A 72,089-nucleotide genomic window follows, 5' to 3' on the forward strand; every position below is an offset into this window, starting at 1 on the left:
AAAGCGAGGAGATTAAAAAAGGCTTACCAGTTTTATTTAGAATTTCAATACACAAAGTTTCAATATGTTTGTTTGCTTTAATGTATATATTGCTTATATACCTTATGTATATATAGCAATATATACCTTAATGAGCAATATATACCTTAATGTATATATTGCTCATCTGGATTAGAAGATTTTTATTTTTCTTCATGGAATGGTGCTAATCTTATCTCATTTAGTAATACAGAATCTGGATTATTTTTGCATCATTTTGCAGAAATTTTAATCAATCCAATTCTATGCCTAGTGTTGGTAATGTAAGAAGATTAGTAGTTACATTAAACTCTGGGGATGAACAAATTGGAAAAACTGGAAGTTTTACTGCTTTAATAGGTGTAATTTACTATTACGCGTAGCTATATTGCATTTACGCTTGAGCTTACCTTATAATTATTATTTCTTATTTGAAACAATAATTAAATTAATACCATGTTATGCCGGTTGAAGAGATCCCATAATATACATGTTGAAAAATGGTTGAGATGTATCATACTTTCTAAGCCACACACTTTTCTTGATAATGCACTTTTTTTTTAGCCCAGAAGCGGCATTTTATACTACTTATAAAAAATATTTAGAATTATATTGTTTTGTTTTTTTGTTAGTATTTTTTTTTTTTTTTTAGTTCTTTTTTTGTTCTTTTTATTTTAGTTTTACAATAAAAGAAATGATTAAAATACTTAAAATAAAAAAAATTAAAAGTTTTGTTTTTAGATTTTAAATAAAATATAATTGTTAAATAACACATTTATAAATATTAACTCATAAATAAATATATAATTATTTACACACATATAAACATACAAACATATAAACATGTATACACACACACATATATATACACGAATGCATATATATGTGTGCATATATATGCATACGTATACACACCCACATATATATACACGTATGCATATATATGTGTACATGCAATGAATAAATAATAAAGAACATTATATTTAGGTTTAAATTTAGTTATTTTAAATATCATATGTTAATAACGTTATATGTTCAATCTTAAATATTTTAATGATATAATGATAATAAACATTTCATCTATTTTGAAATGCTTAAGACGCTTTACATTGTAATCATACTATGGCAAAATTTTAAAAGTCATCTATTTAAAATTAAATATTAAATTAATTTATTATAGCGAATTATATACTTTATTTAGAATCGGAACGAAATTAAATATTGGTATTGTGGTTTATTCTCCTCCAGCTAATTGCCTTACGGAGACCACCATACCATGGCACGCAGAGACGTGTTCAGCCCCTAGTAGGGGAGCGTCATTACCGCTCTACGGCCAAGAGTAAAGTGAGTTTTGGAAGAACGAAGAAATGTTAGAGCAAAAGATAGAAGAAATCGCGGTAGAAAGATAGCATAGAGAAAGCGGACAGGATTGCACATGATGTTAGATTGTGCAATGGCTGGAAATCATGCTGAAATTAGGTTAACCTAATGACAGCAATAGGATAAACACAGGGACTAAAAAGTTTCAGTATGTGTTTTTTAACACAACTACTGAAGTTGTTTAGATGTGTTTTTTTCCATATTCCATAACGAAATTAAATTAAATTAAAATTAAATTTCCATATTCCATAACGAAATTAAATATTCAATCATAAACGTTTTGGTCCATATTAATCCAAGTACCACATGTTATAATAAATATATTTGTTAGTATCTTGCTTGTGGTTGTAAAATAACATTTTGATTTTGATTATGTTTTAGTTCACATAGTTATAAAAAAGATCCTCTTAGAAACTTACCTCTTAGAAAAGATCCTTAACTTTTAGTCTAGATTAAAACTAAAGCTTAAACTAAGGTTTGATGTCATGTTTATAGATTCAACTTTTTCGTCACTAATAAAACAAATGTAATTGTAGCACAATAACTATGTTGTTTTCATGTTCTGATTATGTTGTATATATTTTGTTACTGATATTTGTTAATAACATAACAATTCGAAATTCCATAATACACAGGTGTATTATGGAATTCCGAATTGTTATGTTATTAACTTTTTATTAGACTTACCAAAAAAAATTTCCTGTACACGAATATGAATCGCGGAAAAGCACCACTGCCAAAGGATAACAAATCAAATCATTACATAATAATTGTTTTTCAAATTTATTCATAAAAGTTAAAGTTACAAATAAAGCACTTGCCATATGAAGAAAAACTCATTCATCTAGGCTTGACTACACTTAAAGAAAAAAGAGTTCAAGGTGATCTGATTCAACAGTTTAAATTTTCAAAATGTATTGATCAAATCATTTTCGAGAACCCTTAAGTCTACAATCCAAGTCTTCATGAATTTTCAAATACAATTCGCGTGGACATTTTATTCAACTTGAACGTCAAAAACTACAGAAAAAGAATCAATTTTCTCTCTATTGCCAATGTATGGAATACGCTACCTTAAGACGCCATAAGCGCTGAATCAGCCAACTCGTTCAAAGATAGTGTTTTCAAATTGAAATTCAATATAGATGAATGAGAATAAAAAAATATATTTGAATTAAATGCAGCAAAACATGAAATTACTTTTAATTCACTGATGAATTTTTTGGGCTTTCACATTAGCAAAGCCGATTACAAAATCTTCAAAATTTATACTTAGTAAGAGAGTTTTTTTAATTGTCATTAAACAAAGAGCACTTAAACAACTATTTAACATTGAGGAACGTAGGTCGTTTTTAACTCATGCCATTTTTGAAAATGCTCTTTCTGTACTATAATTGCTAATGGAAAAGGTTAGAAAAATCCGATGTGCAATGTCAGCATTTGAAATAACTAATTCTAACTTATTTCTAAGAATTACTTGTAAACATCCTAGTGCTGAAATTTTCTTTTCTTTTGACATGACTTCGAAAACTTGACAATTTTATCATGGAATTGTGTACTAAGTCTCAAGGAAACAAAAAATTGGCAGCAACAACAATTAAAGGAACGGTCATATTTGGAAAACTATTTTGGAAACAGATACAGTCATTGTTGGAAAATTATTTAGAAAACCAAACTTTCTCTCTGCAAAATTGTAAGCAGAAAGTTTTTTCAAACACATTTTCAACTTGTCTATAACAGAGAAAAAAAATTAAATTTAAATTTGTCACAACCACTTAGAACTACTTCAATCTGTTTTTATTCTCATCAACTCCAACTTTGCACATCACACCAACTTCTACTTTGCACATCACACCAACTTCTACTTTGCACATCACACCAATTTCTACTTTGCACATCACACCAACTTCTACTTTGCACATCTAATTTCTTGTATATTGATGCTTGTACTGCTTAAGAATAATGCTTGAGAAACTTTCTGCATATTCTTAAATATCAAGAAAAACCTCACAAAATATTTTGAATATATATGCCATTGTAATTAAGAGTTTTATAAAACGAAAAAAAGCTGAAAAAGCATAACTTATGTTAAAGGCATAATATGAACTATGTTATGAGCTTAAATTTAAAAAGTTTTGCTGCATAAGTAATTTTTTAAATGAAAAACTAAAAACAAACTATTATTTGTATTACTATTTTTTTGTTTTAGTTCAGTTTGTCAACATGTCAATCTGACCCAGCATTGCGGTTTTGAAAGAAGCGTAAAGCTACTGAATTTCTATAATCGAAATAGCTAATGAAAAGTTAACAGACAAAAAATTTTGAAAAATCAAAAAAGGCGACAAAAAGTAATTTAAGTTAGTGTTCTCTGAACTTTTTTTCTTTCAAGTTTCAGGTTGTCTTTAATACACCCTCTCTCAGGAAAGGCGGTAGTAAAGACAACAATGTGTTCGTTTTTGGGAAAAAGCATGGGCATTGCTGTTTTTAATAATGCCTTTTAAAAGAGTGGGGGTTATGAGGTAAACAGAAACGTACCAAAAACATCTGCGTTTGTACGTTTTTTGTAAAAATGTACCAATGCAAATATTTTCATTGTACCCCACTCCCTTCTCTTCCTCTTCTTCCTTCCCCCATAAATACGTATATATTTTATGGGGGAAAGAAGAAGAAATTTACTTTAAATTTAAATTTTTGTAATATATCCTAACATTACAAAAATTTAAATCTAAAGTAAATTTAGAAGATTTACTTATTGTACATATATTATTATACATATATATGCTTTGTTTTAGTTTAATTTTTTTACTTAATGATAAGAATTAAACTTAAGAATTCTTAACTTTTTTTCCTAAATGGCTTTTTGTTTTGGTTAGCTTTTTCAAATGGACATAATCATCCCTTTATTATTTATGCAATAATTTCTCAATTAATTTTGTCAAAACTTGAGAGCGGTAATTTCCAAAAATAAGTTCTTCACAAACTTAAAATAAGATTAGAATTAGTTATTAAACATTTTTACTTTTTGTGAACTAAATATATGTTAATCAACAGCATTTAATATTTATCTAATAATATTTTAGTGTTTCAATAATGCTAAAATATTAAATATTTGTTTTAAAGGTTTCACACTCCCTTCTCCCCTCTTTGCTCCCTTCTCCCCTCTTCACTCCCTTCTCCCCTCTTACTCCCTTCTCCCCTCTTACTGAAAACAGAAGAGTATTAAGAGTTTTTTTTATTTGGTTTTCGAAGTCCTGCAAGCAGATCTAAGTGTAAGCACTGTGGCAAGCAGGAACCATTAGAATTTAAAACTAGCACTCTAACAATTGCGCTACGACTACTCTAATACTAATTATAGATAAAAAAATTTATGCAGAGTTTCCATTTGTCATGGAAATCATGGAAATGTTGTGGAATTTTATTAGGTCATGGAAAAATTTATGCAATTCCTAATTTTTTATTTCATTTATTTCTTTCTACAAGTTTTTAAAATATTTGCAAACAAAAGTACAACTATGTCTTGTCTAACACCTTTTTAAAAAGATATAAATTTATTTTTTTTGCACATAAATTTGCAACTTTCTAGCAACTAGAGGTTGGTCTGCATGTTTTTTAGTGACCAAGTGGCAAAGACTAAGTGCATGGCAAGCATTGGACATTTTACCCAATTAAGTTATCATGAAAATTTATGAAGAGTCATGGAAAAGTCATAGAATTTTGTTTTCAAATTTGAGTGGCCACCCTCTTCATTGCTATAAATGAAACTGTTGCAGTAGAGTTAATTCTGAAAATCGGAAATGGAAGTGTATTACTTTCAAATATATTACAGATAAAAGAACTCATTATTTTTGGTTAAAAGAATAACATGAACCATTTTTCTTCATTAGATAGACTTTGCACATAATTCTTTTAGGGTTAAATTGAGGTACTCTTCTTAATAATTTTTTTTTTTTTCAAATTGGTAAAAACTGCTGATGCTTCTCCCAATTTTTTTTTGGCAAACTATGAGAAATGATTTTTTTGGCAAACTATGAGAAATTTACAGCAGTTTGAATAGTAGAAATATTGAATGTTTTAAAAATTAAAACTGCAATTAATCTTCTAAATCTAAAATGATATGCCCATTCAAAAGAAAAAACTATAAGTAAATATTTTAACTCTTTGAAATGCTATGGCAATTCGAATTTGATCAATTAAAAAAGTTTTCAACTTTGGATTGCCATAGAAAAAAAAGAAAATCTGATTTTAAATTTTAAAATCTGATGCTGTTTTTCAACATTTACTCAAAACTCCAAAAAAAGATTTTTTAAAAAAAGTTCTAAAATTTTGAAAATTGTTGTTTTAACAAGAGGGATCAGAAAGATATGAGTTGATTTTTGCTGGGTTTTTTAAATAGTATATAGAAAGAAATTTGAATATTTCTATAAAGCTGACATAAAAATTTTGAGTTTGCCACACTATTTTATTTTATTTTTATAAATATCTCATTCATTATCTCAAAAACACATTATAGTGGCTATACTAAAATATATAATTCGAAAGGTTCAAAATAAAGACATTAATTTGCAGCATTGTACAAAATTCATTTTTAAAAAGTGTTTTTTTTTTAAACTATTTTTTTTTCTCAAAAATGCTTATCTCTAAAGTTTTCATTTTAAGTAGAAGGTAAATGAGTTTGGTTTAGAAAAATTTTACAGTTACGAAATTTTACAAAAAATATAATTTTAAACAAATTTATTGTTTTCACAATTTAATATACATATTTGAGCATTTGGAATGGCCTATAATGTAAACAGTTTTTCCAAATAAGTCTCATTTGCTCAGTTTTTCTGCAACAGTTTTTCTAGGTTAAAATTGAGCCGTTATTTATAGCAAACTTTAAAGTTGGTCAATACATTGATTTTTTTTTGTTAATGGGTGATAATTAAATATCCAGAATAAAAAAAAAAAAATAAACTGAATTTGATATGGAATGCATACAAGCTGGTTAGAGGGGTGGCGAAAAGGAATTATAGAAGATGAGTAAAAAAACAGAAATTAGCATTACTTCAATTTTTTTTTTAATTATTTTAATTATTATTTTTTATTGAGCTGTAAAGATATTTTAAACTCATTCCAGATAACAACTTATCACCCATTAGCTTTTCCCTCAAGTATCAAGTTTTCTCTCAAGTATCCGTGACGCTTATTAATAGCTTTTATTTTTTTTAACGCTTAACTTAAACTAGATTAATGACAATTTCAATTCAATTTACAATTTCAAGCTAGATGAACTATTCATTTCCACCAGCTTCCAGCCAAGAACAAAATTTATTATGCCTCGTTGGATACTTACCTAATATAATTCTTTCAGAAGCAAGATTTTTTATGGGTATGTAGCAGTTAAGCTCCAACAAATCTGCTAGTATTATTAAACATTCATTTTTTTGCATTTCATAATTTTAATAATGTTTTTATAATTGTGAAATGAGGATGGATTTTTTTATCTAACTTGTTGCCTGTTTGATTTAATACATAGTCTGTGATTACCTTTTGTTTTACATTAAAACTAGAACCTTTCTGGCAACATTTCCAGTTGTTGTTTTCCTTCCTGTCCAGTGTTTTTACATTTTACGTGTGTAGTGTAGTTATTTGCAGTTTGGAAATTTTCTTGTTCTAGGAAGGGTGTGCCTTTGTGATTCTGGTTAAGTTACGACATTGCAACCCTAACCCTAATCTTAAACATCTACCTTCATAAAGATTTTTCTCTAATCAACATTTTATATTGATGATTTCTTAGTTGCTGTTATAAAGGTATTTTTAAGAATCTGGTGACACATTTCCTCTTGCCAATAGAAACATCAATTAGAACTCGTCATCAAAACTTTGTTGTGCATGTACCATCTGTTGCATTCTGATGCAAAGTTGCTTTAAGATCTAAATTTTTAAGAAAAATTACAACAGCACCAATTTTAACTTTTAAGCAACAAACAGAGATACCTAATTGAGTCAAACTTTTTAAAAACCCAACAGTAAAATTAGTTATTTTGCTACAATTATCATTTTTAATAGTATCAGCACTAAAAAAATTTTAAAGTCACCTCGGAGACACTCTGGGAATTCTTATTTTAAATCGTCTTTTGGGGTAATGATCATATTATTTTTAAACAGATTGCCTATTTGGCTCAATTTACTCCGTTTGTTTTCAAGCAGCAGGTTGTGTTATATATGCTAATATATAAGGGGAGGGGATGGAGTAATCGTCTCAATTTCCTCCCCCTTCCCCCCTCTTCTTTTCTTGTTTAACCGATTTGAAAGTTTTTTTAATAATCTGCAGTGTTTACTCTAATTTTTTCATTTAATTCTGTTGTTTTTTTTCTGTAATAAGCAGCCTAATATTATGTTTTTGAGATGGAACTTTGGTCTCATTTTAATCTATTTTAATTGCAAAAACAAGATTAAAATGCATTTGAAGTAAATTAAGTTATAATTTTTGTATTCTTTAAAAGTACTTTAAAAGACCTTTTGTACCTTTTGAGGTACAAAAAACCTACGGCTAAAAATCTGAACGGCATTTATACAATCTGTTGCGTAAGTTTAACGTAAAGCTATTATGAAATTGACAACATTTTAAACAGACAATGTTGCCATAAATCAAAACCTAAATTTTAAGGTTCAAATCTTGAATTTAGCTTTATTTTGCTGTGATGGTTTGTTCAAAGTGTAAGTACAACAACTATCCCCCAAGGAATTTTAAGGATCATTAAGGATTCTTAAGATTTTCCTTTTGTTTCAATAGCTTTCAGCTACTAAAAAAATAGAGTATTAAAAATCGATTACATTTCAAGGTACAATTACCTGAATTGTTTTCCAGTTAACGTGTGCTGTAAATCTTAAAAAACTTATATTAAATTGACTAATTTTTTTTTAATGCCGAGTATCCAGAATCACCAGGTTTTACGATACAAACTATTTTTGTAGTTGATAGAAGAATCTAAATTTTCAATGTTAAGTTCTTATATTTCTAAATTCTTAATACAAAAATTTTTATCTTTTCAGCTAAAGTAAAAATTACAGATAATTTGGAACAACTCTTTAAAGGTCTTCTTTCAGATGATATTAAAACTGGACATCCTTATTTCTATAAATATTATGGTTTAATATCAGTGCCCCCCTGCCTTCAGTCTGTAGATTGGTTTGTTTTGGCTGACTGTTGCAAACCTAAAGTACCTTCTACGTTTGTAAGTTTTTTTGTTTTTTTTTTTGCCTTAAGTAAAATTTTATTTTATTATTAACTTCTTAAACTAAATAAAATATACAAATCGTAAAAACTAAAATATATGTTTAAATAAACTCATCGTTTAATTGTATATAAGTTAAAAATAATAAAAATACTATATTCAACAATTTTTAATAATAGATTTAAACATATATAAAATGATAGTAATAGATAATAATAGATTAATTATTTAAAATAGTTTTTTGTTAAAAAAAATATATTATATTTAATTACAAACATTACGAGAGCTTCACTCAAATCTTAATGGTGATCTAATGTGTGATAATTTTTGACCAATCCAGCAGCGAATTAATCAGGGTGTTTTGTGGTAACATAGCAATAAAAAACAAATGTTTAACAAAACCTACGTATCATGCGTAAAATTGCAGTTATCATTTTTCAAACTATCATGGAGAGTTGAATTTTATTTTATTTTTTCAAATTAATGTGTTTTTTTTTGTGGTTTGTCAATAATGGTTGTTATGGCAATTTAAAATTATTATTTTTTGTAAGACTATTTGCATTTTTTTTTCTGAAATATAATTTAATGTTATGACACGATTCTAAACATCACGTTAACTGATAGTGAAATTTTTTTTTGTTTTTGCAATTTTCATAAATTTGTATTTAAATGATATTTTTGTAAGCTTATTTAAGTAAACATATTTAAAAGAGCAGTTTAAAGGAAATTAACGTAACAAAAGTTTGTGGAAAATAATTTTTTATTTAATTTCTTCAATTTAAAGTATTTGTAAAAATGCGTTAATTGCGTAATGTATGTTTTCGACCGTTCGGATACAAATTTTGTTGGAATACACGATATATCGTGTGTTTATTCAAGTCATAATTACAAACCATAATCTTTATATAGAAGCTGCTTATCACTAAGAAATTAATTTCACAATACAGGGGGCAAAATGGTGTAAACGCTCTTGTGAAACGTACAGAGATATTTTTTATAAAGACTATAGTCTTTCTATCTTCTTAAGATACTATAGCCTTTCTATAGGAAACTATAGAATATTCTATAAAAATCTCTATCTATCTTGTTAAGATTTTACAGCATAGTCTTTATGGCTAAAAATGTCCAAGTATATATATATAGACCTATAGACTTGGGCGCTTTTAGCGATGAAGACTATACTGTAAAATCTTTTTTTCCGCTTTTTCTTGATAGGCTTTATTTTTTCTCGGGACATTTGTCTGTTTTTTATAACCTTACGCTAGCGTTGATCTAACTAAATAAACTTTCCTCGATACTTCAAGGATATTACGGCTCAAAGTATTCCAGCCAGTACGTACAGAGACTCTGTTTGTGTACGACCATTTATAAAACATAGTTCGTTCCTCGTTTAGGGTAACTGTTGTTTCACTGAGCAACAACTTTTTCCAACGCTAATCTTTACAAGACATCTAGTCTGTTCCGACCATTTGTTATCTTTTTTACTTATAGTTACTACTTGTTATCATATTATATATTGAAACTTTATAAGGTCTTTACTTTGAAACTTTTGAAACTTTATAAGTTCAAGAATCAAATTTGAAATTTGTCAAAGACTCCACAGCCGTGGCCTCCATGTTTTAATTTTATTGACTCAAAATTAATTTTATTGTTCAAAATGTCTATTTAAATCTCAACTAATTTATAAAAAAAAGAAAGGATTGGCTGTATTTTTACACGTTTTTTTACCAGATTTCCGTCCAATTGAAAGTAGTCTTTTTATTTCAGCAAAGAGATTGAAAAAACCAAGGTCCCGGAATGTCACCATTTTGAATTAATTATATATTTGTTGTTGATGTCAAAGAGAAGGGAAAAGTTAGTTCTGGTTTAGAAAAATTTTGTGATCAAATGAATTTACTACTCCTTTGAATATAAATAAGTACATCAAAGTAGGTGATATTTTGTTATTAGTAGATGATATTCAAGATAAACTTCATAGCACCGAAGTATGAGCTACTTTAGCGCACGTCGTAGGTGCACCGAAGTAGATGTTAAAATTTTATCTATTAAAACTTTAAGTATTATAAACTATTAGTATTATACTCTTATTGAATAATTCTAATTTGGTTAAATCTTTTTAAAATAACACTGATCAACAAATAAAATTTTATTGTGCTTATCTTGTTAACTAGGTGGTTTTTTAAAACAAATTAATTATGCTGATTTCAAATATGCAAACTATTTTTCACCATCACGTCAAGTTGTAAAGATATTTGGGTTCAAATCTTTAGTATTTAAGGTAAAGTCCCTAAAATTGTCGAAAAAAAAGTTATTCAAAAGTATGTCAACCTGGGTCTCAAAAGAAGCGTATTTTCATAGAGATTTTAAAAATGGTATTTGTTTGTCATAAAAATAAGTACTTTTTGTATTATTGATGAGAAACATTTTGTAAAATTTTTTTTTAAAGTCTTTAGCATATTTTTACATAACTTTTTTTGTCAATAAATTTTAAATAAAAATAATTATCTTTTCTAAAATCTCTATGAAAATACGCTTCATTTGAGACCCAGGTTGACATACTTTTGAATAACTTTTTTTTCGACAATATTAGGGACTTTACCTTTAATACTAATGATTAAAACCCAAATATCTTTACAACTTGACGTGATGGTGAAAAATGGTTTGCATATTTGAAATCAGCATATTTAATTTGTTTTAAAAAACCACCTAGTTAACAAGATAAGCACAATAAAATTTTATTTGTTGATCAGTGTAATTAGGGTTTTACTTTTTTCTGTTTTGTTATAAGTTTTTAAGCATTATGTATTTTTTGTTATATGTATTTTACATTTTTCTCATAAAAATTCTCCATTAGTGTTTTTATCTAAATATGAAGTTTTGGAACGCACAGTGGGCCGGATATTAAACATATGGTGGACAAAATTATTTTGATCTTTTTTTTTTTTACTAAAACCCTTTATATGTCCAAAGAATCACTTTATATTAAGATATATTTACTTTTATTATAAATTTTAGTTAAAGTTGCTAATTCTAAAAATTATTTAACAAACTTGATAAAACTTTAAAAAAGCGGATTTTGCAATTTTTTAGTTTCAAATCCTATAACTTCCTAATATTGTGGAACTGAATAACAAACTCTTCTGGTGGAATAAACTAAAAAAAAATTGATGCAACAAAGTTTAAAAATAAAAATGCGCGCTTCAGAAAAAATGAAAATTTATCACTAGATTTGAAACTCTGTTATCGATATTGTATAATAGATTTGAAATATATAGATAAATTTATAGAAATATATAGAGAATATAAATGAATATATAGATTTGAAACTCTATTATTGATATTATTATATGCCCACGACGTTGATATTATTATTGATATTATTATATGCCCATGTCTGTAGATTATTTATCATCTTTGTATATAAAAATGTATTTTTTTATTTTTAATTCATTACCCGCACATTCTGGATGAATAATATTACAACGTTTTTATTATTATAAAGTCTACTGAGTTCTAAAGCTACTATGCAAATAATCAAAACAGGCACTCTTCATTCGTCACTATTTTCATTTTAACTTACCTGTTTGTAAACACTATATCCTGTAGCACCATTAAAACCAGTCTTGCATCTAAACGTCAGTTTAGTTAATTCCTTAGCATTATGTTTTGTATACCACATAGCTTTTTAAGAGTGTGTTTTAGAAAATCTTTTAGCGGTATTTGTACTGAATAGCAATTCATTTGAATGGATCTTCTTGGAATAGCATTTAGCTTTTGAAGATCCTATACTATTATACAAAGAATATATGTGGCAGCCGTTTTTTCAGCACCGTTTCTTAGAAGCTGGTATGTTGATTTTGATATATCACTATTAATTATGAATGCTAATGCTTCGTCAAATGAATATATCTAAATAGGTTTAATGTGTATTTATTTAAAATAATAGAAACTTTTGTGCCAGTTTTGTACTTTAACTCACTTCTTAGTTTCAATTTTGTTGCATGTTGCATGTTGAAGTAATTTATGGCTAAATAAAATATTAAAAACATTGTTAAGCTTATTCTTTTTGTTTTGTTACAAGCTTTTTCAAAAAAGAGACATGGTTTCCCAACTTCATTAACTGATGATGTAGCATTTAATGAACGTAGGTGTATTGAAAATCTTGACCTAGCCAGTTTTCATTACTTCTCTCAAAATGAGCATTATTATTTTTTGCAGCTATCAACTTTTTACATTGTAATTTTATAAAGTTGTTCACTCAGAATCCTCTAGTTTAATATCTGCAGAAACAAGAACAGTTAATTTCAATGAAAAGAATGGTATATCATAAAAACTAGTTTATTTTGTTGTATAAGTCCGTAAATGTCACCAATTCCTATATTATTACTATATAAAAAAACAAAAAAAATGTTAGGTTAACAGTGCAATTTGTATTGAATAAAATAACAAACAAAACAACATGTATTTTTGTTTACGAGAAATAAAAGTTGATTTCAAGCAAATAACATAAGCTACAAGTCATTATTTTAAAATGTTAAAGAAACCCAAAAGGGGAAGTTAGGGGCAATGTACATAGTTCAAATAGGTTGTACACATATTACATTTACAAGTTCAAGCATTCAATATAGGTTCTCGTAGGTTTCCTAAATTATGACACTTTTTGTACAAAATAAAAGTATTAAATGTTAAAAATTTACCACGTTATTTTAAAGCCAGATTATAAGTGTATTATAAAGGCTGATCTTTACTTTATTTTTTTTTTCGAAAAGCTTTAGTGTTAAATATTTTAAATATATAAATTAATCCCGTAAGCTCATAAAATTTTAAAACTTACTGTTTACTTTAGCTATGCATAAAAAATAAAAAATTCACGCTTTTTTTTTTAAAAAAAAAAGGTTTTGTTAAATATTTTAGGTGTTGTTTATTTCATTTATGAACGTTCACCTTACTAAAATATATCAGTTTAGTAAACTGGTTCTAAAAAATTAAGTTTTGATTAGAAACCTATTCGGGTTGTTGTTTTTTTTTTACCCATTAAACCAAATGTCTTATAAAACAATGAACAGTTGGTTAAATTATTTGATTTTGGCAGGGTGAATGCAACTATCTGTTGTCTATGAAAACTCCGTGATCATACCATTATTGGTTCACACGCTGTTTATTGAAGCACGTTTTCTGTATTCATTGTTATACGTTATAAAGTCATAAATAAAATTATTTTTTTCACTAGAGTGTAATAAATATGAAATTCTATGCTGTCTAAAAATCATAAAATATGAGTGCATCATTAAAACTTTGGCGTTATTAGTATATTATTAATTTTACTTAAATTATTTCCCTATCTTTACTTACTTAATCTTCCTAAATCCATTACTAGTTTAACCAATTTTAAGGTCGCACAATTAATTTTTTTTGTTCTCAATTTATTTAAATTTTTCTATAAAGTAGGAATATAAGTTTCAGTTTTATTTCCAGACTTAGTCACAAACTTAGTATTTACTTTAGCGTGGCATTTGTGATTGGTTAATACTTGCTGAAGATCACTCATTTCTTTCTGCAATTCGCTGATCTCGTTTTCTAAACTGGTTCCGTCACTTTCGAGACGCTGACAAATCTAAAAAACGTCAAATGTCATATAATAAAATATAAACTCTATTAGGGTTCATTAAAAGATTATGTCGTTAAAAAAAATGTTTTCTTCAAATATGCTTTTGTGTTCGTTTTAAGTTTTAAATAATAACAAACAAAATTAAACTTTGTGAAATAATTTTATTTATTTATAACTCAACATAAATTAATTTCAAATCAAAAAATTTGTGTTTATAAGTGTTTATCTGCATTATAAAATTTAACTTTAGAGAAATGTTTGAAAAATTTAATTAACCTTTTCAAGTTTTTCAATTCTGTCTCTCCTTCTTTGTCGACATCTTTGAGCAGCAAGTCGATTTCGTTCTCTTCGTGCAACTAGTGTTTCTTCGTCTTCTAATGAGTTTTTCTAGTCGAAAAAAAGTAAAATATTTCTTTAGAGAATATTTGAGTCATCAAATCTTTTTTTTTTTTTTTCAAATTAAGGTTATATTTTTGGATGAGTTCTGATAAACCTCCTTTTCGGAAAGAAGGGGGGATATTATTGATTTGATATCAACCCAACAAACTGTAAGCTGTTTGAGTCAGTTAACTATAAAGAAGAGATAGAATTATAAAGCATTGCTCAGTGGGACAAAACCATGTTTTTTATGCCAAAATTAATTTTTTATATTAGAACTGTTATAAACTAAATATAAACACCTTATAAAATGAATATCAAGCTCATATTTAATACTAAAAACATAAAAATCTAAATTTATCCTTTTTTTTTTTTTCAAGTTACAAATAAAAACTACGAATTAAATTGTCTTTATTGTTGAACGTAGAACTCTCGCAAATAAAAAGTTTAACAACACCCGGAGGAATATTTTTTTTACTTATGACACAGTTTTTCTAAAAGATGAAATAACTGGATCATAAAAGCCCTTCCATTACATCTTCAGTTGTCTTTGTTCTTGGATTTTTACGGGAATGATGTTCCCTATATTTTCTAAGTTTTTTATTTCTAGCTTCTTGAGCTTCTTCACTGAATAGATCTATTGGCAATAATAGACTTTATTTTACTTCTGCTCCATGAATTAAGATCTGGTGAAGACTCTGAGGCACGTGGTACAAAAAAGAATAAAGTAGTACAAGCATGAATAGAGCTTTGCGGTTTCCAAATAACTTAAGCAAAACTTACAAGTATCTATTTAAAATCCATTTTGAAATCCATTACAAGTATCTGTTTTAAAATCTATTAGATAGGCAAACTAAGATTATGTGCAACTTTACAATTAGTTCTTTGTTTATTCCTGTAATTTCGGCAAATTCATTTTTAATTCAAAATGCTTTTCAAGCAGTAATTCCGTCATTTAAATTTTTAGTACGTCGACAAGTCCCATTTTATGTTGAAATCTTTTTTGTATATTAATTTTTTGTTCTTTAATAAGAGCTTTTTCTGCATCTTCTCTTGCTTGCCATTTTTTGATTGGTATCTTATATGAAATATGAAAAAGACACTCAAAAAATCATTTAGTACCGTTCCTAATAAATAAAGATTGTACGCGTTTACAGGTATTCCAGCACAATTTAAGATATGCTAAAATGTTCTTTAGTCTTAATCTCTTAACAATGTCATTGTTCTGATCAAATGGTAACTCAAAGAATGTTAGCAAATGATGGCATGATTATTTCAGTGAACTGAATAGAAAATTTTGTTATACTTTAAATAAATGTAAACATCAAAATATTACATATAAAAACAAAATTGAAACTATTGTTTCTTTGGGACATATACCTGTATTAAATTATTAGTACATAAACTAAATGTAGTAACATTAGATATACTGAAAAGGTTTGAAAATTTTAATTTTTTTTTAAGGAGGGAGGGGAGGGGGAGTAGAGGGGGAGTTGAGGCAGCAACAATCACCATATATAGAACAAAACAAAGTATTTTATTGAAACCATTGGTAAATATAAAAAATTATTCTATATTTGTATTTACACACTTTGCATAATTGATTTGTAGTTAAAAAGTTATTAGAAAATATTCGAGTTATAAGAAGTTATTAAAAACGTATTATTGAAATGAATGCTAGAAACGAATATGATTTAATTGTAACAACTTTATTTATTGCAAAAAGTTGCAAAATGGTTTATCTGATACCTTATAGCAATAGTTAGTAACAAAAAAATATTGAAAACTGTCTGTCCTGATGGAAAATTAAGGATTAAACTTACGTTAAATCGTTTTAAGCGAAAAAAAACAATCAAATAATATATATTTTAAAATGATACTTAATAAAATTAGTTTAAAACAATTGTAGCGTAAGAAAGTTGATAATAAAAAAATAAAAAATTGCGTTTTGAAACACATGTCAAATTCATGTGTAAATAACCGCTTAAAAAAACGTTTAAATTAATATGTAATATTTTTTTAACTAGATATTTTCTCTAATAAACATATTTTCATCATTATGACAAATTTTCAGCATGAAATAACGACAATGATTTTTTCGTATTTTAACTCACTGTGCATCGGTGTTCAAAGAAAGAAACTAGATGAAAGGATGCAACTTTCCTAAATGATAAGCCACGTACGACAGTGTTTTGGTTGGAAGAGCAAGAAATAATAACTCGCTTGATTAGCAACCATGATAAAGTTTGCTATTGTTTTTCAGTGAAAGCTATTAAATATTCTACATAAGTACAAGAAGCGCTAGATAAATTATAACATTTGGACAGATGTCCAGTATTGAGAGGTGGTGTTTGAAAGGGGAGTATTATTCAGTGATTAAGTTTTAGTTAAGTGAGTGCTGGTTATGTTAAAACAATTGTAAACAACTGCCATCGTTGTGGTAAGCATAATGTCACAAACCAATTAACATGGTATAACAAAATTACTCAATTCATTAGACATAAAGTACAACTATAAAGCAGAAGTATTACAACAAACAACAAAACAAACATATATTATAAAAAAGGAGCGCGCGCATAATTAAAAAAAAGAGAATAAAAATATATCAGCGTTAAAATAAAATTAAAAATTATGTACTATAATACCAGATGCTCGTCAGGAAATGGATATAGTTTTGACCCTTATAGGGATTCAATACTCTGGTATATGACGTTTCGAATATTTTAATGCTCAGTCCTAGAAACCCCCGTCGGGGTATCATCCTCAAAACAAGCAAGTAAAACCCATGCAATGACGATAACTATTTTTTTGTATTAGTATTCTGTCGCACTGTGCATCGGTGTTCAAAGAAAGAAACTAGGTGAAAGGATGCAACTTTGCTAAATGATAAGCCACGTACAACGGTGTTTTGGTTGGAAAAGCAAGAAATAATGACTCGCTTGACCAGCAACCATCCTAAAATTTTGTAGAAAAGAGAAAGAGAAGTAACTTTAAAACAATAAAACAGAGGCTAAGGTTTGAAACAGAGGCTGAGGTTTTGCAGCTAGAGTAGGTTCAACTGCATTTAAAATTCATTTTTGAATGAATTTTAAATGTAGAATGGAATTCAGAGTGAGAAAATGGCGAACTGTATAAATAGAAGCAACTAAGAATATACAATGAAGCAGATCCTAACTTTACAATGAATTAAAAATTTAGTTTTACATGCGTGATCAGTAGTGGAAAAAAATCTGAGAAAAAACTAAAAATCCCCCGTCACAGAAAAGTTACTATGTTCCAGATCAGCGGCTTTTTCTAAGCAACCAAAGGTATGGACTTTTTATCAACACTGGAGTATGTAGCACTTTATTTGCAAATAAAGCCACTTAAGAGATTTTTTTTGAAAATCACTATTATGAATAAGGAACAACACAAGCCAAGTTTCTCTCCTAATATTTCATTTAAATTCATAAAAACATATAATCCTAGAAGAAAAGCGAAAAGTTTCTTCTTGCAAAAAAATTTATAGTTTTTTTATTTACCATTTCGTTGATGAGTGTAATTAACACTCATCAACGAAAATAAGTGTAGTTAACACTCATCAACGAAGATAAGTGCAGGTACACTCATCAACGAAAATAAGTGCAGGTAAACTCATCAACGAAAATAAGTGTATTTAACACTCATCAACGAAGATAAGTGCAGGTACACTCATCAACGAAAATAAGTGCAGGTACACTCATCAACGAAAATAAGTGTAGTTACACTCATCAACGAAAATAAGTGCAGGTACACTCATCAACGAAAATGAATGTAGTTGCACTCATCAACGAAAATAAGTGTAGTTACACTTATCATCGAAAATGAGTGTAGTTACACTCATCAACGAAAATAAGTGTAGTTACACTCATCAACAAAAATGAGTGTAGTTACACTCATCAACGAAAATGAATGTAGTTGCACTCATCAACGAAAATAAGTGTAGTTACACTTATCATCGAAAATGAGTGTAGTTACACTCATCAACGAAAATGAGTGTAGTTACACTTATCATCGAAAATGAGTGTAGTTACGCTAAACGAAATTGTAAATAAAATAACTAGAAAAATTGAAAGTCACCTCAATGTTACTTCAAAAGTGTGTTATGAAGCGAATATCATAAAAAAGAAAGCTAAAAACTTTGATGAAATTATAAGCTTGATAAAAAGAAAGTTTCTGTTCCAACAAAAGGACTATTGTTTAACTTATATTATGGTCAATATCAACCAAGTTGGTTGATATCAAAAATAAAAAATAAATATGAAGTAAACGAAAACAAGGCAAAGACGGCAACATGATGAATGAATACAGACGGCAACATGATGAATGAATACAGTCGGCAACACGGATTTTTGAAGAAAAAAGAATTTTAGCAAGTTCTCAATTGTAACGTCTTACATAAAATGTAGAAAATTCCGTTAAAATGTTTTATGACTTAAGCGATTTATGTCGAACTATGTCTGGAAAATAGAGATTTCTTAAGCATTGGATAGAATATTTGTAACCAAAAAAAAAAAATCTTTTGTGTAACCTAAAAAAAGTATAAGTATTATAGAAAGAAAGCAAACAAGAAATAGACATAAATTACTCTGAATTAGCTTCATTTAGATCAAAGTGGTGCATTTTGTCAGATGCAAGTGGTAGACATATTTGTTTTTGTTATTATCACCAAATAGTGCAAGTGCTATACATTCTGTTTGTGTATGTTCTTATCATCAAAATGCCATATCGCTAGTGAATGCCTTAAATATCGGTGAAACCCAAGCATCATTCTAAAATATCCTAAAGTTTATTCTCCAACAACCTACTAATTGCGTACTTGCACGAGATTTTTGGAGAATACAAAGATAATTTTGAAAAAAATTAGAGGCAACGCCAAACTATAGATAGTGTAACACAATTGAGTCTGACCGCAGATTTTTAAATTTTTATTGAACTATTAGTATTAGCTATAAAGCTACAAGGTCATTTTTTTATCGCAGTTTCAAGCACAGTACTTTAGTCAACTAAAACAAAATTTGGATCAATCAAGCATAGTAATCATTGTTGACAATGCAGAAAATTATGTATTTTTAGTCCAAAATGAAATACAAAACAATCACTGAATCACTCTACAATGTTTTTTACATCAATTGGTTGTTTATTATAAAAATGATAAAGGTGCATTAAAACATATTTCTTACTTTTTTATGTCAAACAACATTACACACGGCTTAACCTTTGTAAAAGATATTTCTACTAATCTTAGTAAAAATAAAATTTCCCAGTCTGTTTAAATAACATTTATTCCCAAATGGTTTTAAAGGGCAGTATGAAAATTGTCAAATTTTTTACAATCTATGCTAACTAGAGAATAAACACAGTTTTAAAGCTAAACGGAACTCTTTTGCCATTTTTAACCATTTTTAAAACTATAGTGTGTTATGTTGTTTCTGTTCTAAAGTACAGGTAACAGGCTTTATGCTTCCGTGATTTAGTTTATAATTTCTAGGCATATTTAAACTAAGAACTAAAATAATTTCAAACTTAAAATAATTAAATAGTATAGGACAAACATTTACAAGGATTTGGTATTGTACAACTAATACAAAATCCTAAGTTTTATCATTGTGACGCATACACTACCATTTTGCTTACAAATAATCATTAAAATATTTTTAAAGCAGTTTTTTTTTATTACATTTGGTGACTCATTTGGTTACCATGGTGTCATGGCCAAAGTCAGCGCATGTATTACGCCAAAGTCATCCCATTTTGTTTGAGCTCCAGTTACAAAAAAAGTCATAATCCTCTGAGTTTGTAAAACAAGATAGAACCAAGCACTGATAATTCAAATTTATTTGATTGCCTATTTCAGTGAAACACTTTAACTAGGTATTACTATGGATATAAAATTTTGTGCAACTAAAATAATAATAAAATAATACGGATTTTAAGTGCTCGTATTAAAGTGTTATTTACAAGAACTTCATGAAGATTTATAAATTACAAACAAGTTAAACTTAATAATTAATATATTTCCAACAATTTTACACAAAATATTAACCGGCATACAATAAGGTATAAAATGTAAACCATTTTGAAACAAAAAAATTGTGCTTGGCTCACTTTCATTTACAGGACCAAAGTCACCCCAGTTTACAATATTTATATTAACATAATTTTATATATTTAACGTTTAATTAATAGTTCATTCTTTTTATTTATATATTTAAAAAGATTTCATTAAAATGTCACAAACGCATTAATCTTTCTTTTGAAACCATAAGTGCATTAAAAACTAGGCACTTAAGCAGATTTTAAAATATACGATAAGTGTGTAACAACTTATTAAACACATTCAATGGGTATGGAAAACTGCGTTTTACAAAATTCGTTTCCAATGCTTATACACTTATTAGTAATCTAACATATTATAATAAATTTTGTTAAACTCACCGTAGGTGTGGAATTGTTTGATCTATTTGCAAATAATTTTTAGTAATTTCAAAAAAGGTTACATATCACTAAAATTATACAACAGTGTGCTATTGTTGTTTTATCAATTAGATTTTTAGTGAGATGTAAGTTATAAGTAACTAAAAATATTAAAAATAAAACAAACAACATAGATAAACGGGTGTTTGTTGAGAAAATGGGCCTAAAAGTTGGGTTATATATAATAATTTGTTTTACTATATTTTTAAACATGATTCTATTTTCAGCATTTTAAGTATTTTTTTTTAATTCTGCATCGTATATGTTATTTTTAATGTCACGAAAACCCGGACATTTTAGAAAACCAGATCAATATTAAAATTGATCTTATTAACTGCTCAACATTTTGAAATTATGCATGCAACGTTTTTTTTTAATGAAATTACGCGTCAAATCATGAAACAAAATGGAAGACAAATGGTTAAATGGACTTGGTGATTTGACGTAGAATTTAAATATCAAAATTCATATATTAAGCCTTAAAGTTTACTTCACTCAAAGAATTGAAAAGTTTGAGTGAAGTAAACCTTAAAGTATTGAAAAGTATTGAGTTGAGTGTTGTGTTGAGTGTTGAATTGAGTGTTGAGTTGAGTGTTGAGTTGAGTGTTGAGTTGAGTGTTGAGTTGAGTGTTGAATTGAGTGTTGAGTTGAGTGTTGAATTGAGTGTTGAGTTGAGTGTTGAGTTGAGTGTTGAGTTGAGTGTTGAGTTGAGTGTTGAGTTGAGTGTTGAGTTGAGTGTTGAGTTGAGTGTTGAGTTGAGTGTTGAGTTGCGCGTTGAGTATACAATGCACCTGTGCTTTTTATTACTGCACTATGTTAGCAACACTTCTGTTAACTAAAACTTCTTAAATAAATTGTTTGCAATTACAAATAAGTTGTTTGCAATTACAAGCTTTCCTAATTGTTAGGGCTTAAAAAAAGGCCAAAATTAAATTTTATGCTTTTTTAAAACCTAATATTTTCAGAACTATATTTTTGAAAAAATTTTTAAATATTTAAATAAACAATACAAAATTAAGTAAATAAAAACTACTTTTTTTGGCAACTTTACGTTCTGCTTTGTTGTGATTGAAGTACATCAAATTATTTTTAACTGTTTGGTCTAAATAATATTTGTTAAAATCTTGAAAAATGTCATATAAAGATAATTGGTATTTATATAAGTAGTGTTTAAAAACCACAATAATCAGGTAGTAATTTCTGCATTACTTAAAATTTGAAACACTGTATGCAATGTCTTGTAACAAGCCACAGCTAAACATGAAGTCCAAAAATGTTGGTACTTTCAAATTAGTCTAATGCAGTAGTGGTGTTGAGGTAGAGCACTCACTTCATAAGCGAGAGCTTCCGAGTTCAATTCCCACCTCGTCCCTGGTAGTACCGCGCTCTACTCGTCTCTCCGCGTAGCGTCCTTATTGGCAAGGTTCTTGTTTCAAAGTTATAGAGTTTAGAGAGGCTCTTAACCACAATTAAAGTAGCTTGCTCAACTGTAGGGGCTTTTTCGGCTTTAGGGAGCTGAATTAACCTTTAAATAAAATACAAACAAATCATGTTTTATTGAAAAACAAAAGACTTTTTAAAAACTTTATAAAAATTTTTAAAAAGCGTACTAATCAAAGCATTTCTTAATTCTCGGATAATTCTAAGTAAACATTATTGCCTGATACTTCAAAAATCATATATAATATAACCAATAAAAATTTCAAGTCTGTTTTTCATGAAATGCAATTACAGTATTATTACTATAAAAAAAAAAAAAAAAAAAAAAACTAAATTTGAGAAAGTCACTGAAGTCGACTTTCAAGCAATTCAAGCAACTTTTTGTCTAACAAACAAATTTTTTTAATAAAAATTAATTTTAACTTAAATGCTATAATAAATATTTTTTAATTTATCATTTAATTGACTTGTATATACTTTATTTTGTTTTAAAAAGTTTTTATTCACGCACGCCTATACGTACTTATACAGGGATCGCAACGACGAAAGAGGCAAGGCAGAGTTGGGGAGTGGAAGAGACTTAGTTAACCCACTTTTATCAAAATTTTAAAAATAAAATATATAATAACTTATAAAAATACCCCGCAATCCTTGTTTTTCATGAACATAGCTCTGAGAGTAATCAAATATGCAAATAATGCAAATTATTGAGAGTAATCAAATATACAAATAATGCAAATTAAGTCAATAACTTTTAAAATTGTATACTTTGTTTTGCCTCCTTGAGCTTGTCTTATCTGAATCTTCAAAATCTTCAATCTCAGAGTCCTCTTTTTCCGCTAAAATGTCAGAATTGAAGGAAGCGTGTTTGTTTTTTATTGAACAGCGAATTACTTCTTTTACATCAACATTGTCATCATAGGTTTCCACAAAAGAGTTATCGTTTTCTAAAATCTCCTTAAAAAAAAGACAAATTTGCTAGAAATAAAAAAGCTTGCTAGAAAAATAAAGAAGTAAAAAAGTTATAAGATATAATTGTTATAAAAACAAAATTCAATATTTCGATACTTTATTATAACAAATTAAATTTAAATCCCTGTGGTTTTTATAAAAAATTTGGTACAAAACCTACCAACCTGTGGAGGTACACAACCTAACCAACATGAAGAGGCATAATAACTTAAACTATTTATTTCTTTGATTTTTTTATCTATATAAACTAAAAAATTTAAATTTGAGTAAATAAATTTTTTAAGCAAAATGTGCTTATTACCTTTATACGTTTAAGGACATCTCGGCCATGTTGTTTTGATTATTTTTTGGTAATCATAGCTTATCATAACAACTCGGCTCGTTTGAAGAGGATAAACGTGATCTTGTACCTACACTTCCTGTAATTTGTGGACAAAAATGTCGGTTTCATAAAGAACTGGACAAGGAGAAGAGACTGATTTGCATAGTGGGAGAGATTTGAGAAAAATCTCTCCCACTATGTCAAATAAAATAATGTCTTTAGCAAATTTATTTGAAAAGTAAATTTATTTTATTTTTAAGATCAGCGTCAAAAAAAAATGAAGGGTTTATTTTATTTTTAGTTAATTATATTATATAATTTTAACATAATGGCTTGTGTCTGTAAAAATGACCCGAACCAAACGGTATTGATTTTCTTAAATAAGCATAGAGTTTATGTAAATTAGCCATCTTATTTATGTAAATTTTTGATCAAGTTTCTTTTTATTTTGGTGCAGTCGTATATAAAACTTCGACCTGAAAAAAAATAAAGAAAATAATTTCATTTGAAAAAACGTCGTATCTTTAATTTCAAATATTACGAAAGTTCACATTTTTAGGTATGATAAATAAAGAATATGGAAGACTTGGACATTTAGATCTTTTGATATTTTTTCTCTTAGCAAATTAACTATAGTTCATAAGTTCAAAAACATATCTGAAGGTGGATATTACAACTAATAATATCAATATAATTGATATATAATATGAAAGAAACCTAAAAAAGAATAAAATTTTTAGACAAGATTCTTCTTAAAAACTTTTTATCTTTAATTTTATCTTAAAAACTTTTGTAATTAAATACTTATTTAGCAATCATTGTCATGAACCTTTTAATCAAGAATGTGATAAAGTTGACCCAGGGGCGGATCCAGCATTTTTTGAAAGTTGAATTGTCTAACTTCCAGACATGGAGCAAACTCTAAACATTTATATGCCTAAACATATGTTTAATGTGGATAATTTGCAAAAAATTGCGGTGATTAGAGCAAGGAAACATAAAGGCGCTAAATTTATCGCCCCCTTGCCCTAAACGTGAGAGTAAAAAATTAATATAATTTAATTTTTACTATTCTTAACTAAATTTTTATTTTATCGATAAATTTTAAATTTTATTCTATACTCTCTCAGCGTTCAAAAATTGTCTATATAAAGTTTGAACACGCCTCAATTAGAGGGAGTAACAATTTTTATATCACAACTTTTGTCATAATTTTATTTTTAAAAAAGTTTTATTTAAACTATTTAAAGTTGACAGCCATAAATTTTGAATGTAAAAAGATTATAGTATGAAATTTAAAATTTATTAATAAATTTTAAATTTGGTTGAGAATAGTAAAAATTATATTTCATCAACTTTATACTCTCACGTTTAGGGTAGCGATAAATTTAGCGCTTTTTTCTCTTCAGGCTCGACGTATCGCAATTTTTTGCAAAGCACCCTTATTTGACATAAGGATAAATATATAAATGTTCTGAATTTTCTCCATAACTGAATGTTAAATATCTCAAATACAAAAAAACGATGGATCAGCCCCTGAGTAGGAGAGATGGGAAACGAACCGAACCCGAATTGAACTAGAACCTTACCTACGACCGAACTGAACTGAACCCAAACTTTACTTCTTACCGAATCGAACCAAACCCGAACTTTGATATTGTTTGGAATGAACCAAACCAAACAGACTGTCCGAACTCTAATCATGCTAAAAAAAGATTTATAGCAGAGAAAATTTTGTAATTCGCGCTACTATACATAACATAACGCGATGTTAGAATTATCTTGTTTTATCCACATTTTTTAGTTTTGAGATAAAACGATTTAAAAAAGAAAGAATTTAGGAGACGGCATTTAAAATTTTTTTTATAACTTATGTTTTCTCCGCAACTTTTATAGTTATAACATAGGTTTCGATACATTTTAACACCTTAAGTGATACGCAAATTCTCAGGCAATAGACAATATATAGACAACTTTAATATATAGACAATATATTGACAACAGACGGATATAGACAACTTTAGTAAATGCAGTTATTCAGATCCTCAAAAAAGACTTCAGTTATTCAGATTAGAGTAAATACAGTTATTCAGATTCTCCTTCAAAAAAGAGCAAATCTGACCATGAATAATAAAGACATGAATAATTTGACAAATACTTGGCACTGCCCGTAACAGGGCGTGATGCATTTAATTCTGTAAAGACAATGATTGTGAACATTAGCTTCTGACAATGGTATTGATTGCTAGAAAGTCATTGGCTATTCCTTCTACAAGGACTGCCAGCGAAAGAGTCTTTTCAGTGTGTCGGGTGACGATGAGTGAACGCAGGGCTCTCCTAAACCCAGAAAAATTAGAAATGCTGATATTACTCGAATATAACATGCAGCCCTGATTACTACACTCACAGTAGGCTACTTAAGCTACTGTTATCTGTTTTCAAAAATTTACTGTTTTATGTTTTGCGCACTTAACTGCAGCTTTCGTTTTTAGAACTTTTGAAGTTGCAGTAGTTAAAAGATTGCAAATTTTTCTTACAATTTGCTCTAACTACTCAATATTTAATTTATTTGTGTATTATCATTGTGAATGTAACTAATAAAACTAATTAAAAAAAACTGTGTTAATACCGAACCAAACCCAAACTTTAGTTGTTACCGAACCAAATCCGAACTGCGTTTAAGACCGAAGCGAACCGAACTTGACCATTAGATATAACTAAACTGAACCGGACCCGAACTTTAAAAGAAAAGTTCGTTTTCAATCTCTACCGAGTAGGCTTACATTTTCACCAATTTTTTTATAGCGTTTTTTTATAATGGTCTAATTATAAAAATTTTTGGCACAAACAAAAGAAAAAATTTAAGATCTTTAGAGAATGGTTCTTTTTAAGTACAAGAGTTAGGTAACCTATAGCCACGATACTGCTCATGATTAATCACCATCAAGTGATAACTGATTATCACTAAGTAATCAATTTTGTTGAACATTTCAAAAAAAATTTTAAAAACCTTATTAATTCTTATTTCAAAATTTCATTTTAAAATAAGAACTTAAAACTGTTCTCAATTTTCTGTTACAACTTTTAAGTTACAAATGACTGCTTTGTAGCTTTGGTATTAATTAAACAAATCCACTTCTTATTTTTTTTGCAATAACAATTGCAAAAAAATATAAGTACGATGAAATATATTTTCGTTCTATTATGTGCAAGCTCATGTTGTTTTATTTTTGACTACTTTTTTAAAGTAAATTTATTAGCCTTGATAACCTTTCAAGTTTATTTAATGTAAACTAAAAATGCCTGCAAGTTTTAAATTAAAAATTTGTAAACTTATTCGGTTTATTTTATGAAATTTCTGGTTGTTATGGAAATTTGTCCCCATAGAATCATGATCAACAGGTTTTGATGAGCCCATTAATGAGAAAATTGACATATTAAGGGGCGCCTAGAAACTTTATGATGTCCGGGTAGATAATTTTAAGATTTCTTCCCTCCCTTACATCCTCAAGCTTTATATTCAGTACATGGCACAAACTGGATCAGCTACCCTCTGGGCATTCATGGTCAAAGGAGTAGTATGCAAAGCACCATCAGTTACAAAAAAGTTTAATCATTAAACAGTGATAATAAAGTTTAATTTAATCACGAGATTCATTTCAATATGGCAGATATTGAGTTTAAACGAAATCTTTTTTATATGCCTAATACTTCTCAAGAAATTTTTTTTTAGTATTCATTTTATAATACCCGTATTTTATATATTGCTGAAAAAAAGAACATTTAAATAAACAAGTAAATAAAATTACTATATAAACAAGCAATATCATTTTATAAAGATATTGGTTAATTAAGATATTATAATTTTATAAAGATTTTGGTTAATAAATGTTCAAATATATCAAGTATAAAATGAATTAAGTTGAACACCCAAATTAGATGTTTTATTAAAAAACCTCAACAGGGTGTTGAGGTGTTTGATCAAAAACAAAAAGACATGGATTATCATCAAATGCTTTTTTAATGTATTTATTAACAATATTTGTCAGCTGGTAATATTAGATGGTAAAAACTAAAAAGGTTTAATTTATATAACATATACAATATATAAAGATATATGAAACAATGATACATAGCATATCATTAAAAAAGTAAGAAACATAGCACTGTTAAAGTCATTTATAAATGACTTTAACAGTGACTGTAAAAACTGACTCTTTTTTTTTCTAACACTAACTTAAAGTGTTTTAAATTTAAAACACTTTAAGTTGGTATCACAAAAAAAAGAGTCACTTTTGGCCTTTTTTTAGTAAAAAGGAAAAAAAGAAATTTTTCCCTAAATTTCAATTACCATCAATATTGAGACATCCTCCATTTGATACCATCGATACCAAAAAATTTGATTTTGTCAAGAAAAAAATTAAGTTAAAAAAATAAAATCATTTAAAAGTTTAATTTTAACCGAAAATCATTTTGGTAAATATGTTGAACTGTCATATGTGTTGACACATTAACGATGACTAATTAAGTGCTGTCAACAGTAACTGTTGTCAACAGATACCTTTTTTAAAGTTAAACTTTTTAAATAAGCTTAGCTTGTTTTAATTTTGGTTAATGACAGTTCATAATTGCTGTATCTGACTCTATATTATTGTTTCGTTGTTTTATTTTTTGTATTAACAACGCACACATAACTTTCAATTTTTTAAAAATTTGATGCAGTCGGTTTTACCTACTTCAAGCACACCTATATTTGGCTAGAAATTACATAACGTGATACGTACGCGAATTTTTATAATTAATTTGAAATTAAAATTTATAAATAAAAACTCATAATAGCTTATAAACTCTGGAATTTTCCTTTATGACATTAGGTGCTTTAACTCTGCGCTCGCCACCGAGTCTTGTTTAATTTGACTTTTAAACAGTAACTTAAACGACATGGATAAAATAAAAAAAATTTTTTTTAGAAATGTTTCTTACCATTCTCATTTTTATATTTTTCATCATTTTAAAAAACACTAATATAAAATCTTTCATAAACGCTTTTGATTTTTTTAAAATACATTTTTATTATTATCATCTATCGTTGAAACAGCGTTCATTTGAAATTCAATAATTTTCTAAAAGAATTTTTAATTAATAATGCCATGATCACTGAAGAAACATCTGTTTACTCTCCGTCGTTTTTTTTGATAATCCACAGAATGAGTTGTTTTTTAATTTTTCTTCAGAAAACAAAACTTAAATGAGTTAACAATTACTTAGGCGCACTACGCAAACAGGATAAATGAGGTCATTTTATGAAAATCATTGCCCCTACGTGTAAATTTATAAATTGAAAACATGACGTAAACTGGCGTAGAAGTTTTTTTAAAAAATTTAGTTGTTTAAAACATCACAACAAGTGACAATTTACCAAACAAAATTTTAGTCGGAATAAATTTTGTTATTGTTAATTAGTTAAATTGAGAGAAAGTAATAAACAAACTAATTAATATCTCCTTACCCATCCTACCTCCTAATGTTAGTTAAGTTAGATAAGCTACGCCCTAAAACAGCCTCTGCCCCACTCTTTTTTCTACTGCCATGAATTATTGAATTTTTCGTTTTAAAAAGCTTCTAATTTTAAATCAAATCGAAAAATTAGCACAAAAAAAAATACAGTTATTCATTAAAGCGTTTATTTATTAACACTTATTTCCTTTTAACCAAAGTAAATAAATGTAAATGCTTTAATGATGGATTTTTAACGTAGTGTGAAAACTTGCTGAAAAAAGATTAATGATTTTGCAAATGGCAAAGGTTTTTATCGTAACAGAAAAAAATAAAAAAGTAAGCTGATTTGGTTTAATGAAACCTTGATAAATCAATTTGAAAAAAATAGTAGAAAAGCAAATTTCTTACTTACTGAAGTATTTAATTAAAACAGCATTACATGCTTGCTTTCGAGTTTTTTTATATTTAATTTCCTAACCATTGCCGTAATACTGAATGTTTCTTATTTTATTAAAAATAAATTTTTGTAAATAAACTTATTTTATTAAAGATAAATAAACTCAACTTTGTTTTTGGTTATTTGATGTTTTGGATTTACTCAATAGTTGTGGTAAAATTAAAAACATCAACAATGTATTAATTAATATCTCCTTACCCATCCTACCTCCTAATGTTAGTTAAGTTAGATAAGCTACGCCCTAAAACAGCCTCTGCCCCACTCTTTTTTCTACTGCCATGAATTATTGAATTTTTCGTTTTAAAAAGCTTCTAATTTTAAATCAAATCGAAAAATTAGCACAAAAAAAAATACAGTTATTCATTAAAGCGTTTATTTATTAACACTTATTTCCTTTTAACCAAAGTAAATAAATGTAAATGCTTTAATGATGGATTTTTAACGTAGTGTGAAAACTTGCTGAAAAAAGATTAATGATTTTGCAAATGGCAAAGGTTTTTATCGTAACAGAAAAAAATAAAAAAGTAAGCTGATTTGGTTTAATGAAACCTTGATAAATCAATTTGAAAAAAATAGTAGAAAAGCAAATTTCTTACTTACTGAAGTATTTAATTAAAACAGCATTACATGCTTGCTTTCGAGTTTTTTTATATTTAATTTCCTAACCATTGCCGTAATACTGAATGTTTCTTATTTTATTAAAAATAAATTTTTGTAAATAAACTTATTTTATTAAAGATAAATAAACTCAACTTTGTTTTTGGTTATTTGATGTTTTGGATTTACTCAATAGTTGTGGTAAAATTAAAAACATCAACAATGTATTAACTAATCAAACTTTGTTAGTAATCCAAAGTATTAATACATAAATAATCAAGAAAGGAATAAAACGTGTAACAAAAAATTATATGGAAAAATAAGTAGGATAAGTAAGAACATCAAAAAAGTACTATAGTAAAAAATAATCTTAGACACCCCCTTTGCACCATATTTTAAATTGTCCCTACACATTCTAACATTGAACTCATTTAAAATTTAACAAATATTTTTTTTATTATTATTATTGTTATAAGAGAAAAAAAAAACTCTATCATACGCCAATAGAACAAGCACCCATACAACTAAATTAATTTATCTTTATAGACGGTAGAAACTCGCTTCAAGAATTATATTTTATAAAGACAAGCTTGCTCATGCAAACCCATTAATGAAGATGCAACTAAAAATTTAACAAATTAATATAAGTACCTTAAAATTTAGAAAATTAAGTCTTATATTTTGAAATATTATATGTATAAATAATATATATTTTATATAATATAAAATTTGACTTATCCGATCCTCCACTTTTGGGAAAATCCACAACCAATCCCAATTGGTTCATAAAATTGGTCTGAATTCGGCACTTTACTTGCTGTATCACTATTTTATTAGCTACCGTTCTAGCCTACCATTTTCCAGTTTCCTTTTTATATTCAATATGCAGTATTAGCTCAAAAAAGTTTATCCAAGCGTGTAGGCTGGATAAAACATATTTAATCTCTAAATTATAGGTGTCTAAATTCAACACTTTCTCCAAGTTACTCATGTTTTTGAGAGATAAATCACAAACTGGACAACACTGTATCGAGTTTTTCATAGTTGATACAATTGATTGAGTTTAACTATCTATTATGTTCAGCTCAATAAAACATTTTACAGCTATTTCTTTCCTGCAAAATAATGTTAATGGTATCACATTTCTCAATTTCGAAATCAATAGTTTTTTTTTCTTCTTCCACAACATTCTTGGTTTCTTTTTGAAACGAAAATCTAACTGGTCAACAATATGCAGTCGATGATGGCTTTTCGTTTCTCCACACTACTACGTTTATATCATAATAAAATTCACTCAGCTCTAATGGTACTATGCAAGGAATATATAAATACTCTTCATTCTTTAGATTTCTTACAATGTTTTCATTATGGCTAACTTGCTTGTGAATACTTCGCCCTATAGCACCATAAAACCCAGCCTTGCATCTAAACGTTAGTTTAATTAGTTCCTTTAACATTGTGGTTAGCACAGGAGCCTGTACGTCACACAGTCTTTCAAGAGTGTGCATCAGATGGTCTTTTAACGGTATGTTTACTGTATACTCATCTATATAAATGCTTTTGGGATATTTTTATCTTTTAAAAATCGTTTACCATTATATAAAAGATACATGTGGCAGCCTTTTTTTTCAGCATTATTTCGTAAAAGCTGGTATGTTGATTTTGATATACCACCATCAGCAATAATTGGTAAATCTTCATCCGGTGAATACTTTTTAGAAGTTTCAACGGGTTTGTCATCTGAAATTTTGGCAATTTTTTTAGCAGTCTTGTACTTAAACTCATTCCTAAGTTTTAATTTTGTTGCATTAAGTAATTCAGCGCCAGATAAACTGTTAATGACATTGTTAAGCTTTCTCTTTTTTGTTCTCTTGCATGAGTTTCAAAAGAGCACCAGGGTCTTCCAAGGGTCTTCAGGGTCTTCCAATTTCATTAACTGTAGAATTTAGCGTAATGTACGTTAGCTGAAAATCTTGCGCTGGCCAATTTTCATTGTTTTTCTCAAAATATTATTAATATCATTGTTTGCAGCTATCGACTTTTTGCGATATACTTTAAGTTTTTACACTTACAATCTTTTAACTTATCTACTGAAGCTAGAAGAGTTAATACTGATAAAAAAATGATTTGTCATTAGGAACTAGTTTGTTTTGTCTTATAAGTGTGTGAACTTTACCAATTTTTATATAATAACTAAAACAAAAAACAAGAAAAGTATTTTTTTAACAGTACAATGTGCATTGAATTGTATTGGAGAAAAAATAACATGTGTTTTTGTTTGGGTGAATAAAAAACGTGACGTTTTAAATAAGTATTTCGATTTCAAGCGAATAATACGAATTGAAACTCGTACTTTTAAAATGTCAAATAAACTCAAAAGGGGAAATTAGGGGTAACGTATATAGTTCTAATAGGTTAAAGACATGTTGCGTTTACTAGCTCAAGCACTTTATAATACCTCATTATTATAAACCCATTATTATAAATGTGTTATGAATGTTGATCTTTTCTTTATATTAGTTTCGTTAAGTTATATTTTTAAATAGTTAAAATAGAAAAACTAATTGTGCATAAACGTATTTTTTTAAAGAGACTGTTTACTAAAGTTAAGCAAAAAAATAAAAAATGTTACGCTTTTTGTAAAAATAAAGTAATTTATTATACATGGAAATTAATTTTTGTGGTTTTGAAAGATGATTATTATACTCAAATAAATTATTTAACGAGAAAATAGAGTATTACGACTATGTTTTATTACAAGGTTTTTGAAACAATAAATTTCAATTTTTGAGTTTTTGTGCACCACTTGACCGATAATGCGTTGCGCAAATCACCTTGGGCACGATATTTTTGCAAATCGAGTCTTGCTTTTGTTAATCACAAATCAGATTAAAAATATTCTCTGCCTATTTTCTACATGTCTTCAACACAAAGAAGGCGTTCGTTTACCTCCCAGCTTGTTTTATATATATATATATATATATATATATATATATATATATATATATATATATATATATATATATATATATATATATATATAAATATATATATATATATATATGTAAATTATGTTAGTGAATTTTACAAAGAGAGTGCTCAATGTTCTTAAAAAACAGAGCAATAATAATTTAGTAAAAAACATTTATCTAACTTTTTTCTTCAACTTTAAGTTTCACCATTGCTGGATCATCAGGAAGAATTACAACCATCATCAGGAAGAGTTACGAGTAACTCTTCTTGATGATCAATCAATGATGAAACTTAAAGTTGAAGAAAAAAGTTAGATAAGTGTTTTTTACTAATTTATATATATACTGCTGTTTTACAGAACTAGCTTACATGCTTCATGTAATTCATATATATATATATATATATATATATATATATATATATATATATATATATATATATATATATATATATATATATATATATAATATATATATATATATATATATATATATATATGAAATAAATGTTTAACTCTTTATAATTAATAAGTTGGTATAAAGATCAGTAACGAGCTTAGAACAACCTCTGCTCCAGCCTAAAATTTACATTTGCATACTTTAAGTACTTTACTAGTAGTCTGGTACAAATGCATATAAACTTTGTATTGAGTACGTCTCTTAGGACAGGGGCATTACATTCGACAAGAAACACATTTAGAAATCTTTTACCATTTACAATTTAGCTTATACATATTTGTTTTGATATAGTAAAATTATTACCTGATGGATTAACTCTTAACGTACCACATCTTAATGGAGAACCATGGATAGAAGTAAAAAATTCCACACATGCAAATTTATGTTGAATACTTCAACAGTTTATACATACAAAATACATTTTATAATAACAAAAACACATAGCATGTGTTTTTATTATTGTAAAACATAGACAAACATCTTTTTTCTAAAAATTTGATTGTCTTTTCTTCATAACTCTTTTTTCATTAAAATGTTTAAAACTTTTACCACTTAATTTGATTTTTTTTAATCTTTTTTTTTTTCAGTTATTAGAAAAAAAAAAGTTATTTGACTTACATACTTTTTCTTTCTTTTAATATCAGTGTTTATATGTAACTGTACAAAAAATGACTGTTCCGTAGACAAACATATAAATTTTATTTCTTTTGTTAAATTTTTAAACAGAGTATTATATATCCAATTGTCATTTTTTACATGTAAGTTAATGTAGCCTGCAAAGGTTTTTCTAAACCTTGAAAAAGTGTTAAATGATTTAAGTACGAAGTTTTATTAGAGTTATGTAATAAAAAAAACATATTAGTCTCCTCAAAACTAAGGTTGAAACAAAACATCCTTAAAACTCTCCTTAGAGTTCATATATTGACATGGAACATATCAGCTATTTTTGCAATCAGTATAAATTTACTTCTTTAAAAAAACTTTAATCTTCAACTCTTTACAATTAACATAAAAATAAATTTATAAATAAAGTTCTTCACCAGCAGCCTGGTAAAACTGCATATAATCTTTGTATGCAAAAGTACTCCACCAGTAGTCTCATACAACTGCATATCAACTACATATAAACTTTGTATTCGAGTATGCTTTAAAGCCAAGGACATTATATTTTACGAGAAACACATTTATAGATCTTTTCGAATTTAAATTAACTTTTTTTCGATTTCTTTAAATTAACAACAGATAAAATCCCTACGACCAAAATAAACGTTATTGAAACTTTGAAAATTTTTACAAGTGAAAATTATCTTGTACAAATACATTTTGATGCTTTTTAAATGCTCTGAAGAGAACTAAAATAAAATTAATAACACAAGACTTGTATTGATAAACTTAGTTGATAACTTTAAAAGTTATTTGCTTATTTTGATTATAATTATATTTTTCAACAGAAGCGCACTGGCCTCTCTTTTAAAATCAGCGAATCAGATTGCTCATATTTCTGCCTATTCTTAGCCTGGTTTCAAAATATGCCACCCGGCCTCCGATCGGCAATGATTGTAAAGTATCTTGCTTCTTTAATTTCCTTTAAAAGAGCACACTGCACCAATAATGCAGACTCATGTAATGAATTAAAATAAAATAAAAACTCATTCTGAGATTCCCATGAGAGATAATGGGCCAGCATCTAAGTTTCCTCTATTTGGCAACTAATTTCGTTTTTAAGATGATTTTTTAATGTTTCGCTATGATTTGAAATCATTTCCGTAGCTCCAAAAAAATTTTACTTGCTTACCTAGAGCAGAAGTTTGAGCCGTTGCAATAGTTATACAAGAAACGGTAAAAAATTACATTGTTAAAAAAAATAAAAATTACTGTCTATCAAAAACTCTAGTTGACCTCTAAACGCCATGTTTCGCGTTAAAGAAACAACTTTGCAACAAGAATACAGCGCAATGTTTCACACCACCTTACTACCACCTACTACCACCTCATCACCACCTTGCTACCTCAGATTCTAAAGCTTATATAAAAAACATGTCAAAAAAAAATCCAAAACTTTAATATAAAAGCAAGCATGAAAATACATTTACATTTGTTACGTTTGTGTTATGCTTCATGCTTAATAATACGACTAACTATATTGAAAAGTATAATATGTCATGAACAAAATTGTAATGTGTATCTCATGAAATTAAGAAATAAAAGGGTTCTCGATGACTTCATACAGCTGTCTGCAAATTTCCCTTGACTACATAATTGACTGAAACTTTGTTTTCTCAAAATATAAATTGTAATACTATTTTACTTTATTATATTACGTACATGAAATAGATTTTAATATTATTTCAGTTGTTTAAATATATGGAAAAAAAGTACTGATATTCTGATTTTGAAAATGATTTTAAAAAGGATTTTAAAAGAAAAGCGTAAGCGCGTTCGTAAATTTCAAAACCAATTAAAAAAATCAAAAATTTCGAAGAGCGTATTGAATATTAAAAGTAAAACGAAATAGTTATATAAAAAACGTTTTTTCGTAGCGTGTGGAGATTTACCGAAGTTGGAGATTTACCGAAGTGGAGATTTACCGAAGTTGGAACATTTAGGGCTTAAAATTTTTTAACTATAGATGGCTCAAAAAATTAAAAAATTTATGATTCGGTTAAAAAGTAGACAAAATTCTGTTTCGATGTTGGCCAAATTTCTACCTTGGTTTGAAGTTCGGTTTCGGTACTTTTTAAGAATTCGGTCAGAAACATAATTTCGGTAAAAAACATATCGAAAATCAAAATTTAAATTTTGTATAACTTTACTATTTCAAAACGAAATTTTAAGCCCTTCATACTAAATTACTTAACTTTTAGCTAGTAAATAGCATTTTTAGATAACATTTTCTAATGAAGTTAGTTTTGTATAGTCGAAATTTCGGTATTAGTTTTGGTAAAATGTTTTCTAAAATGTCGATTTCGGTTTCGATATTGAACTTGTACACCCGAAATTTCATTTCGGTTTCAGCGTATTTTCTGTTTCGGTCGATCACTAGTCAAGGCATCGTTTTGTTCCAATCAAGACAACCAGAACATTAAATTGGAAATTAACTAAATTGGAACATTTTGACTCTTTATTCTAAACAGCTTCTTGTCTTTTAAAAAACAAACTAACAGTAAAGCATCAATTAAAATTAATTTCAAGTTTACAGTGACAATTTAAACAATTCTATCAAAATAACCTGTAATAGGATTAAAAAGATAAAACAAAAATCTACAAGTAATAAAGTACAAAAACTTTAAATATTAAATAGATATTAAATAAAAAAAATATTCAGATATTATGACATTCTTTTATTTCATTAATTAAAAATTACTAAATAAAGTGTTATTGTTGAGGGTATGATTGTAATTATTTTTAAATTGCGGCTGAGTTATTTTTTTAACACTCCTATCTTTTCACTGATTAAGTAAAAGAAAAATTTAGAGTTCCCATGGAAACTTTTGAATATTTTTTATATTACTGCAAAGTCATGCTTGCAGCAACTTATAAGAAAAGTTTATGCTGTTACTTGCATTTTAAATCATCGCATTAAACATAAAAAACTGTATTGTCCACAATACTATAGATTACCCGATGCAATCAGGAGAGGAGAGTTGGGAGAAGTGGGACACGTAAATTTTTTGAAGGGTAATTGCAATATCTTTTTTATTTGATCTATAAATTGAACCAAAAAAGTTTTTACGAATAAACATTCTTTTTAGGCACCGGTTTATTCCCTTAGGTTTCCAGCCAATTATTATTATTATTATTTTTTTTTTTGTAGTTATTTGTTTTGCCGTTTAAAATGTTTACATTGCAAATACATTTATATAAACTATTGGCTGGAGCAAGAAGAAGGCGTATTCAGCCTTATCGCCCCATTTAAAAAAAATAATAGCAATAAATTCTACATTACCGTAACGTAAAAAAATATATAAAATAACATATAGAAATGAAAACCGAAAATAACTAATATAATTAGTAATAAAAATAATTACTAATATAATTAGTAATAAAAAAATAACTAATATAGTTAGTAATAAAAATATTACTAATATAATTAGTAATAAAAAAATAGTTTTTTTTTTTTTTTAAGAAGTGTTGAAAACAAGGCGATCTATACTAAAGCGCAACCGTAATCCGTGACTGGGGGGGCCTATTTTAATATTCTAAAAATTGCTAAGGTGAAAGCTCGCATTGAAAAACTTGCTAGAGAATTTTTAACTTTTTCAACTTAATCTTGTTTATTCTTTTATATTTCCAATAACTTTGTATTATTAATGTTTTTTAAATTATAAACTTTTGTAAATAATTTTAAAACACTGTATTTTTACTCACTTGTAAACTCCTTAGAGTGTTAGGAGTTATATATAATATATATATATATATATATATATATATATATATATATATATATATATATATATATATATATATATATATATATATATACATATATACATTTATTATGTCTGATATGGGTAGTGATCTATTATATTTAACAAAAAAGTGTTTGAAAATCTTATGTTATGGTTTGCATATTTTTATATTCATTTAAATAATTATACTTTATAGATGCCAAAAAAATTGTTGTGTATATGGCTGCAAAACTAATTACAAAGTACCAAAAATAATGAAAGCTTTGAAAAAATACCAGTTTATCGTTTTCCTAAAGACAAAGAACAAAGAAATATTTGGATAAAAAGTATTCCAAATTCTAATCTTTTAGTTTCAGATAAAACTGTTATTTGCCAATTACATTGGCTAACAGTTTTTGAAAAAGCTACTGTTCAAGGAAAACAAAGACCGAAAATGCCACCATCTGTATGGTCAGGAATACCTTCAAGTCAAATACCTATTCCATTACCATGTCATCGCACAACATGGAAATCTTTAAGCATTGTTAGAAATGTTAGAACTGATGAACTTAGCACTTTTTTATTGGCTGATACAGCAACATATATTGATTTTGAAACATTTCATTGTGGAATAAAATGTTTTCAAAAAGTTTGTGTAAAAATCGTATAAATATTGTTGATTCTTGGTCAAAGTTTGAGGAAACACTACATTTTTAAAATGTCATGAAAATAGATCATAAGAAAAACATTATTCAGCAACAAATATCAGTTACGTCTGCAAAACTTATTGGAAAAAAAAATAAATTAGATACAAGTATACGTTAGTTTTGAATATTTTTCAACATCTTGTGCTTTATACAATAAACTAAGAAACGATTTTTAATTGCCATCAGTTAGTACTTTGACACGCATAACATCAAAAGTTTGCAAAATTGATGATGCTAGTTTCTTAGACTCAGTTTTTAAAAACATTGAAGAAAAACAAAAAATTTGTATAATTATTCACAATGAAGTATATGTCAAAAAAATGATGCTTTACCATGGTGGAACATTGTTTGGTAAATCTTTAGATGATCCATCATTATTGGCTAAAACTGTTTTGGGAATTATGATAGTATGTCTCAAAGGTGGTCCTAAATTTTTGTACAAGATGATTCCAATTTCAAAATTAAGTTCAATTTTTCTGTTTGAACAAATAAACTCTAGCATAAAACTTATAAAATCATCATCTGGCGATGTAAAAGTTGTTATCTGTGATAATAATCGTGTAAACCAAACATTTTTTAAATTATATCATACTATTCCAGAAAAACCTTGGAAAACAGAAGATGGGATGTATTTACTGTTTGTCTGGGGAGCTAGTGTACAGTGATAATGATATTCAAAGAACAGCTAAATGGGAGCACCTTAAATGCTTATATCAAATTGAATCAGAAAAGTTAGTCAAATTGTCAGACTTGAATGAAATTACAATAGCTCCCAAGCCAATTAAAAGGCAAAATGTAGGCCTTAAAATTTTAAAATTTGGGCTTAAAAGGCCTTAAAATTTGAAAGGCAAAATGTCCCAAGGCAATTGAAAGGCAAAATACTTGCCTTTAAATTTTTTTGGATAAGACATATCATGCCTTGCTGACCTATTCTCAAATAATTACTCAAAAAATTTTGAATGTGAAAGGTTGTGGAGCTGATGTAAGACACAATGATCCACTAGAAGCACCTATTTGTACTCCTGATGTTTGGTGATATGGCTCTTGAAATGTGTTGTAAAAATGGCAAAAGAGTGAAGCAGTTATCTAATGACACTGCAAAATCAATTCACCAAACTTGCTATGGTATTGTCGAGCTATGTAAATATTTATTAGCAACAAGTTATGATTATGTTCTTCTTGGTATGTTTACAAGTGACAACTTAGAAAAAGAATTTGGAAAATTGAGACAAGGTTCCGGAGGTGCCTATTTTATAAATGTTCAACAAGTTATAGAAAAATTGCATATAAATCACACATCACTGTTGTTATTTTTAAATATTGACATAGATTCTTTTGATTTTTGTTCAGGTCATGAGTGTGCTTCTTGTACATATGTTTTATGTGAAGCAGGTAGTGAAATATTTGACAATTTAGAAAAACTAGAGTCATCAATTTCTGATACTACCAAAATGTCTTTGATTTATATTGCTGGTCATGTATGTAGAAATGAATATAATGAAAACATTTTGTTCAATCAAACATTACTTTATTATGAAAAGTTTGCTGAGTACCCAAGTCTATAGATCGTGGTGGTCTTAAAATTCTACCAGACAATGTTTGTCAATGGGTTTTTTTTTGCTTTGTCTTATTCCGTTCGATAAAAGATAAAGTTTGTCGTAAGTCCTTAAGTGACATCTTTTTGCTAGTTTCTGAATTTTACTATTTTGAAATTAATCAAAAATACTGCAACACACTTGATAATATATTTTTAAACAATTTTTGTGCACAAATTACACCAAGATCTAATAAAGAACCTGCATTAAAAGTTTTAAAGTTATCATAAATTTGTTTAGAAAAGAATGATTTGTATCTGTTGTTGTTAAAATATATGCGAATATTTTTTTTTTTTTAATATAAAATTTTAACTTTTAATTACATTTTAATACAAATATTTCTAAATAAACTCATTAAACTCATTAAGAGTCATATTTTGACTCCAAAATATAATTTTATAGCAGAGTTGTTGATAATCCGTAAAAATAATAGGCCCCCAGTCACGGCTTACGGTTGCGGCCTTCAGTATAGAGCATTGAAAACAATTGCTAAAGTGTTTAACAAATATATTAATAAAAAATAAAAAAGTTAAAAAAATAAAATTTCTTGAGGATAAAAGACAACAAGAAATGAAATTTCATAATTAATATAATCACTAGATAAATTATTAACATCATCAGTGATATTTTATATATATATATTTTTATTTTAAATATTTTGTATTAATTTAAATTAATCACTAATACAATTAAATCTATTTTTTATATGATTGTTTTTAGTTTAAAACAAACATTTAAAGTTGGAAATATCCATGAATAATAATAATCGTTTTGATTCGTCGTTAAATTGCTCTAATGTAGTCTGTTTATTGTTAACAATATCTGGAAACTTTTTCCACAGATTAGGTCCACGGTATTTAATTGAATAGAAAGTTAGTTTTAATTTATATTTTGGAACAATAAAATTGTTATCTGAAAACTTTGTTGAGTATTTATGGTTAATTTTATTAAAATAAAATTGAAATATTTTTGAAGATAATCCATTTTTTGTTTCGAACATAAATAATAAAACTTGGTGTTAAGTTTATACACATTTAAAAACTTGGTGTTAAGTTTATACACATTTAAAACACCGAGCACATGTAGAAGTGGTTCGCAAGGAACACTTCTGTCGGCTCCAAATACTATTTTGCACGCATGTTTTTGTTTGTTGTAGAGTTTCTTTAGCTTTGTATGGTTAGTACTACCCCACACAATATTACAATAAGACAAATAACTATGGATAAAGGCAAAATACAATTTTTTCAGGGATGATATATTTAGAAAAGCTTTAGCCCTGAACATCATTGCAATATTTTTTGAGATTTTTTTTTCAATACTATTTATATGTGAATACCACTGTAAATTTTCATCCAATTTTACTCCTAATAAATTTATGAATGATTCTCTTTTAATAAAAGTGTTATTAATCTTAAGATCTGGTAATTTAAGAGGAATATTTTCAGATTTACTTACTTTATGAAAAAGTAAACATTTTGTTTTATCCGCATTTAATGAAAGTTTATTACTTTTAAACCACTCACTAACTTTACATAGCTGTTCGTTAACTATTTTAAAAAGTGATTTAACACCTCTGTGAGAAAAAAAAGATTAGAATCATCAGCAAACAAAATTAGGTCAAAAAGATTTGTTGATAAGTATAAGTCGTTTATGTACAACACGAATAAAAGGGGTCCTAAGATAGATTCCTGAGGAACCCCGCAAGTTATGGAGAATGGAATTGTATTTGTTTGATCATAGTATAAAAATTGCTTTCTGTTTGTCAGATAATCTTTGAACCAAAGTAAGTTTAAATATTTCACTCCGTAGTTTTTGAGTTTTGTTATTAGAATATAGTGATTTACGGTATCAAAAGCTTTGGACAGATCAATGAAAACTCCTAATGTAAAATAGTCATTATCTAAGGTGTTAGATATTTGATTGGAAGTTTCAACTACTGCGTGTCAGTAGGATGTTTATTTTTAAAGCCAAACTGTTTGCAATACAACATATCATTCTCAGTTAGATGATTATAAAGTCTGTGATTCATTATTCTCTCTAGCAATTTTGAGAAACATGGTAATATAGGCCTGTAATTTAAAATATTTGACTTATCTCCAGATTTAAAAATTGGTGTAATGCGGGAAATTTTTAACTTATCAGGAACAATACCTGACTTTAATGAGAGATTGAAAATGTGAAATAAAGAAGGTTCAATGACGTCAAATACTGATTTTACAATATCGACACTAATTTTATCAAAACCTTCCCTTTGCTTTTGAGACTACTAAAAGCAGTTCTCAACTCACTCAGTTTTAAATCAGTTTCATCCATAAGTTTATTATAAGTTTTTAAGCATGAATTAAATGGAATGGAATTATTAGGAATTTTAGAGGCCAAATTTGGGCCAATATTAACAAAGTAGTTGTTTAGTTCTTCAGCTATAATTGATCCTTAATAATTAAATCCTTAATTACATTCCATATTTTTTTAGTGTTTCCTTTAGTTTTTTTCTAATAACTGAGCATAATAAAGTTTTTTTCAGTATTTTTTGGTTTTTTCAAATATATTTTTATAATTTTTGTAAATTATTTCATTTTTATAAGATTTTTTTTTAAGATATTTTATATATAATTTTTCTTTCTTTTTTGAAGATTTTAGTAAACCTTTAGACATCGAGGGAGTTTGAAGCGACTTATTATTTATAATTTTTTTTATTTCTGGTAACGCTATTTCATATTTTTTGCAAAATTGATTAAGAAACAATTCATATGCGTTATTAGCATCATTTGATTGCTGTACTAGATCCCAATCAACGCAATTTTGTAAACAGTTTTTAAATTTTTTTAACGGAGTCTTCATTGATCTGTCGCCGAATTAAGGTGGATTTTGTGGAAATATTGTTTATTAAAAGGTTATTTGTAGATAAGAATGTAGGAAAATGATCCGAAATATCGGTCTGTATTATACCTGTGTAAAGAGGGTTGTTATGAAAGTTGTTAGTTATGATGTTATTAAGAAGAGTATAAGACCTATTTGTTATTCTTGTAGATTTGTTTATTGTTGGGATAAGGTTATTTTGTAGAAGAGTGTTTATAAAATTTTTAGCATTAATATTTGAGGCATAATTACAACTAAGTATATAAATTTTTGCTTTTAGAGAAACTGTAAAATTGGGGTAAAGTGGGACAAATAAATTTAAAACAGCATTTTAACACAAATTATTAAATAGAAACTGATAAAATCATAAAAACACCTAATCGACATAAAAATGTTCAAGAGATTTCACCAATCGAAATAATCAAATGGCGACGGTAAGAAGTTGGGCATAAATATTTCTTTTTTCTGTCCCACTTCACCCTAATGTAAACACTTTTTTAAGGTACATTTCAAAATTAGGGATTAAAGCGTACACAGGGAAACAAAACAATATCTGCTAAATAGAGGGGAAGAAATATAATCGCTTACATTAAATAACAGTATTTAGGTACCACTCCTAATTAAAAATTTCAGGCTGCCCCAGTTTTCCCGCGTCCCAGTTTTCTCCTCACTCTCCACTATAGTGTGAACACAAAACTAGACAACCCCGAAAAAAATGACAAAAATAAATGCGTTCTAATTAACCTGTTCTAATTTCTCTCTTTCCCATCTTACTCAGATGGAGAATCAACGTAACTTACTACACTTTGATGGAGAATTAACAAAAAAAAAAAATCGCATACATACAACTTCATGTTCACTGTACATGTAGTTATCTATAAAGCAGATGTATTACATTGAGTACAATCAAAATATTGGTTACATATAAACATATGTTTTTTTTTTAGTATAACTGTTAACCTAAGCAAAATATTGGTTATAGTATTTTATGATTTGGTAAAAAATGACTGTTTTATAGTTACTGGTATTAATATTTAATAAAGCAACAAACTTTTATAAATTTATTTATGTTATCATATAACATTATTTCAAATTAAATACTTTAGAAGAATAAAAATAAAAATCTGTTAGCTTTAAAAAATGAGGAAAAAAAAAAAGAAAATGTATTCCGTATTTCAAAATTTTTATCAATAGTTTATGATTTATTATAAAAAGCAATATGGATTGATTTTTCGTTATAACAAATAGCATCATTTGATTTGTTTTTTTTTTTGTTTTTTTTGTGGATACCTTCTTGGATACCTTCTGTGGACACCTCTTTGGATATTAGTATAATACAACAATTAAGGTATCATTTTTATTTTGAAGTAATATTGAAAATTATATACTGAAGACATGCTTCTTCTCATTAAAAATCTTGTTGTGACAAAGTTTATTTTACTTCAATGAACTTTTTACTGTTAACTAATCTAAACTTGGTTACAACCAAATTAAATCCGTTTAAGTTGGAAAAAAAAACACATACCATAACAATTGATTTATGTTTTCTTATAGTTTTATTTTCTTTATTTTCCTTTTCTCCATTGATTCATTTAGCGCCATCTGCTTAATTTGCTTTCTTTAAATTAATTTAATTTTTTTTTCACTAAAATATCAGAAGACAAATAAGCGCCAAAATCAATTATTTACAATTTTTTCAAGCCCTAACTCAACTACATTTGGTTAACTTTTTAAACTTGTTAACTTTTTCAACTTCAATGCTATTTGCATTAATACTTTTGTATCAATACCTAATGCTTGCTTGTAATGTCAATGCTTACATGTTATAAAATAATGATATATAAAAGATTAGAGTTCTGTAGACAAACAAATAAATTTCATTCCTTTTGTTGCATTTTTAAACAGATTATTTATATTCCATCGTAATCTTTTTTATATATAAATTCATTGCCAAACATGCAAAATAAAAAAATCCTATTTATGAAAAATCCTAATTTCGTAATTAAGCTTTTTTCATAATCAAGGTTTTTTGAAATAACAAATGACAAAAAGACAATATTATATTTATGCGTATATCGTCGTCCGCATATTGATATGTAGAAATGAATGACCGAAACCGGAATAAGCAGATATTTTTTCAATTTTAATGCCGAAACTAAATCCGACACTTCGGTAAGATATTTCGGCAAATGTTTTACCGACATTACGGCAAACATTTTACCAACATTTCGGCAAACATTTTGCTAAAACTAATACCAAAATTTCAACTAAACAAAACTAGTTTCAGAACAAAATTTGTAAAAATTTATAACTAGTTACTTTATTTAGTTAGTATACTTCCGGCTGTAGAAAATATTCTTTGAGACAGAATTCTAACCACAGGTCCTCAGCTGCTTGATTGTGACCATCATCTTCACTTGAAGTAATGAGTGGCTTCATTATAGTTATCACAATGGTAATGCAAACACTGATGCAAAAATCACTTCTTGAAAGCATTTTAATTACTTCTTCAAAAATACACAAAACTAGGATTTTTCACAAATATTCTAGTCTTCTCGTGAAAATTCAATACTAGAGTAAGGGGAAACAACAGTTGTGGCAATTTTGGTAAAACTCTTTGTAACTTGTAAAAGTTTTAACTTGTTGCAATACCATTTTTTAGCCCCTTTTAGTTTTGTTGTCTATCTGGATCTTTTGCTGTTTGTAGAGTTCTGTATAAAAACTGTTTAAGTTGGAGACATAAGTGCAAAAATTTTTGAATAAATCTGTAGAAACAAGTTGTTTTTGATAACCAGTTAGAGAGAATAACGGCATGGTATCACAAAAAACAACTTCTTTGATAACTGATGGTTGTTTGTCAGAAATATTTATATTAAAGTTTGACTAATGAAACCTTTGTCTTTTTTTTTAGTTCAATTTAATTTTTGTTCTGGTTTTAAACTTAAATAGACATAGTAGGTTATTGCAATTCTGCTCTTTGCTTGTTAGATCATTCCTTTAATTCGTAGTTCATTCCTTTGTTTTTTTGATCTACCTGATGGTAAAAATACTTACTTTTGTTTTGATCTGTATTTGAATCACCTTCTTCAGGAAGATTTGACAGTTTCAGAATTGTAAAAATATGTTTCGGCAATAAGAAGATTGTTATTTTTTGAGTTGAGAGCGAAGGTTAGTAACGGTCTGGTATTTCGGATCATCAGAACATATATTTCAAACATATATTGTTTCTAACACACACAAACACTATCTAATGAGCTCAATATCCTACATATATATAAACTAAACCTCTATCATGTTCTTATTTTCATGTTTAAACTTGATAAAAATATATTACCAATCTTATTTTATTCAATTTTTGAAAAAGTAAATCACATTTACCCGACTAGATTTTCAAAATACAATTACATTCGATCCAAAACTTATTATTCTGCTGCTAATTTCTCTATTGTTACTGAGGACCAAAGTTGTGGAACATAATATTAAATAATGAACTGAAAACTAATTATTATCTAAACCAATTCAACACAAAACTTAAGCAATTTTTTTCGTTAGTTGAAAATGTATTAAATTTCTTTTAATAAAGCTTCTTTAAATTAGAAGTCAATAATAATAGTTAATTAATTAATTACTGTAGATTATTTAATAATTAATCAATATATGCACTAATTAATCAACAAATGCAGTGCAACATATGCAGTAATTAAACAACATATGCAGTAATTAATCAACATATGCAGTGGCGTAGGAAGATTTTTAAATGTTTGAAATAACCAACTTTTAAACAAAAAAGAATATTGCAAATTTTTTTGCGTTCGTGTGGATGACGGAGAGATTCTTCACAAAAAAAAATTGCTGCGATAGGAAATTAAGAAATCCCCTCAATTTGAAGGGGTTGTAAATTTTATATGGTAGTAATTTTTGAACACTAAATTATTTTACTATGAAATTTAAAATTTATCGATGAATATAAGTCTAGTTGAAAATAGTGCAAAAATTTTATCATCAACTTGTTTGCTCTCACGTTTGGGACAAGGGGGTTAAAATTTTAGGGCTTCATATTTCGCTTTAAAAATTTAGGGCTTCATCTCCTACCAAAATAATTTTTTGGGGCTTGGTGATAAGACTAAATTTTTCTTCTTCTTGCCCCGGTCATGTAAATTATTTTTTATAAGTTACGACTGTAAATTTTTTTTTTCTTATTGGCAAAAGTGTAAAATAGATAAATTAGTGATCAACGGCCTAAAATTTAATTTAGCAATGGAAATCAAATTTAGAAAACATAGTTTCATTGACGATTAACAAAATATTTTTTATAAATTGTCTATGAAACTATGTTTTCTAAATTAAATAAAAATTTAGAATAATTCAACTGAAATTTTAGTTTTGGTATTTTTTTTAAACGAAAATTCGTTTCACACCTACTTTGTTATTAGTGTCAAAACCAAAACCGGTTCAATTTGAAACTTCTGCCAAAACCGAAACCAAATTTTGAGTTATCACAAAATATGTACAGTCTTGTACAGATATGTATTTTTTCAGCATCGGCATTTTTCCAGTTTTTTCAGAGCCTTTTAAACAACGGAATGTCTGGACTTGTAGTTACTTGGCTAAGTTACCCAGTGGGCACAGTACGTTTTAAAAACGTTTTTTAGACGTTTTTATAAGGTTTAAACCTAATAAAAATGTCCAAAAAACGTTTTAAAAACGTACTGTGCCCACTGGGTATACGCCTCAAACACACTTTTTAATACTAGTTAGTAGTAGGGGACGACTGAATAAGCTCAAATTTCATAAGTGCAAACTAATATAAGTGCGAACTGGCATAAATACGAAGCAGTTGCAAAAACTGCCAAACTGCGAAGAAGTTATAAAAACTGGGACAATTACGAACCGGCATAAGTGCGAATTGGCATAAACGCGAAATGACATAAGTGCGCCAAAAGAATTTGTGAACATTGGCATAAGTGTGAACTGGCATAATTGCGAATCGGCATAAATTCGCACTTATGTTAATATTTGTCATTTTATTCGGCACACTTATGTCAATTCGCACTTATGCCAGTTTTTGCAACTGCTTTGCACTTATACCAGTTCACACTTATGCCAATGTTTGCAAATTTATTCAGCGCACTTATGCCAGTTTTTGAAACGCTTATGCCAGTTCCCACTAATGAAATTCGCGCTAATTCAGCCTCTCGTTTAACGTTTTTTCTTTTGTTGATTTTACTAAGTTGCGCCTCCTTAACTTTTGAGATCGTTGTGGAAAGTCACCAACTGTAAAGGAAAACCTCAATAGATGTTAGCTAAATGAATGTCTATAATTTAATAAGACCTAAGCTTTAAATAATAAAAAACAAAGTTTTATGTTTCGCCTTAATAATAATAAAAAATAAATATTTTAATGAAAGAACATTTTCTTTCATGTGGCCCGTTTTAGACGACTCTCCCCTAGCATTCTAGGGGAGAGTCGTCTAAAACGGGGCACTTAGGTGAGACGGACCCAAATCTCTTGTTTAGACAATAGCTATTTTAAATTTAACTGGAGAATATTGTGCAACAGACTTTAACATTTAAGAAAACCATCCGAAAAATAGTTTTTTTCATTGGTATTTCATTATTATTTTTATTCAAAAAAGGTATTTGCAACGGCTTCCTTTGCTATTTTAATTTTAATTAAAAGCAACAGCTATGTATTTGTATTTTTAAAAATTTTTATAATTTTTTATTCGTGTCATTTATTTACCTATATATTTGATATTGATTATAACTTGTACATTTATGTGAAAATATGCAAATCTTACTTAAATATAGATTTTGCAATATTTTTTATCAATCCTTATTAAGTACAATGTATACATATTATTTAAATATTTATATATATAATATTGAACTGAATCTAAATGTTATTTTATACTTTGTGTGTTTTTAATTACATTTTTGAAGAGTTTGTAGTATATAATTACAATATTATATAATACAATTATATTGAATATAATTACAATATATAGAGAGTTATATAAAATTACAAAAAATTTCTAGTGTAAAATGTACATGCTAAGACGTTTTTTTTATCTAGTTTAGTTTGATTGAATTGGCCAATTTAATCCAACTAATTCAAACTAGTCCAATTGGACTGTTTTATAAGCTTTCTATCAATTCCTCTTGTTTTAAATATCGGGAAATATTTCAGAAAAACTAAAATGCAGTCATCAGCTATGGATCAGTAAAATGTGTGTTTTCTATTTAAATGGAAAATGAGCTGGTGACTCATATCAAGCAAATGGAAGCTATGCTTTTTGGTTTAACACCTCAAGTTTTGCGTAAAGTTGCATACCAGTTTGCTAAACTTAACAATCTCCATAAAAAATTCAGTTCAAAAAGTGAACAAGCTGGTGCTAATTGGTTTCGCGGATTTTTGACTCGACACCCACAATTATTTGTAAGAACACCAGAGCCAACTTCTGCAGTAAAAGCACAGGGCTTTAATCAAGTAAGAGTCGGAAAGTTTTTTGGTTTATTGCAAGCATTGCAGGACAAGCATCACTTTTTTCCAGATCGAGTTTATAATGTTGATGAAACAGGCATCACTACTGTTCTAAATAAGCCATCAAAAGTGATTGCTATTCGTGAAAAGAAACAGGTTGGACGCCTAATTTCTGCTGAACATGGGCAGTTGGTCACAGTGGAAATCTGCATGAGTGCGTCAGGCAATTTTGTGCCACCTCTTTTTGTTTTTCCAAGGATTCACGTAAAGTCTAAAACTAAAGGATGCTGCACCGCCCAGTTCAATTGTTGTTTGTCACCTATCAGGTTGAATGCAAAGTGATATATTTATTACTTGGCTCATGCACTTTGTAAAGCATGCCAACCCAACAGAGCATGAACCAATTTTGCTAATATTAGATGGGCGTAAAACTCATACTTCAAGTTTAAAAGTAATTAATCTAGCTTGTCAAAATAACGTTATTTTATTGTGTCTTCCACTGCATTGTAGTCATAGACTTCAACCTTTCAATGTAGCTTTTATGAAGTCTTTAATGACCAATTATGCACAAAAGGTTGAAAATTGGCTGTGAAACCATCCTGGACGAGTTATAAAAATTTATCAAACAGTCGAACTGTTTAAAAATAGCTACTTGCTGGCAGCATTAACTATCACTGCTGTTAACGGTTTCATTAAGACTGGAATTTTCCCAATAAATCGAAATGCTTTTACAGAAAATGATTTTGCTTTAACACTTTTAACTGATGTTCCTATGCAGTTGCTCAATAAAAAAACGACGATAGTAACGCCAATTGTTAATCAAGTTCTGACACTAAGTCTCAACTTTTCAGTTGAGACTTAGTGTCAGAACTTGTTTAACAATTCAGTTGAGCCAGTTGTTCCACCAAAAGTATCAAATAAAAACCAATATTTTCCATTGACAGAAGTTTCTCCTATCCCAAAAGTTATTACTCCGTGGAAAAAAAAAACATCAGCACAAGGGTTTACTGCTGTTTTGACAAGCAGTCCATACAAATATGATTTGGAAGAAAAGCAAAATACAAAGACAATAAAAGTTTTATTAAAAGAAAACCGAAAGTTATTAACTTTGCCGTCGTGGCACAGTGGCGAAAGCCCTTGCCTTAAAAGCAGGAGATCCAGATTCAAAACGAGCTCTGGACATATTTTCGCGTCAAGGTAAGGAAGGAGGCGTGAACTTCCTGGTTAAATGCACTTCCGCGGTGCTTTGTGACAAGACTTTAGGTCTTCTTGGGGCACCTAAAAAGTAAAAAAAAACAACAAAAAAACAGAAATCAAGAGGCAGAAGAAAAAAAAAATTACAAAGCTAAAAAAAGACCACGCTCCATCAAAGAAACTGATAAAAATAAAAAACTCAATATAAAAAACAATATTATGTGCTTAAGCATTGAGCAATAAAGATAACTTATCCTTACTACTCTACTGCTATAAGTAATAAATAAAACCGAGGTTTCATTTTTTAAATATATTTGAAAATACCTCTTTTAAATTTTGTTGAGCTAAATATTGTATTTATTTTTGTTGCAATTATAAAAAGCATTTATGTTTATTGTCTTTTTTGATATTTTTTAAAATTAACCGTATTATCTTTTTAATTTGCTTAAGATTAGTTCGAGAGTTGACACTTCAATTTAGGCACATTGTACAATCTGTCTCAGTTGAGTTTAGTCAGAGTGTCAAATTTTAATGTGATCAATGAACAGAAGATTATGTACCATCAATAAACTATTTACAGTCAGAAATTAAAAAAGGGACTTATTTTAGGCTACCTCCTGGTATGTGAAATGGGCCCCTAGCATCTCTTTGTTCAATGGTTTTTTCTTAATGTAAGGCATAGTCACACCTTTAATTTTTTTGATCTTAAATTGTAGAGCATAGATTGAATTTCCTGAAAAATACTTTGTCTGTAATTTTTGGTTAGTTATAGCTACCTGATTGTATCATTTTTTGAAAAGGAGCCCGTTTTAGGCCACTCTCCCCTATATTTTTTATTCGCGCATTTTATACGCACGCAAAATATATTTAGTTTTACGCAAAATTTGTTTTTTCAATTAATTAAATAGATACCTTAAACTAGGTAAAATTCTAATTTTAATGTGCAAGTAAAAAGCCATTAAAATTGAGTCAGCCATGTTAAGGTGACAACAAATATTTGCCTTAACACAACTGTCGCCTAAAAAAGCCTTTTTTTAACCTCGTTTTGTCGCCATTGATATATATATCACTAGGTATACTCAATATACTTATATATATATATATATATATATATATATATATATATATATATATATATATATATATATATATATATATATATATATATATATATATCCTAATAAATGTGTTTGCTGAAAATGGATACGAAAAGAAAAAATTACAAGACCTTGCAAATATTGTTATAAAAAAACAACACTTAAATAATGAAATAGTTTTATCTAACAACGAAGCAACCATGCCAACTATATCACTACCGTGGATCCCAATATTATCACCAAAACTTCGAAAAATCTTTAGAAAAGCAAGTTACAGGACAGTCTTTAAATCTAGTGCAAATCTTAAATCTTTGCTAACTTCACGCAACAAAACAAAACTACTATCTGTGTCCAAACTACACGAGTGTGAAAAAAAATACATCGGCGAAGCAAAAATGAAAATAGCAACAAGAACAAAACAACACCAAAAAAACTTTTTTGAAGAATAATTAGAACAATCTGCAATTAGGCATGATAAAATTAAATGTTCATGTAGTATAAAATGGAATCAAGTAAAGACGTTAAAAGTAGAACCCTAAAAATTTAAAAGAAAAGTTCGAGAGGCAATTGAAATTCAGTTCAACAAATGCGGACCTAAAAATGGACGTATAAGTTTAGATGATGGTCAATATGTTAAAACGCAATTCTGGACGCCTTATCGTTACCGTTTGTTTGTAATTCAATATAATAATTTGTAATTAAAGCTGAAGATGCTAGTATCAATAATCTAGCGAAAATTTCTTAGATAAAATAAAAAAATTAGTATTGAGAGAATTCGTATTTATTGATGTTCATATATTCAAAAAAAAAAAAAAAAAATACATATATATATATATATATATATATATATATATATATATATATATATATATATATATTCGAATTCGTTGGCACCTATAGAGTATGAAATGTGTAGCAAGTTATTTTTAAAAATAGTTTTTCTAGCTTTTTAGCAATAAGAAAACTCTTACCCTTTTTACACACAAAAAAAATTTTGATTTACTTTCATTTTTTGGGTTGGATTACAAGGAAGCACTACGTTAAGCTTACAGTTATTTGCTTTCTGAGGGCAAGTACAAGTTTTGCACTCTCTCTGGCAGTCCGCCATGCCCGTTTCATGGAAAAAGGTTGGGAATCGTAGCTTTGTGGCAAAAGAAAGGATTTTGTTGCACATTTAAAAACACTAAGCTTTTTAATAGATAAGTATATAAAATAAATTTACTGTTTGGTATCTACTACCTAAAGCTCCAGCATTTAATGGGTGCAATAACCAGTCTTACAAAACAATTAATACATGAGATTACTGAAGTGGTTACTTCAGTTACTTTTGTTACTGCCTTCTAAACTACTGGTTTCCTAAAGCTTAAGTAGCCTCTATTACTCCATGTCAGGTATGCTTTAACTTAAAAAATTTGATATGTGTAAATACAAGGATTAAGATACAAGGATTTCAGTACGAAACCCTTGTATTTTAATAATTAATAAAGCATAATTTTTTCGAATCAAAGAACTTAACAAGAGTCTAAATGAACTTAACAATTTTTTGTTTTATCCAGGATATGAGAGCTCTTGAGCAAATGAATCAGGCTTTAAATTTATCAAACATTTTTTCACATTGTTTCTGAATCTTATCTTATTGTGTTAGCTCTACCTGGACAATGATAAACGTAAAGAAAGAGGTGAAATTGCTCAAAAACTATGGGCGAATACCCATCAATCTGAATTAGAGCAAACAAAGAGGTCCTCAATTCTTAAGATATCAGTGGATCGAAGTTTCCAAGCTTAGTTTAATTGGTCATAGAAAATTCGTTGTTCTTGTTTCTTATGAGAGCCCAAAGTAAAAGCGGCTGTCAATAGATAAACCTCTTCCCTCCGCCTCCAAATACTGCAATTGCAATGATTTCTACCTATAATTTCAGAATGCTGTTTTTCATCTTGCTGTTGTTAATCATTGCTCTGAAAGAACTGCAGCCGTCGCGCAGTAGTAGCGCGCTTGTGTCAGAAGCAAGAGATCCTTGTTTTAATGCCAGCTTTAGGCAAGTTTTAAAAAAATAAGTAAATAAGGAGATATGAACTTCATGCTAAATTCTCTTCCGCGGTTCTCTGTGATAAGACCTATACAACTTTCTGGAGTATTTTGGCATTTAAAATAAAAAGATGAAATAAAAAAAAACTGTTAAGCTCATAAAGGACAGCATTGATGCTGCTAGAAATGAAGAAAAGAGTCAGCTTTTGTTTTTATTCTTGATCAACTACAAAAGCAAGTATGAAGGAAAAAGCAAGACCACCAAGAAAAACAAACAAGTAAATAAAGTAAATAACAAAGTTTTTATTTATATATATATATATATATATATATATATATATATATATATATATATATATATATATATATATAATATATATATATATATATATATATATATATTATATATATATATATATATATGTATATATATATATATATATATATGTATATATATATATATATATATATATATATATATATATATATATATATATATATATATATATGTATACATATATATATATATATATATATATATATATAATATATATATATATATATATATATATATATATATATACCGTGCTTTTTTTCTCCTGGAACGCACCGGAACGGTGTTCCTGCACCTTTTTTTGACATATAATTTTTTTGCTTTATATAAAGACTTTTTTCCTCGTGTTATTATATAAAGAAATAAACAGTAAATAAAGAAATAAACAGTTCATTTTTAAATATTAAACATTCTTTGCAGATTTGAAAACATTACAGCGCTGCGTTTCAAAATTTGTTCGAGAAGAATTTAATTTATTTTCATCTTGTCTTAATAGCGCTCGTTTTTATGACGCCAAGTTCTTTGTTTTTCCGATTATAATCAGAAAAACATACTATTTCTTGAAAACGCGTATGGTTGTGAGATTAACAATTATTAATCTCACAACCATTCGCGTTTTTAAGAAATCTTTTAAGAAATTCTATTGTTTCTGTGCAGTGTTTGTCCGAATATTAATCTCACAACACCTCACAAAACTAATTATGAAAAAAATTACCAGTTTCTTCTCGGTGGATTCAGAAAAAAATCAAATTAAATGCAAAAAAAACAGAAGAAATCAAAATTACAACGTCAGATTTACCTTTTGCAGACAATGACACCAGGGGCGTTGCGTGAGAAAATTCCAGGGGGGGGGGGGGAGAGGAAGAGACCTTGTTTTTCCCAACTGCTTAACATAGTTTTCACAACTGTTTTTTATAATTCAAGAATTCAAGAAATCAACTTCTGTCCTATTTACAAAATCTACTGATTGTTATACTACACTGCACTCACTCTCATTTATTGCCAGTTATCAGTAATTATTAACTTCTATTATCAAAACATAGCTTCCTTTACATATATACAAAGTATTCAATTCAAAAAGCGTCTAAAAGTTTTACCCATTCATAGTGAAATTGTATTAGTCCAAAAAAATATTACAACTTACAAATCCAATAAACTTTACAAACCATTCTGGCAGCATATATAGCAGTTTAAAATTTAACTGAAATGAGTTAGTACAAAGGAATATTGGAAATATTATTTTATTACAAAACTTATACGCACAATATTTTATCATCAGCCTATCATTTTTTGTCTACTGTTTGATTTTAATATGACGTTTCTTCAACTGAACCCATCGTTTAACAAGATGTTCGGAGTTAACTCCTTTACAAAGTCCTTTTTCGCACTTCAGTAGCATGAGACTATCCAATCTCTTGTCACTCATTGTTGTTCTCAGATGTGATTTTACAATCTTGAGTTGACTGAAAGAACGCTCATTTGATGCTACACCATAAGCAGCTGTGATTACAAAAATGCATAGTTTATGGGCTTGTTTCAGTATATCCTTTAACTTCACAACATGGTACAAAATGTCTTGCAGCGTCTTGTCTGGTGTTCTTGATGAGTTAAAATCTCCATCACCTTCTTCTAAACAGATATCAATCAAAATTTCCATCTGGCCTTTCAGCACGTGAACGTCTGGAATATGATCCTTGTATCCAGGAAGAAAAAGTTTGCTTGCTTTTGTTAAGTTTTCAATACTCAAATTATCCTTATTTAACGGAAAACTAAAAATTTTGGTGATAGGGGCAAATATTTCCTTTAATGCTGCCGAGTTTTCGGTTACACCTATGGCTAGAAAGTCAATGACCTCTTTGAATTCTTTCCGGTAAATAGCTTTTATCTCCATTGCTACTAATCTATGGTGTCGTTCGTAATCGTTTTCTGCATCAATGTGTATTTTCCTAGAAAATATTACTGCACTTTCAATCAAATTGTTCATAGCATCTGTATCGTTACTGATATTTTGTATGTTCTTGGAAGTACTTTCAATTACATTAATACTGTCAATGACATTGAAGTTTGGACTTTCTAAGATTTCAGTTAATATTTTTATCTTCTCAATGATATTCTTCATGAAGAAAAGAGTAATAATGAAATCAAAAGTTGTTACTTTTTTCAAAAGTCCCATTGCCTTAGTTCTCGTGATAGTATCAAAAATCTTATTATTTGAGATGCTCTGAAGAAGATCAATAACCTTCTCCAAACACTGATTTAAAGCCTTAACAGATTTTGCTCGTGCGGTCCATCTTGCTCTGGACAGGTTTACAAGCTGTATTGCAATGTCAATGTCTTCAAGTTTTTCTTTTAAATAACTAAACCTTTTTGTGCTTGATGTGAAGAAAACATGCAACTGATCGAGGACATTAAACAATTCTCGTATTAAAGCATTAACATTGCAGGCATGTTCAGGAGCATTGTTTGTTCTGTGGTCTTGACAAGGTATGTAAGGTACATTATGGCCAACTTCTTCTGTTATATACTTTTGTACTCCTTTAAATTGTCCAGACATTGAACTCGCGTAGTCATAAGACTAAAAAGCCATCTTTGATGTGTCAATGCCTTCTTTATGTAAAGAAGATAAAATTAGCTCACCCATCCCTTTTCCAGTCTTATCAGTGCATCTAACGGATTTCAAAAGCCTTTCCCGAATCTCACCGTTTTCACTGGCTGATCTCACAACTATACTCATTATGTCCTTATGTGACATATCGGAAGTAGTGTCGGCCATTACGGAAAAAAAATTGGAGCTGTTAATTTCATCAATGATTTTACTCTTTAATTCAGTTGCAATTAAACTAATCATTTCATTTTGAGACAATGGACTCGTGTATGTAACTCTATATGGACGAAGGGCTCTATCTTCAATCCAGGCTTTTAGTGTGGGATTGTGGCGAGAGATAAGATTAACAACTGCAACAAAGTTACCTTGATTAGCACTGTTCGATTCTATAAACGCTAGCCTTTGGCTTCCCAAGGTCTTGCATGTATCGATAAGAGTTTCGACAGTTTTTCTATTCTGCACCTCTATTTTTTGCTCTTCTATTAGAGCAATTCTATTGGATTTATCAATAAGGTGATCTATATGCCCTTTTTTCATAAGAAATTGACAATATTCACTTAAAGCTTTCCAAGTTTGTCTTTCCCATAGCTTTTCATCTTAGACCAAGATCTCACCCCAACATTTATCCAAGCATCTTCAGTTTTTCCCTTCTTTCCAACACCCTTGGGAAAAAGGCAGCAGACAAAACAAAATGTGGCATCCTTCTGGGTGCTGTATTCTAAATGTTCAAACTCTTTGTACCACTAGGGATTAAATCTATTTTTAACGTCACTTGGGAAACTAGCAAGTTTTGGTTGGTGTGGCCCTAACTGGATTAAATACAGTTTTTGATTATCCGTAATTGTATGTGGACGTAAACCTGGGTCATGGCTTATCAATGCTGATGAATCTGACTTGTCAATTATAATATTTTGAGATTTGGTATCGAGTTTTTTTATAAAAGCGTTTCCCATTTTCAAAACATTTTTTGACATTTCCACCACAGAACTTGTTGCATTCACAATTTCAATTGCAGCGAATTTTTTATTTACTAATTCTTCTTTACAATATTTTTTATAAATGTCATTACAATCTTTAAGATTATCTATTAAAACACCCAAATTCCCCATGAGCGAAGTCCAATTTGTTGTTTCACTGCTTACTTCAGTAGTATCCAAGTTAATAATATTCGTTTCATCCTTTTTATCTCAGTCATGAAACTGGGTTAAATGATCTGATTTAGAATTTATTTCTGTAAATTTCTCTGCTTGTTCCTGGACTACAGCATAACCCGGATTTTCCCCTTTTGCATCATTATCTTGAATTTTTGAACTTGCGTCCTCTTCAAATTTTTTATTAAAAGATGTTGTTTCTTCTTCTATGGATATACCACATGTTGAAGTCGATGTTTCAATTATTATCAAATCTAACTTTGTATGTTCACTACTTTGTATTTCATCATCCACTTCGACATCAATACCAGCATTCTGAGGTTCCATTTTTCGTTTTTTTGAAGCTAAGGAGGCTACAAAAGGATTCTCTGGGGCTCCCACTGTTTGCATACGAACCTTTCTACCACCATGAACGGATCTTTCATAACTGGTTTTATAGTCGTTATTAAATACTGCTTTGCATACGCAACATTGTAATTTTTATCTTTTGCTATTCATATTTAGTGCTGGAAAACAAACGCAGATAATTTACCGTAATTTTTAAATGATTCAATGTTTATAAAAGTTAACACTCCTAATAAATGTGATAAGAGTCCTAAAATAATAGAATATGACTAATAATCCTATTATATATTCTAATTAGGCCTATTACTCCTACAAACCTAATTCTGATCCTACTTAAGTATACTGATAGTTGGAAGTAATAACAGGCGCAAAACGTTCATATCAGAGTTTAGCATTTATTTTATTATACTTTCTGATAAAAAGCTTTATATAAAATTATTATATCAAAAAATGAATCATATCATTTTAAATGCTATCATATCTTTTATACAAAGACAGAAATGTTAAAATCAATTCATGGAAATAAATATTCACGTTTCAAAGTAGAAAGTATGAAAAAAATGAATAACTGCTTTTAGTCAAACATAAAATTGCAGCTGCTATTTTTATTGCATAAAATTGCAGCTGCCATTTTTATTGTTGATAACAAAAAAAATTGCGCGAAAAAAAACAACAACGTGGAAATGAAAAGGGCGTTCCGTTATGACTTCGCAATTTATTTCGTCTTGTGGAAAACAGCCTTATGCCGTTTAATAAACGTAAAGTTTATTTGTCCAAGTCAAAAAAAAATTAGATCTTTGATGGATTTTCGCAAACATTTTAATTTTATTTAACTGGAAAATATTTTTTGATTTTATCACCGATTTCCCAACTATCCCAACTGGTGGCAAGGAAATTCCCAACTTTTCTCTTTTTTCTAGATTCTGGGAGGGGGAGACTCCCCCCCTACCCCTCCAAGGCGACGCCCCTGAATGACACCAATTATAGCTGGCCAAGTGGCTGGACTTTAGAGCAAAAAACAGAGTTTTGTTCCAAAAACGAGTGGCTTTGTTTTCGACAAAAAAGCTTGGTTGCACTACCTGCCAAAAAGTGAAAACACTTGGCATAGAAGCTAAGATGGGAATAAAAATATCTAAAGAATGGTTCAATAATGAAGTTTCTTATTATGGTGAAAATAGAAGACAACAGTTAAGTTCGTTACGTAAGAAAATATTTGATCACAAAGAATCTGTAGGACATCAAGCTGCATTAAAGATGGTAGAAGAAGCTAAAAAAGAGACTCTGTCAAACAATATTTTAAAATCTTTAACGCGTGAGAAAATTGTAACAGCAAACATTTTTCGAACTGCATATAAAGTTGCTAAAGGAAATCAGTCTTTTAATAATTTTGAAATGGAAATTGATCTTCAAGAAATTATTGGAAATAGGTCGTATTCTTCATTTTACAAACGCATGCATTAATATTGTCAATCATATAGGTAACGAAATGAGGAAAAAAATTATTGCAGAAGTCATAAAGTCAAAGAGTAAGATTTCGATAATTATTGATGAATCAACCACTATAAGCCAAAAATCAACACTGATAGTGTACATTCGGTGATGTGTAAAAGGCAGCGGAATGAATTCATCAATCAATTTATTTTTGGATTTAGTGAAGCTTGAAAGTGTTACGGCTAAAGGACTATTTGTTGCTTTACTTGAATGTCTTCATTCTTATGGGATGAAAGATGAACATTTGAAAAATTATTTAGTTTCTGTAGCATGTGATGGCGCATGAGTGATGCTAGGATGCAAAAGTGGCGTTTTTAAATTAATCACTGAAAAGTTTCCTTTTGTTATAGTTTGGCATTGTGCTAATCATAGACTGGAACTATCAGTAGGCGATACTATTAGGGAGATCTCAAGTATTAACAGATTCAAATCATTTCTTGATAAGCTTTACGTCGTGTATCATGCTTCCCCAAAAAATAGCAGAGAGTTACCTTCATGCGCAGAATTACTTAATATTCAGCTGCTGAAAATTGGTCGAATTTTAAATACACGTTGGGTGCCATCTAGTTTCCGTTCAGTTTTTGCAGTATAGGAAAATTACGAAGCGCTTGTGAAACATTTTGAGGAATCGATGGTTGATCCTACAAGGGACAAAAACAAAAAATCCACTTATGAAGTTTAAAAAAAAAAATTACAGCAACAGAGTTTTTAATGGATCTAGGATTAATGTGTGATGCTCTCCAAGAATTATCGGAATTGAGTTTGGACCTACAAGAGCGCAATATTGATCTATACAAAGTAAATCAAAAAATTAAAGCTCTTAATCAAGTATTCGAAGAAAGAAGAAATAATGGTGGTCCCTGTTACAAATTTGCTTTAGTTTCAGCACAGAATCTCCTTTTTCATGGAGTTTTACTTCACAATAAAAATTCCAAAAACAATTCAGCTATTAATCCTAACGCCTTTTATATAAAACTAAAAGAGTCAATTGAAAAAAGGTTGCTTGCTGACAAAGATGTTGAATTAGCTCAGTGGGCTCGCATCTTAGATCAAAATCATTGGCCTGATAACATAAACAACCAAGTGACATTTGGAGAAACTGAAATCAGAAATCTGTCGTTAAGACTACAATTAAATGAAAGAGAAATGATTGGTGGATTCCGTGAATACCTGTCAGAAAAAACATCCTGAAAATTTAGTTCGTTTGGTACACTACATACTATTCCCATTTCCTCAAGTGAATGCGAACGAGTGAATGCGAACGAGTGAATGCGAACGAGTGAATGCGAACGAGTGAATGCGAACGAGTGAATGCGAACGAGTGAATGCGAACGAGTGATTGCGAACGAGTGAATGCGAACGAGTGAATGCGAACGAGTAATGCGAACGAGTGAATGCGAACGAGTGAATGCGAACGAGGGTTTTCACAGATGAATCTGATCATCACACCAATAAGGGTTTCATTAACGGCAAAAACAGTTTCAACGTTGTTATTCATTAAATTAGTGGGACCACCGCTAACAAGCTTCGATCCTTCAAAGTACGTTGATTCGTGGTTACTTAGCGGAAGGTATTCAGCAGTAGACACTAAGAGCAAGGATAGGAGACGAGAGGATATGTCTAACGAAAATTTGCAAAAATTATGAGATTTGTTATAAAAGTTTATAGTTTTGTAAAGTTTGCATTTTATACACAGTGACCGACCTCTCCCCCACTCACCCCCTATCCAAAAAAAAAACATCTGTCATTATTTGAAAAAAAGCTTCTTTTTTTGGAAAACGGTTTCTTATATTTGTTCCCGCCTTTATGGGTATGATGTACGGGGGAGCCTACCAACAGCTATACATATAAAAATCATTTATAAATTAAATTACTAATTTCTGCCTCATTTTTGAAATATAAAGAAAAATACAGGTGAGTTCCGGCACCTTTTTTTTTAGAAAAAAAGCACTGTGTATATATATATATAAATATATATATATATATATATATATATATATATATATACATATATATATATATACATATATATATATATATATATATATATATATATATATATATATATATATATATATATATATATATATATATATATATATATATATATATATATATATATATATATATATATATATATATATATATAGTACTGGTCAAAATATAGCACAAATGTAAATTAAAAATTGAATGATAAAAGTTTAACGCAGGGTTGAATGAAAAAATATAATTTTTTTTTTATCTGAAAAGTAACATTTTATTTTTGACAAAAATGAATGAAAATTGAAAATATATTTAAAGTTAACATGTTTTAAAGTTCACTTAGGAATAATACAGAAAAATAAGCTGGTCAAAATTATACCACATAATACTAATTTTAAATAAAAAACATTAGAATTTGATTTAATATAAAGAAATAATAGATCCTTTAGCTCTAAAAATTCGAGAAATATGATCTGGAACAGAAATTACCAATTTAATCCAAAGATCAACTGAAGTCTTGTCCCAAATGTCTTGAATTGCATCCTTTAAGTCATTTGTGTTTTTGGCCAATAATTGATCAAAGATTTTCGATCGGGTTTGCATTTAATGAAGTGGGTGGCCATTCTAGGAGCCACGTATTCTTCGTTGCAAGCCATTCCAGAGTTTTTTTGCTTTGTGACAAGGTGCGTTGTCTTGCATAAAATAACAATCTTCAGCTTCAGAATCAAAAAAAATGTCCATTTAGTCAGGTAATTCAGCAATAATTTCTAAATAATGAGAAGGATACAAACGACCTTCGTAAAGCTTCAATAAACCTATTTCATTTTCAGATAAACACCCCCATACAGAAATAGTTCCACCATCATCTTGTGCTCTTGTATATATTTTTTATTAGGAAGACGACGTACAAACTTGCTATTCTTTCTATTATGAAAATGTGATTCGTCATTAAATATTACAATATGCCATTGATTTTGAGTCCAATCAACATATTTTTTACACCAAGTGAGTGTTTTATTTTTCAAAGCCTTATTTCGATAACAATGTTGTTTCTGTGTGTAACTTTTTAACCCTTTTTCTAACAAACAACAGCAAACTCTACTTGCACTAATGGTTTTTTTTTTTTTTTATTGCAGCATTAACTCCATAGCAATTTTTCTACTTGAATCAGTACGATTCAAATAGAAAACTTGTTATGGAGTTAAACAGTACGGTCTTCTCTAGAATTAGTGCATATACGATGTCCTTGACCTGGTTGATTTTTAATTGGTAAATTCGATTTTATCAGCAGTATTGTAAGCAAATTTTCTGGAAGTTTTAGCACGTTTAGCAATATCAGCAATACTAAATTGTTGTTGAAGTAAGTTTTTTACAAGTTGTCGCCGCTTAGAGCTCAATGCTTTGCAACCCATTTCATAAATTATGTTTTAATTTTAAAATTACTGAAAAAGCATTAAAAAATTATAAGATTTGTTATTTTAGATAATTAACTAGATGCTAGTAGATTAATAAAATATCTAACACAACAATGCGTCAATGCATTTAATCATGCACACTGTCAAAATTACGTTTGAATGTGAGTGTGCTGTAAATTTGCCCAACATTTTTTTTATATGTTTGTAAAATTCTTCATTTCTAAAATGAATAATAAACAAAATTTTTAATTTTATGTGCATATTTTAAATGACTAATGTAAACATATTTCAAAAATACACTAACAATATGATTACTGCATACAAAAATTTGACATGACAATCTTATTTTAAGAGGTTGCACTATAAATTTAGCCAGTACTTTATATATATATATATATATATATATATACATGTATATATATATATATATATACATGTATATATATATATATATATATATATATATATATATATATATATATATATATATATATATATATATATATATATATATATATATATATATATATATATATATATATATATATATATATATATATATATATATATAATATAAATAAACATATAAAAATATAAACAAGCATATAAAAGTATAAATAAACATATAAAAATATAAACAAACATATAAAAATATGATTAAGTATATAAAAATATAAATAAACAACAACAAATATTAACAACCCATTTGGATCTGCCGTCAAAAAATCGATTGTATGATGTCTTAGTCTAATTTTACCGTGTCGAATTGACAAATAAGAAATGTCAACATTTTGATATTTCGTTGTTTAAAATAGTTTTATTTTTTTCATTTATGCATGACTTGCTCGATTTTGTTGTCAGGTTATAAGTAAGGCTGTCAACTGGTACCCGGGCAACCGGATACCCGGCCGTTGGTAACTGCCCAGGCAGTATTATCAAATGACGGGTAACCATTGCCCATGCAAAAAAACAAAATGTTTCAATTTTCAAATTTTCAATTCTAATTTTTATTTAAGCTTTCAATCATTAGTTGAAATAAAATAATTTAACAACATGAAGTTATTTGAGTTTCTGATTAGGAAACCCACCTTTTATTTTTAACTTTATGTTCAATGTTTTCTTTTACGTAAATTAGAACTCCTCCAACTTGTTTACTAGTATGTTTCTATGACAAAATTTTATGAAGCCTGAATGATGGAGAATATAATTAGTTTTAGTTAAATTATTTATAAAACGTTTTCGTTTCTTATTAAAAAGTTAACCAGTTTATCGAAAAAAAAATTTGTAAAGTTTTTTTAAGTGCACGTAGTAAGTTTATTGCAAATAAATAAAATGTTAAAATAAAATTTCATCAACTTGTAATCAAAGTTTTGTGAAAGCTATTTGTTATTCTTTCTTCTTTATGCTTTACTTTTAAAAACATATTAAGTTTTGAAAACATTTAAAAACACTAATTTTATAGAAAAAAAGAAAAGGGTAAAGTATCAAAAGTGTGGTCTTAGGCAGACCGAATCGAAAAGATTAGCATTAAGTGCAAGCAATGTCAAGCGATTTTGACAGCGAAAGGAAGCAACACAAGCACTATCCGACACTATCTTACAGGAACGCATCATATAGATATTGATGGCATTTGCAGATTGGGCACACCAAATATTTTGTCTTTCTTTACAGCTTCGTGGCCCAAAATGACGAAAGAAAAAGAACTAGTTTTGGGTAAGAAAATAGCTTCATTTAAATTTTTCATAAAATAGACTTCATTGCTCATGATGCACACCCAATAAGTTTAGTTGAAGGTGATAGATTGCTTAGCTTGTTGAAATATACAGATCCAGACTATGTTGTTAAAACTCGTTCGACTACCATAAAACTGATAAAGAAAAGATACAACGAGACGGTCAAGTTTGTTGCTTTTACAACGGTCATGTGGACTAGTAATCAAAACATTGCATATATGTGTGTATCCGCGCATTGGGTTAACACGGAATGGGAGCTGGAATTTGCAATCTTGTAGACACGAGAATGTCCTGAACGGCACACTGGATAAAACATCAGTATTCGTTTGCAGGATGCTGCTGACGAGTGGCGAATTCTTGTTCAGAAAATTGCTGCAACAGTTCATGATAATGGCTCAAATATAAACCGAGCAATGGACTTTCTTGACGAATGGCCGGATCAGCGCTATTTTGCTCACACGCTACAATTAGTCATTAGAGCTGGTCTGAAACTTCCAGCAATTGTGAATATGATTCGGGCTGCAAGGCAATTGGCGGCACGCTTCAAGTGAAGTACGTTAGCAATTTAAGAATTCCACGTTAGACATGTTAGAGTGATTAGTGAAGCTACGTTGGGTGATTGAAGCCGTGCTGTCTGACCAAAATTTTACAACAAAAAGAAATGTGTTCACTCTTCAAATGACGGATAAAAACTGGTTGCTTGCGCAAGCCATTATACCCATTCTAAAACCATTAAAGCAGATAACAACTATGTCATCTAGTCAGAAATATCCTTCGTTGTCATTAGTTTATCCACTGTTATCTATTGTTCTAAAAAATGTTCGAGCAGCAAAACAGACGAATGCACTGCTGCCAATAATTGCAGAAATGTCATTGCTACTAAAATAACAAAGCGATATTCGGAAGGATTCAGTGTACTACCTACAGCATCTGTATTAAATCCACGTTATAAGTTTTTAAATTTTTTCGAAAACCCTATTCGAAATGAAACATACTCCGCCACTAGAGCTAAAATAGAACCTATTGTTATGTCAGTATTGGAAGAAAATATAGAAGTAGTAGCAGAAGAACAGGGCTTACCGAAGGAGAATGTTCTTGATGAATTAGCATTGCTGTGCACAGCTAACGAAGGGTTTGGACATATGGATGAATTGGCGTCTTACCTTTCAGAAACGCCATTGATTGTCAACGGAAATATCTTAGAGATTTAGCGAGATAAGACCAAACGTTACCCAAAGCTTTCTATTTTGGCTCGCAACTACATGTGCACATGTACCTGCGATTTCGATGCCAGCAGAATGTCTTTTTTAATTGCTGGACATGTGGTCAATCGACGGCGTGCATCATTGGCACCCGAAACAGTAGACATTTTTTTTAATCGTAAATAGGAGTCGTGTAACCTGGACACTTAATGTGAATAAAGTTTAGATTTAAGTAAAATTTTAAATGAATGACATCATTGATTGAGACGTTTTTGTTGTTTTTTATTTTTTATAAGTACAACTTTTATAAAAAATATTGTTTTATAACTGGTACCCACCCGTGTGTTCAACGGGTACCATGGCAAGCATTTTTACAATTTTTGACAGCCTTAGTTGTAAGCTTCACATCGTATAATTATTTTCCAACTAACCACAGGATTTTATTATTATCTTTTAATTCCAAACGTCTTTTGACAGCTTTTTATCGCTTTAATACTTAAGAATATCGAATGATTTTAAATGGTTGGCATATCCCAGTTTAAAGGGTGTTTCACTTATAACTATGTATGATTTTTTGATTGAAGGGTTATGTTGCTTGGTATAATGGTGAAGCAGTTATGAGTAAAAGGAAAATGCTTTTATTAACGCAGTTGCAAAACTGCGTTTTGAGTTTTCGTTCCAAAATAAAAACTCACACGCAAACTCAAACGCATTTGACGCAATTTTACTTACGGAAACGTAAGCGCAATATACGCAAATAACTGCTTTTACCCACGCATTTAATACGCAACTTTCGAATATAAATTGCGTTTACGAAGGTAACTCAAACGCAATTTATGCGTATATATGCGTTTAAAAACGTGACTGAAACGGAGCGCACGCATATATATATATATATATATATATATATATATATATATATATATATATATATATATATATATATATATATATATATATATATATATATATATTTCATTTCTGATGAATGTTTGTTGATGAAACATAGTGTAAAATGAAAAAAAAAATTTGTTAAGTGATTTTATACTAATATAATATATAATTGCTCTGTTCTTTTAAGAACATTGAGCACTCTATTGTATAGAATACATTTTAAATATATATATATATATTTTCCAATCTTTTGCCGTATCATAAAATTTACAATAAGAAAGATCGTACATGTATCACATATATATGTAAGATATGTGCTAAAATTACTTACTTTGATGCAGTCTTCTCCCCCTTCGTTCTTTGCACCTTACGGTTTAATTTTTTTATTTCTTTTATTTTTTAAGAATTGTTTTCATTCTCTTCTTTTGCTTTCTTATTTTTTCAAGTTTAGGATAGGGTGGGGCAAGATGTCCATAAGGTCAAGTCCGTTGAGCATTTGATTAATATCGTTTAATTCCTTTTATATACTATTGCTGAAGATATTAACATATTCAAACAAATAATTGGTTTTAATCAAGTTATAACTTTTTAAAGGATTTTGTTAGTAAATTACTAAAAAAGTAATAACTTTATATATAAAAATTTAAAATAGAATATAAGGAATTAAACAATATTAATCTACCTAGGTCTCACAAATTGCACAAGGGACTTGACTTTAGGAACATCTTGCTCCACTAAAAGTAAAAAAAAATTACTTGTATTATTATTATTTGTGTGATTATGATAAAGAAATGTTTGTTTTGTGGGTAGTTTATTCCACGATATTCAAAGTATAATAATTCTAAAACTCACTCATTAAAACTTGTTTATTTACAGTTAGCTAGTTTTGTAGATCTTTTCCCAGCCATGGGCAATTAATTCCTTTGAATAATTGTCCCATTGTATGTTCTTTCATATATAAAAAGGATCGCTTAAAATGAGCAATCAACTACAAAAACACAATGCGATTGATCAGCGTGCACGCATATTTTAAAAATTGCTTAAAACAAAGGAAAACTTATTTTTTGATCACAAATTGAACACAATAATACTCAGTTGTATACGGTACTATTATTTTACCAAAACTATTTTTAGAAAAGAATACCTAATACCTTTAATTAGTAAGCTCACTTCAATTATTATAAAAATCTGACTATATTCACTCAATTTAAAAACATAATACACTCATTTTAAAAGGAGTAATTATAATGAGAAATTAAATATCATTTTAGACAAATTTGATCGATAATTATTTTTTAAATTCGTTATAAAATGACCTAAAAGCATATTAAATCACGTAATAATTTGTTTTAAGGGATATGTCTAATGGCATTTCCTTATAGCGTAAGGAAGTTCCTATTGGCCTTTTGATATAAGGATATGCAACTTATACATATACAGTATTAAAAAAATGAGTTTAGAAAACAAAACCAAGTTTTACTTAATCGTTTCATAAATATCTAATCTAATATGACTGGTCAATGCAAGTGTAAGATCTATCATGAGGATATCATAAAGTCTAGTTCAAAAAAGCGACATGAAGAAGAAATATTGCAATCACAACAGATGCAATTACAACCTTATTTATCTCAAAGTTCGTCTGCATCTAAATCTGGAGAAACAATTTCAAAGAAAACAAGATCTGTAAATCCTACAAAAACGACGAAATCTGCAATGCAGACAACAAGTGCAGCGTTGACATTATTGTCGGCAAAGTCTTCGAATAATACTTGAACTTCCAATATTTCTATTCCTCCTATTCAGCAAGACCCGATATTAAGGTTTTAGGGTTATAGTCTTTTGGCAAAATTATCTGAAGACTTGTGTATTTTCATAAACAAAATGCAAGATTTTGGTCAAAGAAACATTTTTCCGAAAAAGAAGTTTATTGTACAGTTAATTGAACGGGTATTAAAATTACTTTTTCTTACATTTAAAATATTATTGAGAACAATGTAGCGCATGATTTTTATATATTTTAGGAGTATACTTCATATCTTCATTTCACTACATCTGATACTCGTATAAATAAATCACAAAATGATGCCGAGTTTTTCTGCATGTTTTGAAATCAAAAGTTCACTGTTCGTATTGGTCGAACATCCATCATTAAGAAGCATTTACAAAGAAAACATTGCGACATTTTGGGTAAGTGGTTTGACTCATACGAAACACAAAACAAATCAAATAAAAAGCGAAACGTGCGAGATGTCGATACTTTGAACGCTATCAAATACATCGAACTGCTTGATTAATGCATTTAATAATCCCTTTTTGAGAAAAATAGTCAAAGTTCCACTTCCTTGTGTAAAAAGTTTTAGAGAAAACTTGATACTAGAAACGATGGCAAAATTATCAAATATAATTAACGAAAATTTAGACGATGCTCTATTTGTCACTTTATTTAGTAATATACGGACATCTCCTGAAATGTTGGACTTTATTGCGGTTGGTGCAACATTAACGAACAGTGATTTAAAAATAGAAATGATCATTGTTGGTATGGAACAGATGACGGGACGTCATAATGCAGAAAATATTAAATTAGGAGTTGAAAAGATTTTCAATACCTTTACCTTCAATAAATCAAAAATAAATGGTAATTTTTTTTTAATTTTATAGCTTTAATTACTGTAAACACATTGAATTTATTGAATACTTAAGTTAAATTTATTTAAAAGCTATAACATGTGATGAAAGGAACTCATTCGTCAGACTGTTTAAGCAATTATTTAAAAAGTCTCAAGAAGAAAGAGTTAAAGAGACGAAAGGTGGCGATTATGCATATGAATCCATTGCTGAACCAAGAGGTTGCCCTTTTATATTGAAGAAGCAGATGATGAGCAGCTAAAAATAGGTGAAGATAAAATCTTAAATATTGGTATTCAAACCCCTGATGAACTTCTTGAAGTGCTATTAACTGAATCAAGGAAGTTTACTTTTACAAATATTATTCAGTTAGCAAAAACAGCTGAGGAAGTAAACATCACTTAAGACTTTAACGAATATAATGAATACAATCTTCATAGTGCTGAGCTAATCAAAGATCTTGAAATTGAGTTAGGAATATCAAAACTATTGCGGTTTCCTTGCGCAGCTTATAAAACAAACATCGCTGTACGAATCGCTATTAAGAAACAAAAATATGTGTCGTTTACTTGCAACGCTTTAAACGTACGCAAGAAACACAAATCAATTTATAAATAGCGTTCATTACCACATAAAAAATTAAGCTAAATCACAAACATATTGTGATGGAATTCGTTGGTCAGCTGCTTTCCTAATGTTACAGAGTTTTCAAAGTGCTTATAAAAGAAATGCATTCGATCCGGAAAATCCAGTCTAATCGAATTAGATAAGATTGAACTATGCCAACAAATCCTTCTTCCTGCATATCAGTTCAACTTAATTGTACAAAAGAATCTTTCATCGAGTGCTGATCTTTTGACTATTATGATTTCAAAAAGGAGTAGAATGGAATTACAAGGAAATGGAAAAGAATTTGCTAACTTGTTAATTTCTTCTTTTAAATTAAAGTTTCAGTACGAACTTAACTCAGGAATTTATCTAGTAGCATCACTGTTGAATATCTCAAAGCTTAAGTTGTGGTTCTTTAGACCTGATTGTCAATTTTTTGTTAAAGGTATTTAGTTATTAAGTTTTATATTATTTACTTAAGACAAAAAAAAGTTTTAAGATTTTGTTTAAAAAATAGTTCTTCAAAACCTAGTTTACAAATTTAACTACTTTTATATATTATTTATCATATAAGAGTTTGTATCACAACCAAAAATTGTTTAGGAGCAGTAGAAAAGCTACACGAAGTCCTAAAATCTTTACGCTACAAAATATTCATCAATGTGCTTCAGAATCGCAATCAGGATATGAGCTTACACGAGCGAAAGAACGATTGAGAATGATCAGCAAACTGATTTGCTCAGCGGATTGCTAGATGATAACTACTGCCCAGAAGCTCGGCAGCCTAATTTATAATTTTATTTAATTGAAATCGAAAAAGAAAAACTTTACTTTTTCTAAGCGAATTGAAGAGAAAGGAATTTTAGTATCTGTGTATCCTTCTTATGATTTTTAGTTCGAAAATTCTAAAATGCAAATGTTACGAAAGCTATTTGTCATCTTACTAAATATTCCATCGTCAGCAGCTTTTATATTTTAGTACTTCTACGCGTATAAATGCGTTCGCAAACGCATTTATACGCGTAAGTTGCGTTTGAGTTACTTTATAAACGCATTTTACAAGCGTAAATTGCGTATTAAATGCGTGCGTAAACGCGGTTATTTGCGTAAATTGCGTTTACATTCACGTAAGTAAACGCAATAAATTGCGTCAAATGCGTTTGAGTTTGTGTGTGAGTTTTTATTTTGGAACGCAAACGCAAAACGCAGTTTTTTTGCGTTCCAATGTATGGCCATTGGTAAGGAAAGAGGCGTGAACTTCCTACATAATACTCCATTTATATAAATACCTAGCCTACCAATATATATGGGTGCAGCATGAGATTTTTCCGGTTATCTGGTCTGGGATACATAAAAACTTTTTTGGTGGGATAAGTCTAGGACCCATTGAGACAACATTGTTTCAAAGCATTTACTTTTTTTGTCACTAATCTTTTTTTTGTTAGTTTAATTATCGGAGAACCTAAATACATTATGGAAATTATTTAATTTTTTTTATATAATATTGGACTATAATATTCCCAACCAACTAACAT

At 28.4% G+C, this 72,089-nt stretch overlaps 1 protein-coding gene across 4 annotated transcripts; it reads right to left on the reverse strand.

Moving 5' to 3' along the window:
• Positions 1-14,017: 14,017 nt before the first annotated feature.
• LOC100211866 (basic leucine zipper transcriptional factor ATF-like) lies at positions 14,018-45,022 on the reverse strand. 4 transcript variants are annotated; one of them, XR_010638707.1, is made up of 6 exons: positions 28,814-28,916; positions 25,420-25,535; positions 23,810-24,306; positions 23,305-23,493; positions 14,500-14,610; positions 14,018-14,229 (listed from the first exon to the last, which is right to left on the reverse strand). XR_010638707.1 is itself a non-coding variant. In XM_065798268.1 (4 exons), exons 1-4 carry the CDS (start codon positions 44,889-44,891, stop codon positions 14,053-14,055), a joined length of 480 nt encoding a protein of 159 aa, XP_065654340.1. In that variant the 5' UTR covers positions 44,892-45,022; the 3' UTR covers positions 14,018-14,052. The 4 variants fall into 4 exon arrangements, 3 of the variants coding, with proteins under 3 accessions (XP_065654340.1, XP_065654338.1, XP_065654339.1); XM_065798268.1 differs by lacking the exons at positions 23,810-24,306; positions 25,420-25,535; positions 28,814-28,916 and adding an exon at positions 44,889-45,022; XM_065798266.1 differs by lacking the exons at positions 23,810-24,306; positions 25,420-25,535 and having other exon boundaries at positions 28,814-28,961.
• Positions 45,023-72,089: the final 27,067 nt, after the last annotated feature.

This window comes from Hydra vulgaris, chromosome 05, assembly GCF_038396675.1.
Source record: "Hydra vulgaris chromosome 05, alternate assembly HydraT2T_AEP".
In the NCBI taxonomy this organism is placed as follows: domain Eukaryota; kingdom Metazoa; phylum Cnidaria; class Hydrozoa; order Anthoathecata; family Hydridae; genus Hydra; species Hydra vulgaris.

Coding starts and splice junctions, on each gene's coding strand:
- LOC100211866 (XM_065798266.1), bottom strand. CDS start 28,870: ATGAAAGATTTTATATTAGTGTTTTTTAAAATGATGAAAAATATAAAA. Junction 23,494..28,813: donor AAAATATAAAAATGAGAATG/GTAAGAAACATT, acceptor CTTTTTTTTAAG/GAGATTTTAGAAAACGATAA. Junction 14,230..14,499: donor GAATTGAAAAACTTGAAAAG/GTTAATTAAATT, acceptor GACGTTTTTTAG/ATTTGTCAGCGTCTCGAAAG.